Source organism: Dreissena polymorpha, chromosome 12 (assembly GCF_020536995.1).
Source record: "Dreissena polymorpha isolate Duluth1 chromosome 12, UMN_Dpol_1.0, whole genome shotgun sequence".
Lineage (NCBI taxonomy): Eukaryota > Metazoa > Mollusca > Bivalvia > Myida > Dreissenidae > Dreissena > Dreissena polymorpha.
The window spans coordinates 40,771,290-40,826,927 of NC_068366.1; the positions used below are offsets into that span (position 1 = coordinate 40,771,290).

Sequence of the window (55,638 nt, forward strand, 5' to 3'; positions counted from 1 at the left end):
AACAATGTATAATTATTTTACACTAAATATATATGACATTTTCTCTTGAAGTTTATCAAATGCAACATGACAATTCGTGAATATCCGATCATATATCATATATATCATATAAGTCTGGGAACTAGAAACATCGACATTATCAAATTCCAAGTTATTTATTGACAATAAAAAACTGACTAGTTTTGCCAGCATCCTCGAGTCAGTACACCGCCAGAAGCAGGCTTGGTTTGTGTGCACAAGCAAATCGACGCACAATTATGTCAGTACTTTCGTCCGTCCGCATTCACTTGTAAGTCACAAAGCACGTTATTTATTAACACAGATGAGCGAATTGGAATCTGCAATTGAGACTGTCTTTACTTTACGCAGTTAAATGATTTCTAAGTTGTATTAAGAAATGGAAATAAAGTGTTGACTGCATCATGAAATGTGCGCACTCATTATTATAGAGTCTAACTAAAAAACAATCTGCAATCACTGCAGGTTAAGAGAACGTTTGAATATCAAGCGTACCAAGCTGTAACAATTAATCATGCGATGGACGTTAGTCACACACTTTCTTTACCAACATACGCACATGGAGAGATAAACGCAAGTGTTACCGATAAAATTGATCCTTACAATGTTATAAACATATTTATACTTCTCAAAAGAACTTTTCATCGAAACATTTATGATCCGCATAAGTCTGTACACGATATTGTCTACTCGGCGACACGGGTTCAATGCCCACTTACTGAGAATGTGAGTTTGGTTGGTGGTCGCCATACCGAAAAGGTAGGGTTTCTTCTGGATACTCGTCCACCCCCACTCACCACACACAGCACATGACACATAAAAATAGAACATATGCAGGTCAAAATGAATAGCTAAAAATAGCAGCTATGATTTATATTCGTTCCATCTTTCGTGAGTCTACCTAGTTAATAAGGTCCTGCTGGGACACAATCCAGATGGTAACATAATGCAGCTTCAAGCGCTGAAGTAACTTACAAACTTGGAAATACCCACAAAAGTCCGTTTGCTTTCTGATCTGGTGCTTGTCTTACCAACAAAACGCCAGATATAATAAATCTTCATGTTTGTACTGATTATTTTATTATATTATAAGATTTATTAAGAAATTAGCATGAAGTGTTGACTGCATCATGAGATGTGCGCACTAATTATTATAGAGTCTTACTGGAATACAATCTTCAATCACTGCAGGTCAAGCCATCGTTTGAATATCAAGCGTACCAAGCTGTGACAATTAATCATGCGATGGACGTTAGTCACACACTTTCTTTACCAACATACACACATGGAGAGATAAACGCAAGTGTTACCGAAAACGTCAGAAGAGAACTCTAATTGATCGTTACAATGTTATGAACATTTTAATGCTCCGCAATATTTTTTTCATCGAAACATAAATAATCCGCATAAGTTTGTACACGCGATTGTCTCCTCGGCGACACGGGTTCAATGGCCACTAGCTGAGAATGTGAGTTTGGGTTGTGGTCGCCATACCTAAAAGGTGGGATTTCGCCCCCCCCCCCCCCACACACACACAGCAAATGACCACATCAAAACAGAAGATATTCAAGTTAAAATTAATAGCTAAAAATAGGAGCTGTAATTTATATTCGTCTAGTTAGTTAATAAGGTCGTGCTGGGACACATTCCGGATCCTAACATAATGCAGCCTCACGCGCTGAAGTAACTCATAAACTAGGAAAAAACACACGTCCGTTCGCTTTCTGATCTGGTGCATTTCTCAGAAACAATTCTCCTGATGCAATACATTTTCATGCTGAACTCACATAGCACACACATACAGCAACTAACAACGTACACTCGCGCACACAAATATAAATGCAGACATACACGCGCACGCACAAATGTTTTCATGCGAGTATCGCGCACTAACCACGTGGTCGTAGTCAAAGTGTCCATATGTTTTGCAAGTTGAACATAACTAAATCATATTATTTATTTTACAGGAATACATCTCTTTACGAAAGATTATATCAGCAAATCTAACTTGGACGCAAATATTATCGTTTCGAAAAAAGTAGTCTACGCCGAGGAAATTATTGTACACTTACCACAGTTGTCTACCTGTTTAATAATTTGCGCTCAAAAGCCAAATTCTTATTGTTTCTCTGTAATATAATAAAGCAATTTATGTATAGACAGATTAATAAGAAACAAGAAGATAGCCACATGATCAATTTAACTGAAATGAAGCATATGTAATTTATTTGAAATAATATAGGATACACAAACATCGAGTAAACATTTTAAGGAACTACGCAAACATTTTTTTTATTAACTGATGGAAAGGCATAACGACGAAAGGCAGAATCACTGATTTTGTAACAAATGAAAGAAAGTAAAATGCACCTGTAATTTAGCAGCATTCTTGCCTGGCGGTTATTCCCTTCCATACTTGCGAACCTCCGTATTCTGTTTCTTTTTTTCCCTCCCATAGCTGGAGTAATTGCCTTGTTTGAGTATAATAGGAGAATTGTTTCAGTAAGTGTTAAACATTACTAAAAAATATCGCTGACAGAGCAATGAACCATTAAAAAACATACTTACAAGCATGCGTACCTGTGAACTTCCTGATTTTCCTGATCTTGCCAAAAATAGTTTTAGCAAACAATTACGTTTTTAACGTGTGTCAGGCAAGAGTTAAAACTATTGCTACTTAAGGGACTAAACTCTACTAATATATAACACATAATATGAACTTGCGATATTCTTTTTTTCTTTTTCTTCGGTCTTTTCCCACACTACCGGAATGTTGGTTCCTTTGAGATAAAAAAAAAGACACGAGTGGTCAAACTTTACATTTTATGCAGTTAACTTGCGTATCTCAACATTAAAACAAAATTTAATCTTGAAGTTTAGAGACGAAAGTGGAATAGCGGGCATCCGTGTCTTAGGGAAATATGTCTTTATATTTGTCACTAGAATTTCTCTGTGATGGGACTTTAACTCATTTTATTTAAATGCGATGCACCTTGATAGCTGTGTTGTTTCTGTTTATATGTATGTTAATACACACTTTAAATTACTCCAATGTTCAAGTTTCAGTGTATATTGCTTGTGTATTTTGTGTGTTGTAATTTATTTTCGACTTGACTTTTGTTATAAAAACTGAATTGCGTGTGTTTCATATTAAGTAAGACGTATTATTAAATTTGCTCAATATTTGAAACATTAAAATCCTTTGGAACCGCGGTTTCGTTTTAATTCACAAATCTCGAGTTCGAACCCTATTTGAAGCAACCTATTTATTTTACTTTTTGCGATTTTTTCTCGTTATTAAGTTTAATTATGAACGTTTAATGCTAAATAATCTCATCAATTAAGACAATGCAAAGGGATACTGTATAGCTGACGAACAGTTACATTGCCTTGACCTTTAGGCATGAACATATTATTAATAATAAGTATGCGTTGTTGTTAGTACTGAAGAGTCAACAGAATATTCAACAAGCACTTGCACGAAGAAAGCCGAGCATAAATATACATGCAATTGTGACATACGATCGAATCAAGCAGTGTCATTCAATATAATACTAGAATCTCGATTAGTTCAAAAATTCATTATTATGTGAGTAAGCTATATGTCTACTTCAAACGATACAAATTTCTTGTATTTGAATACGTCCACATGTAGTTACGATATATAACAGATCAGAGTTTGTCTTTAATGCCACGTAGTCCATATGACTTGGTGCTTTTAAAACTGATTCCCAAACAGATTTGGTGAGTCTCAACATTTGGATAGTTTGTGGTGTAGTAAACAAAAAAGTCCTTACTCAAGAAATATACTTTTTAACATCAAATGAACGTCAATAGCTGATACCGATATGATAACAGCTATCAAATATTCTATTCTTCAATAAAATTGACAACGAACAAGTTTACTCTTATTTATACACTTCAACACGGTTACTCGTATATGTTGCAGATCAAAAACTGCCGTATGAACAAATATAATAAATACATAAACTGGACTGTAAACTAAGTGTATTGTTCTTTCACGTGTACATGAACGTGATTTACGATTTTGTTTACTGTATTGTTAGATAATAGACGAGTTACCTTTAATGTAAAACTCAGTACATGTTACATACAAACGATAACACTGTTTGATATCAAAATGATTTCACAAACAGATTACTTTTATCAAGTTGATACGTAAGTGGTGTATGTTATTCGTATAAAAGTGTTATACTATTTATGTAAATACGTACAATTTTTACATGAACTATTCCACGGTAACACCTTAAATGTGCGTTACCAATCATCAATAATGTAAGGAAATGAAAATGAGATTTCAAACGATTTACATTGGGATTGCCCATTTGCCCAAAAATCGTTTTACCGTGCATACCTTACTGTTTATGCTGGCTACGGTCTTTTCATCGAGCGTATCAGAATGCAATTTAATATAAATCTAAAGTCCATTTTAAGTTTGCACAACTTTCAATACATGAAGGACTACACGTAATGGAAGAGCTTAACATTTAAAAGAATCAGCACTGTCTTGTTGTAAGTATATTTTCATTTTTATTATGATCTCGCATTGACTTTTTATTAAAACAAGTTTGCGTTGGGCTTTTATGTTAGACGGTTTCGGTGATTAATGATTATGTAAATTTCTAGAGTAGAAAGTTAATTATTCAATTAAAAACCGTTGATCATTATCACGTACTAGTATTCATTTCAATATCATGCCAATGCGCTGTTCATTCAAAATAGTTTCATACGTGAAACCATTTCCGTGCTGTGCGGTTAATTTAGTTTCGTATCTGGTTGATAGGTCACTTTCCTCAATTGCGCGTTGAACAGTTTCTATTAATCAAAGGTGGGTGTCTTTCATGATTACATGATCAAGATCAACGTTAGTTTCATTAATAAATTCCCCTTATGCATCACTTGCGACATTCATTATCGTTATATACACTATACATTCTATAGTGCCAAGAACGGTTGATAAACAGTACATAGGTTTTCAACGTGACATCAAGGTCATACTAAGGTTAAACTCTTGTTTTAAAGGCATGTTTATCTAAATACCATTCAGAACAAACCATACGCACATTGTTGTATCACTACCCTGACCCACTATGAAGTGAACGAATTCAAATTAGAAGGTATCCCACTTAGTCAGGGTGATAGCCAACAGTAGGTCATCAAGCCGACATAAGTCCGTATACCGGTACTCGGACAACTCTTTTTTGTACAAAATGGGAACCTACAGGCCGTCAGAATGAGCATTAACATAGTTTATCGCAACCCTGATTTCTTGTCAAATGCGTGAATAAAAATAAGACGGCATGCCATTGACAGGGCGATAGTACTTAGGTCTTCAGTATTACATAGATAGTTTATCGGCGTTTGTTCACTTCCCTGACCCACGGCAAGTGAACGAATGTTGATTAGAAGGTATAACACTTAGTTAGCGTGGTAGAAAGTAAATCGGTCATCGAGCTGACATAGGTCGGTATACTAAAAAAACTAGTCTTTGTATAAAATGGGTACCTTAAGGCTGTCAGCAGTAAGCAGTTACACATCTTTTATCGCAACCCTGATTTCTTGTCACACGCGTGAACATAAAATAGAACACATGTAATTTAAATGGCGATAGTACTAAGGCCTGCTGTGTTACATAGATAGTTTTGCGGGGAAAACACGTGCCTGTTAGAGATTATAATGTTAATGAGCATTTTTATCGTAACCCTGACACCCTGTCACGGGTACGAATATACATAAGACGGCATATTACCTAGTCAGTTTGATGAACAGTATTTAGGTATCCATCTTGGCATAGATCGTTGTTGCTAGCTTTTGATCATTTTCAATAACGAAATGAATGTCTAATTAATTTCCCAGGAAACAGAATGAATGAATACAATAATAACGCTGGATACTGTGACTGAATTCTTATATAAAAAAACATTGATCATGTATATTTTAAAAAATAATATACGCAATTAGTTTTGAAACATGCAAGCCCACGTTGCGAAATCACGATATTAATATCGCATAATGATAATGAAATATCGTATTGTAATCTCGTAACCTCGCATCGTGATGATTTCGCACAATCGACCTTTGAATAACCACGGCGAAGAAGCGAAAATACAATGCGAAAGCACTAAATTACAAAACTATATTGGTTTCCATAACTTACAATCTAGAACTGAAACTAATTAAGCCCACCTTTTATTCTCATAATTATGTTATAATCTGGATGTTAATATTCCTTCATAGAAAGAAATAACAATTTTATTCGGCATATATAACCGCGGCACGATTAACAGTGACGATGTTGACAGATAGTCGAAAGTCGATCATAACGTTCTTGATAAGAGTTATGAGCTCACGATTGCTCGTCAGTAGTATTAAGTTGTTGGATTAACAAGTACGCATAATTACGTTTTAAGTCCAATAAATATACTTAATATAAATTGAAGAATTGATGGAGCTTATATTGACCATTTTATTATGTACACTAAAATAAATGAATCACTCTAAAAGAAGTTCGAGGTAAGTTTGTCCTATGACATGTATTCTTGCTCGTGCACGCACCCATGAGCGAACAAGAAAAGTAATCACAATAATTTCTAGAAATCGTGAATTTGAATTGTATCATTTACAACTCTATTTATATTGGCATTTTGGTGATATTGTATAAAAATTAAGAATAATTGCAACTTTTTTCAAATTCTCCTGTCGATGTTATTTAATTTTAAAATGTTTTTTAAAATTTGTCTTCAAGTAAAATATGAAGTTTAATAGCCATTGTTTAACGTCGACATATAAAAATCATGTTATATTGTTTAATTTGTGATCATGAATGCGGTATTTGCAATACTATTGACACTTAATTTTAATGTCGCCCAAACTACGAATTGAGAGTTTATGGGTTACTTTGCATTACTATCGACGTTTGTCGTTTTGTCTGTCCGTCTTTATGTTCGATTGTATGTATATAGATACAAACTTGCCGTAGCGTTCTTCTTCACACTTCAAACTTGCAAGAGGTGTTCTTAAAGATTTTAACTTCTCCATTTGCAAGTTTTATCATTTGACATTGAACGTTCTAAACATGTGCCTTTTTCAACTTGGACATTTTTAAACATCATGATTACTTAAAACAACTATTTTCAAAATAATTTCTCAGAAACAAGATCGGTAAGTCACATCGCATAGTAGTCGTCTACAAAATTTCAAAAAGTGTTCGGAGTCACAATGTTAATGAACAGATAGATAGCACAACAACGGAGAAATCTTTGCTCGTGAACCTCAATATCCAGAGGTTCTACATTTGGTGTTTATCCTGGTTCTGGTTCCTTTTCAAGATTTATTCAAATCTTGCCCATTGGGTCAAATCTGACCACACCTTTGCGGTCACATGATTAATTTAGACTTGCATATTAAAACATTTTTAAACATTTTTTGTTCTATGTGAACCTACTATGTAGTACTAGTATTTATCAAAAGTCGTTTTAAAACGGACCTCTATAAACAAGTTTTAAAAAATTGCCCCTGTTGCAAAAACTGTCCACGCCCAAGGAGTTACTTTTTTGTCTGAAGTAGCTTCATATTTCGACAAGCGGCGTCAAGGGCTTTCTTCATCAATATGTGCCCACTATTTTACACAACCATGCGCCTTTAAAATGTAGACAATGAGTTAAATATTAATCAAAAGTAATTGCTTTAAAAATACATGAAATATATTATGTCAAAGAGTTGTGAATTTTTAAGAGTGTTGCTTAATGTAAGCACTTTCACCATTATTATTACATAGTTACGGCCTTCATTATCGCCTTATATTTTTCACGTATCAGATAGTCTAAATGATTAAAAAAATGTATGCATATTCAATTTTCACCTTACTTGATTTATAATTGTTTATGCTTTCCGGATCACTGATTTGTATAATATTGATGAATTAACATCCAAATGTGGCGGATTAATGCATTGGCACTAGTGCTGATCAACGTACCTAGTGCGTCATGAAACTGTTTATGATTTTATTTAAAGGTCAATACAGCAATTATATTGCATGTCTTTGCATACATAACAGGAGGGCGATATTGCGAAGGTAATATTGCGATCTCGTGTTAATGCGAAACGAGTGGCTCTAAGTTACGGAAAACCGTACGTTCCTGATTATGGATTTTATTATTCCACTTGTGCACAATTGATTTGGGCCCACACCTTTTTGTTAGTATACGCAGTACCGTTAACACTTACTCCACCCATTGCCAAAGATGTTTTGTCTCTGAAGGTGGGTTCCCACTGCCGATCCGATCAACTCGATCATCCCGATCACCGAAATTTCCCGACCAAACCCGACCAAGCTCGACTAAAAAGGGTATACATGACAACTTCTCGACCTCTTGTTGATAACACACGACCCCCACACGACTCATTCACGACGTCCACTCAATCATCTTTCCGATTTCCGCTCGATCATCTCGACCTATACGCCAGCCCTATACGATCTCAGCTCGACCGAGTGGACCTCAGCTCGATCGCCACCAGATCTTCAAACGACCAGATCGTGATGGTCGTACTACAGTCGTACAAAGCGATCTAAAATAACTCGGGTAGAGGTCGAGCGGATCGGGTACAAAGCTCGTGTATGGTCGAATAGCAATCGGAAATAAAATTGATCGTGTACGGTCGAGTAGCCGTCGGGTAGCAGTCTAGTAAATCTGTACATCAAATCGAATAGAGGTCGAGTGGATCGTGTTGCGATCTAAAATAAATCGGGTACAGGTCGAGCGGATCGGGTACAGATCGTGTAAAAGATGGCAATCCGATCGCCACACGATTGCTTCACGATCAACTCGATCTTCTACTCGAATAATACACGACCACTTCCCGAGCGCTTCTCGATCCATTTCCTACTCGAACGCTACTCGATATTTTTTGACATGTAAAAAATATTGGGTAGGAAGCACGACCAATTCCGACCTACCCGACTGCCCCCGACCACTCATGCCGACCGAACCAGACCAGTACCCGACCGCTTGGTCGGGCTTAATCGAGTTGATCTGATCGTCAGTGGGAACCCAGCTTAACAGATAACACAATTTTAACCTCGACCACATATGAGATTATAATCTTTCTCTGAAATTTTTAAATGATTCGTAAGTATTTTCCTCTTGAAACTATGTACCGGGTATTTGGAAAGACAACACAAAATCATTTCTGGGTTGGAGGTTTAAAAGTTCTATGAATGAGGGCTGCTTTTAACCAAAAATTTAAACAGTTTAGACGAGAAAGCAAGCAAATGGTACAAACCATTAACATGTGAAAAAAGTCATTGTTAAACAAATCGTGTAAATATGGTTTCATCAATCGCCACCTGAACAGTTAACTTAAAACAATAATGTGCATGCTTACCTGCACATTATTATAGAGTCCTACCTTTTAATCCACTGTGATCATTAACTCGTCAATATTTTTATATGTCATTTTCGTTATGTTTGCAACAGAGAACACATCTTATTGTACAATACATACTTGTGTTTACGATACCGCTTGCAACCACTAATATCCCAAAGCGTTTGCAATACATGTACAGTTATGTCATGTATAGCTTAATGCAACTGATCGATTTCTTAATTTCAACACATTTGCTTTAAATTCAATATTTAATGTGTTTCAATTTCATTTCGTGTTCGTCCCGTAAATTTCACACAAATCCACATTACACAAAAATCAAAATGCAACTACTGAATGTTTTAATTCCATTCCCAGCTGATTATCCCGACTTTCTCAAGAGTTTTTGTCAGTATTTCCATATCGAATGCATCATTTTTGTGTGTAAAAAGTTGATCAAACAATCACTTTTTCAGAACTCCACTGTGTGTCATGATTTATAATCCTTATGATTGCATCATGTCTGTGTTGTTTGTTGTTGTTTTGTTGTTGAGTGTTTACCTTTCGCAGTAATGAACCCAACCCTTATGTCCACTTCACTTTGCTGTATGTGTGTGTTAACAGATTGAAGTACATTACTGTATTTGTGTTATGTTTAATCACACGACAAGTTAAACTTTCGTGCTCAGATTGTTGTGCTCATTGAATAGAGATTATTAGAGACGTCCGGCACAGATATGTCGTATGCATTTTTTTCATTTAACATATTATCTATTTTTTTCCACCAGTAAAATGTATTTATATTATATTAACAGCTTTTCGTACTTTTATTGTCATTAAACTGATTATTTATGACGTTTCTCGTGTGACGTAATTTATTTTATGAAACACACCAGTTTAGGAAAGAATATGTGGAGTTTCGGTTGAACAGTTCAGACCACAGGTTGTGAGCGTGTGGCTATGCTATTTAGTGGTCAAAACATCATTTTGAATGAAAAACTATGAAATTATAACGAAAAATCAACTTCTCTAAACAAGAAAATACACATTTTCACTATCAAATATATATATTTTTGCCGAAGCTTTCGACCTCACGGTCTTCATCAGCGGCCATTTTTTTTCAGATGTTTTATTATGAACGGATATGGCGTCGTGCATTTCCGGCGTCAAAGTTGTTTACGCGCCCTTTTATTAACGTTTATTCTTGCACGTTGATGCCGTACGGTCGGTATGTCCTTAGTTTTGACTTCCACAATTGTTCCATGGTTTTGCAGTACTCGTCCGACCCGCTGAGTTTTTCGAGTCCCATTATTTGGAAATCATCCATGGAATGTCCGTCTGTGTAGAAATGTTCAGCTACTGGGTCACTGTGCTGTGTGCGAATACGCGACAGATTCAATAGATGTCGCTGGTACAGAGTTCCGCCGGTCTCTCCGACATACATGAACCTGCGACAGCGACGCCATTTGACCGCGTACACAACATTGGATGATTTGCAATCAACATTGTTCCTTACGCTGTACTTCCTACCGCTGGGATCTGTGAAATATTCCGCCTTCATCATGTACGGGCAAATGGCGCATCTCTGCGCCACACAGGGCCCGCTCATATTGGGCTTTCGGAAGAACATCATATTGTGTTTTTTGTGCACTAGGATGTCTTGCAGGTTGCAATCCCTTCTGAAGGCTACTAATTGGGGCTCAGAGAACACTTCCTTCATTCTATCAGACGTGTACAGCGTGTTTAGGCGTCTACGGATGATACGGCCGATGTTGAGTAGTGGGCGCGAAAACGTTATCACGAGCGAAATCCTTGTATTATGCTCCGAGTTTGTTCTTTTGCGTAAAAGGTCCTCTCTTTTTTTTATTGTCGACCTTTATCAATTCGGTCTCCACAAACGCCCCGTCATATCCACGGTTCACGAGCTGTGTTTTCGTCGCCTGTCTGTGCTTCCGGTAGGCAACCTCCTCTGAACAGATTCTTTTCGCACGCACACCAAGACCATATGGTAATGCTTTTCTTGCAGACTCCGGGTGCGAAGAATCCCTGTGTAGGTACAGGTGTTTATCGGTAGGCTTAGACTATAGGTCGGTTTGAAGGCGTCCGTTCCGTATTGATGTCACCGTGTCCAGGAACTCTATATATATGTCAGAAGACAGCACGCTAGACTTTTCGAGTGCTTGACAGCATAACGTAAGCTATCATGGAAAAATTCTTCATATTCAATTAGTTCAATTAGGTCGAGGTAATATAGTCATATTCTAACTGGAAGAGGACCATAATTGAAACATAATGATCTCTAATGTTAAAAAGAAGTGGGACATTTGAGACGATTATTAGTGCAGGTATATTTTCCTTCCACAATCTATTGAACATTTGTAAAGACATAAAACAAACTAATATGATTATATTTCAAGTTTGATGGAAATAGCTTGGGTGGGATGGTTGGACGGTATTTCAAAAATAAAATAATAAAAAAATGTGTTTTTTCTTTAAAACAATTTCCTTGTGTGGGGGGTGGAGACGGGGAATGTGGGGGATTGGTCATTTATTAGATAATATTTCGAAAATAAGAAAAAACAAAAGCTGTCTTCGTGAAACACAATGAATCCTACTGCGCCGCTTTGAAGCCATATTTAACCTTTGACCTTGAAGTATGACATTGACCCTTCACCACTTAAAATGTGCAGCTCCATGAGATACGCAAGAATGCTGAATACGGAGTAACTATCTTCAATTTTGCAAAATTTGACCTTTGAACTTGACCTTGAAGGATGACATTGACCTTTACCTTTCACCACTCAAATTGTGCAGCTCCATGAGATACACATGCATGCCATATCCAGTTGCTATCTTGAATATTGACAAAAGTTATGACAAATGTTAAAGTTTTTGGACGGACGCACAGACTGACGGACAGTTCAACTGCTATATGCCATCCTACCAGGAGGAACAAATTATTTTTATTTCTTGAAGGGGGGAGCGTAGGGGATGGTTTGGGTGGTATGTCAGGTAAATGTTGATTTAAAGTATGAATCAAATATTATCCTAAATAAATAAGTTATGGCAATTTCAGCAAAACTTACTTATTTGACCTTGAGATTCAAGGTCATTCAAAGGTCAAGGTCAAATCAACTTGCCAGGTACAGTTCCTATATTATAGTAAGAAAGAATATGAAGTTTGAAAGCACTATCCTTGATACTTTAGAGGTCAAGTGCATCTAAACACAAAATTTAACACAATATTTAAAGTTACTTAGTAAAAAAAGGGTCATAATTCCGTCAAAATGCCAACCAGAGTTATGCAACTTGTCCTGTACAGTCCCCTTATGATAGTTAGCAAGTGATCCAAGTCTGAAAGCAATAGCTATGATACTTGGTAAAATGGACCAAAACACAAAACTTAACCAAATTGCAGTTTTCTAAGTTTAAAATGGGCCATAATTCTGTCAAAATGACGGTCAGAGTTACATAACTGTGCCTGCAAAGTTCTCTAATGATCGTTAGTAAGTGTTGCAAGTATGAAAGCAATAGCTTTGATACTTTAGGATTAAAATGGATCCAGATTCAATTTTCTAAGTATAAAAAGGGACATTACTCTTAAAATAATGCTGACAGAGTTATGCATCTTGATATACACATTTGTCTTGTTGCCATAAAGAAGTATTCCAAGTTTGAGTTTATTATCTTTGATAGTGTTAAAGTTATTCGACTTTATAAAAATACTTTAACCAACGCAGACGTCGGCGCCGGGACGAGTAGTATAGCTCTCATTTGTCTTCCAAAAGTCGAGCTAATAACAAGGTATTCAACTCAAAATGACCCGACAATAGATTGCATTGATTTGAACAGCCATCACTTCATCAATGGTGCATCGATTTCCACGGACTTGGTATTATTAAACGCAGAAATGAATTTCCGTTCTGGAAATGTACATATCTTGCAATATTTTCACAAATGCTGTGTCAAATTAAAAAAAAAATGTTTCTTTTTGTTCAATTACTTGAGGATAAAAAGTTTGTATCAGTCTTTAATCAGCAATACTTTTAGAGTTACGCGCCAAACAAAAAATCGGGCGGACGGCTGGACGGAAGGATGCATTCAAATGGCTAATCTACTTTCATCCTCCCTTCTGAGAGTGAAAGTCTAATCATCGTACACACAATGAGGTGTACAGTATTTGGCCAGCTGGGCAAACAGCATCAGAACAGATTATTTGGCTACTTGTATAATATTCCCTGAAGCAATACACTGGGAATGAACAAAAACTGTCACGTGACCCCAAAAGTCAACATCAGTAGGTGTTTTATGAAGGAGCACAGCGGAATCAGGTAGTTTTTTTTAATATCTTTGCTGATCGTCCTCTGGCTTTCATACGACCTAGTAGGGGAAATAAAGCATGCATACAGATTGAGACCGGTGTATCACGCTTCGTGTGTATCGCTCTGGTTTTAGAGAACACTACGACACATTTTCCATTGTAGAAGCAAACGTCAGTAGTAAAATTACAAAGAGTCGGTGTTCACAAAAATAAACGATCACACAACAGTATTTGTGTTACCGGACGAATATATATTACATATGTCTTTGCATAAACACACAATAATATAATATGAACCGGATAATAAATATAAGTTTAAAGAGTAAAAACCGACATGACAAATGTAAGTAGTACGATTAAAAATGGCAAACGTCAGTAGCCAAAAACTGCAAACGGTAGTTGATGAATATATGCATGCATTATTTCTACCTTTTAGGCACACCTTTAACTATGTTTACTAATATAATAAATTAACTTGAACAGGTATTATATTTTTGTTTAAAAAGATTTATAACCTTGATTGTATGTATTACCACGCCCACATAAGAACTGCAACTGCCTTTATACATTATTACGTACGAAAACTGAAAAAGTTTCTTTGAAATAGGACGTTTATGATCGAAAATGGTAAATGGGATCGAAGCGCTTGTGTGTGTTGTACATTTACATTTTCTCAAGAGTAGTCGACAGCTGTTATAAATAATAACTATATGCCATAAAATTGTTACATTGCATTTTACTTTCGACTTGTAAGTTTAAAACTGTATTCATTTTGTATGCCTAACTGTAACAAGAATTAATTATCCCGCAACAAATATGTTTTTAAAGATTATGCAAGGTCTTTATCTTAACATAATTTGTTTACATTATACATAAGCTGTGTTGAGTTTCTTAACACGATGCATAGTTTTGTTTCGGTATATTAAATCCGTTTTCAGATATGTCATATGTGTGTCTTTTTTGCGGAGACGCCCTCTAAACCATGTGGGGGTTAAAACTTCACGATGACAGGCACCTCGGCTTGTCAAAATGTTCATGTTGTAAGAAGCAATTTTGTAGAAAAGAGAACCTGACCAGACACATGTTAGTATTTGCAAACAGAATTTACTGACATTTTTAATAAGTATCGGATCATTATTCATGTTCATACTAATTTATTTAAAAAATCCTTTAATTAAAGGGACTCTTTTACAATAGGACCCCAATAACTCTGAAATGAAGAAAATACTATGTGTAAATAATTGATGTTTATAATTAAAATATTTCGTGTGAAAAGTATCAAGGCATTTTAAAATGAAAAAGTAAACACTACTTTTCTGGTTGTTTAATAATAATGTTTCATATTCTGTATAACATTAACAGTTGAGAAGAAAAGGTCATTAGATATTTCTTCATTTGAGCTCGAAGTCTAGAGCTTAATCCCCGCTTCGGATTTTAATTCTTTTAAAACAAACAAACAAATGTTAAGCTATTTGTGCCTTTGAATTCACAGGATTAAAATGCAGTCGGAAATCCGTATCATTTAAAATGTACATGTTCCTTTTAAATTAGAACATATGTAAAAGTGTCTGCATTTGTGAACTTATTTTTAAGGTGCAGTGTGCCATGAGACACGTGACAACATGTGTTGTTCAGAATGTGCCACCAAAACAGATTTGACAAAACACCGAAGAAGAGAGGCATCAGCCGTAAGATTTAAGTGTTATGTGTGCGGCGCTGGATTGCAAGAAAGGTTTGAATTACACAGGCACATTCATAGTGATGAAAAAAAGGCAAACATGTGACAAATGTGGGGATTCATACAGACACAGAAGTAGTTTATTGAAACACAAGGAAAAATAATGCGAATTAAATGTTCATATTATTCAGATTAGATCAAGTTGTTGCAGGCTATTTTGTTATTTAGTTCCGTTTTGTTTTCAACTATTACCGGTAGTACATTTTACAGTTAATATGATCTCAACTTGTGTTTTTTCCGTCAAAAGGATGAGGTATAATGTGTATCTCTCTGAAGGCGGAGGGACCATATTTTTGCGTTGTGCGTCCGTCCTTCCGTTATTTCGTCAAACCTTTCAGCCAAGAGATATTTTACAACCTTTGTATTAAAATTTATGAACCTTACATAAAGTGTATCATCATTCTGAGGTGGTAAATGCTAGATTCCGTCGGATTCAACTTGATAACTCCAGGTTTGCCCCCCCCCCCCTCTTAAGATTCAATAATATCAAGTAGGGTTATCAATATTTTGAATTTGTGTGTATTTTTTCGTTATCTCAGTTTGATTTTTAATATAACCGGTTGATGGTATTAACAGTAGTTTTTGTAATAATTGATCATTACCATGGTACGAATATGTGTGTTAACCTCAATATCACAATGCTTTCAAGCTTATCAGTCATGTTTCACTTTTTTAATCGCTTTGGCATATCATTCTTTTTTTTACTTTCCATAGATGTTCGGATGCATAGTACTTTTGTATTCTTATTCAACGCAATCGTTCGTGGATCCTAAAACCATTTAAACATTAAAGGTGATGAAAACACTTGAGCGATTATATAGTCAAATGCTTGAATGGTGCTTTGCAATGTTTTGACTCTAAAGCAAAGTTCCAGTGTTGTTTTTTGTTTTGTTTTTGAAATTTTGTTGCACTATTTATGTCTTTTGTGAATTTATGCATTCTGATTATGTTATTGGTTTATTAATTTTATTTCAAAATAATGCAGTGATATTCCACTAATAACCTGTTTGTTTCCATGTTTAAATATATTTATTTTTCTGAATATTATTTGTATAACCGATTGTTATAACACTTAATTCAATACGAATTGTGTAGCAATCATCATAATTAAAAAGTAGTTTGCTTTCCTATTTAATGCTACCTTTTGGTTGTATTTTTGCATAACGGTTTATTCGGAGAGCTACACTAAAGTAGTGTGTGTGCCCGCGTTCGTGCGTGTGTGTGTGGAAATGATATGTTTCAACAATAAAATAAGTAAACGGGAGAAACAAAACAAGGTTACATATTACTATATTAGCATTGTGACATCAATTTTAAATTGCAATATCTACCTCTAAATGTGTATACATTACATTGTTTCAAATGTTTTTTTATTAAATGAAACGCCTGCATATATTCGTCAACTGCCGTTTGCATTTGATTTGCTACTGACGTTTGCCATTCTTATACGTGCTAAGGATGTTTGCATTATTTGTTTTTACTAATTTAACGTATATTTTATATCCGGTACAAATTTTCGTTTGTTCATGCATAGAAATATGTAATACGTGCTAGTCCGGTATAGCATAAACAGTTCTGTGATCGTTTATTTTTGTGAACACCGACTCTTTGTAATTGTACTACTGCCGTTTGCTTCTACTATGGATAATTGTATCGAAGTGTTCTCGAAAACCAGAGCAACACACACAACGCGTGATTTACCGGTCGCAAGCTTTATGCATGCCTTTTTGCATGCACTAGGTCGTACGTAAACAAATGGACGATAAGCCAATATATTGGGAAAAAAAAACTACATGGTGCGGCTGTTTTCCTTCATTAAACACCTAATAACGTTGACTTTTGCGGTTACGTGACATTATTTGTACAATCGTAGTGCAATAATTGAAACAAGATTATGATCGAAGTTCATCGCTTAAAAGTGTATCAAAGCTCTGTACGGAAAACCTTACCAAGTGTTACGCCTTTCAAATAATACAATATTGCCTTTAGGTGAGATTCTAAGTGGTCGCTGAGTTTGGGACACATGTATAACTTTGATTAAGGTATTACTGTAAAGTAAAATGTATTAAGACAGAAAACAATATGCTTTGTAAATCAAGTGCCTGATTTTAATAAAACTGAAATGTAGTTCACAAAAGTTGTTGCGCAAGAAATAGCAGATTGACATTTTGTTTAAAGCATTTACACTACAATCTATGCTCTGCAAAACAATTATGCCAGGATAAAAAGTGCACGCAACTGATTCGCAACTACGCACACTACAGAAATAAAATGAGACTATGTTTTCAATGAAAAAAGTAAAGGTCGCTCTAGCCTTTCAACTTCAATTTAAATAAAAATATGAAAAAAATTTACTCTCAAATTTGCGATTTCTCATAGTATGCCATTGAATAAAATAGAAAATAGAAGGAATTCATATATTTAACGTCATGAAATACGATACTAACACGGTAAACGGACATTGTATAAGACATTACAATTTCACGTTTGCTGGAGGAAAACATGAGGGGCTTGTGATGGTGTCATATATATTTTACTTTAATATAGGTTCCATTATACAATACGATTGAGGTATATGGAACAGATTCCGCACGAGAATATGCTTATCAAGTTAAGAACCATTTACCTATCTTCTTTTGAATAGCAAACACATCATTTCCGATGACATAAGATGAGGACCAATATCTTAAAAAATACAAACTAATTTAACGGACTGTACGGCACCACTTAACTACGGCAAAGGCCCATAACCATGTACCCGTTTAACGGACACATGTAATACAACATACCCATAAGGAAGGATGAATTTAGTCATTACACTAAGTTCATCGAGCCAATGTGCAGAAGTCATGAGGTTTACGATGCTATCTCAAGAGCAAGGTCACACTCGAAGGTCAAACCTATCACGGTGAATATATACCTTTCCTTTGAACAGGCTTATTCAAATGAAAGCTAAAAGTATGTATTGTAATACATTCATCAACAGATGTTTACGAAAGATAATGATGCAAATATAAAACAAACTTTCGGCGTTTAGTACGAACTTAGTCTGCTTACTTTATTCCCCCGACAGACACCAACACTAATCGTGTGGATAAAAGCTATGCAAAGAATAATTGCCGACCCGCTAGTTACAGAATGAAATACGTTCTTTGTATTTAAGATGTCTATTTGTTAAGTCTTTTGCAAAACTAGTGTTTGCACTACTTAAGAAGTGGGGCTTTAAAGTGACTGAGCCAAGCAACCTGTTATAAATTATGTATATAATATAATATCAGTGCAGTAAATCTTAATTGTATTCATAATACATTTCATAAAAGATATATTCATTTTAATTTATTAATTGGAATGTTGTATATACATTCTTTCCACTCGACTTACATTGTTATCAATTAGCATATTTTCTGTTGTACTATCGCTTGTTTGTAACTTTTCGTTGAAGTGAAAAGCTTTCGGATTTAAACATATAATATCATTCTATAACATGTGCATATGTAGCAATATTATGTTACAACATGAATTTTCAGTGTTTTTAATTTCAATGGTTGGTAATGATGTCATTGTCCTCGTTCCCTCTTTAAGAACTGTAGCTTCGCTTGGTGCTAAACACCAAAAAGTTTAGTTGATCGTCGGTAACATATAAATGTACGATAAGATAGAAACGGATAAGTACTACAAAATTTATCATTTGTCTTATTTCCTCCAGTTGCATGCGATTAAAAAAGTCCGCTTACTCACGACGTTTACATTTGTTTGAAACAATACTATTTTAATGGACTTTTTTCTATTATTGACAGAGAATATGGTTAAGTTATGTCATTAAGATAGTGAAAGACGTTTTTTGCTTGTTCATTTTTATTTTTATATAATTTTCTCGGTAATCAAGAACATATATTTTGATAGACATTATTCAAAACTTTGCTTTGTATTTCAGTCCACAATGAACATTACAACATCCGAAGTGACAACCAAGACTTTGATCAGTATGACGTCACCATTCACCGCGAACACATCACCTGGGAAATTCGGTAGTAAGTGTTTTGTTTTTAACAGATTCACCTCGAATTGACTACCGGTATGTCCAACGTGTCGCATACGTACCTTGTCTAGTCTCCATTTTTAAAGATATTCCTAAGTAATAAGCATAAGTTAAATCCCTGAAGGCACTATTTCCGCGTTATATTATCAGGATTTCCTGTGCAGCCCTCTCACTCAGCCTTCTTTACTGCAATCAATTACAGCTGTAATATCAATTTAATATGTGACATCTATTTTCGCAATGGCAGCACTGTCATGAAGAATCATTCTCCTTATGGAGATATTCCAAGGTTCAAGTTCAAATGTGTAGTAACTACAAGAATAGAGATGTAACGATGCACTTAACGTCATAAAATTAGATCCCAGTAAATTTATGTTAATATAAATCGTGTAAAGTTCTGCAAAGGAAAACAGATAGGCATATGCTCTTCACCGCCGCATTGTTGAGACAAAGTTAAAACTGAGGAAACAGAGTAAATTTCAACTGACAATTATTTTCACAATTTTGGTCCCCTCGTTGTTGACAATTTATTAAATTTTGGTTATTGACATTCCAATAATTGATTTGGCTTTGTATAACACAAATACGGCCAATTCAGCTGATGACATGCGGCGTTCAGGTCCGGATAGCGAAAGACACACCATCAGGATAACAGTTTGCACAGCCGTAGCTGTTTTGTTTGTCATCTTTTGTCTTCTTGGCTACTATACACTGAGGTAAATGATCATGCTCATGCGGGTGCGTGAGTGGATGAGCACTCGCACATATACACGTCGTTTGCATTGTTTTGCCATTATTTTTTCATAAGACTTCGACAATTATAGCCACACGAAACATTTAATAGTAATCATCACATCGGACAATTTAATTTTCATTTGGGGTTTTACTTAATGTCGTATCTGAGCTTAACAAATAAGAACATTCTAGATTATTATGTTACAATATGAAGACAAACACAGTAAATAAAATATTGGTATAAGTGACCTATGATATGTCTACGGACATTGTAGTTAAATACCATTAAGAAAAAATATGGCTATATATAAATGCACAGATTTTACTTATAAACACAATTAATATTGAATTTTTTATTGATCCGTGTTTAATGTGTTATTCAGATCTAAATACCCGAAGTGATCAGTATGTCCATAGGAATAACTGTTTGCAAACTTTCAAATGTTTCAGACGAATGAGTAAAAATCGAAATTCGAGTGAGACATCTAGCTTCATAAACGCCATCGATGAAGTGAACATTGAGAACCCATAGTAAGCGCCCTTCATTGGATGCACAATGTAACCAACCCATAAGAATAAGATACAGTCCACAAAAGAATGAAATTAATCCAAATGTCAGAATATTATTACATACATTATTACTAAAATTCATTTAATAAAACTCATGCATATTCAAATCAATAACGAATCAATAAATCGAGAACAACTTGTCTTTATTTATTTACTTTCGATATCATTTACGGAACTCTGTTTAAACTTAAAGGCGGGTTCACCAATTAACTTTAGAGCAGCATATTTTAACTACGCAAAACATTAGAGGTTAGCTATTAAACAAACGACTCATGTGGACACAATATTTAGCAATAAAAACTTCAAGACTTCAATTTGTTTATTTAGAAGTCATTTATTACAATCGTTTTGAAACAATAGCACATCATCGCCAATACGGTATTGTTGTATTTAGTAAAATTTGTGTTTGTGGTAGTTTTTCAGACAATCGCTCAAGTACTCAGCTGTCAAATGCTCATCACGTGATCTTCTCTAGCGGAGAAGAACATGGACGACCGGAATTCGTAGAATTAAATACATTAACTCAAGAATTAGGTATGACTTGCCGATTGGTTTTGTTGCTGTTTAAGGCAAAAACAATAACTTGTTTAAACTTCAAAAGTATGGAATGTAGTTCACGTTTTTACACACTTTTATTTGTATGTTAATTGAGAGAATTATTTCCAATCTTTTCGCAAAATTACTTTCTTAATATAAAAATATCAGTTTGGGAATAGTATCAAATTTAGTAAAGATTATCAAAAATAAACAAAACTCGAGGCTGCCCCAAAAGTTTAGTGTCTTCACAAATTGTAGGATCTGTGGTGTAAATATAAATAAACATCTGTTCACACCTGTATTGCTGCTTATACGATTTGATCACATATAAATAAAAGAAGTAGATGATTTGTTTACCGCGCCAGCTAGTTCTGTTGGTTAAACGTTGGAATACAAAACCGAAGATCGTGGTGTGTGGGGATTATTGATGAAAATCTTTCTACTGCCATTCCCCATCTGAATTGGAATCAAGTAGGACACTTGTTAGGTACTGGCATAAACATAAGTCCTTAGTACTGATAAACTAGCTATACCAGAACAAGAGTGAGTTGACATACTGACCAGCGTGATGTTAGTCAGTGCTGGTAAACCGGCTACACCAGAACAAGAGTTAGTTGATAAACTGACCGACGTGATATTAGTCAGTGCTGGTAAACCAGCTGTACCAGAACAATAGTTTCTTGATAAACTGATCGACGTGATATTAGTCAGTGCTGGTAAACCAGCTATAACAGAACAAGAGTGAGTTGATAAACTGACCGACGTGATATTAGTCAGTGATGGTAAACCAGCTATACCAGAACAAGAGTTAGTTGATAAACTGGCCGACGTGATATTAGTCAGTGTTGGTAAACCAGCTATACCTGAACAAGAGTTAGTTGATAAACTGGCCGGCGTGATATTAGTCAGTGCTGGTAAACCGGCTATACCAGGAAAAGTGAGATTATTCTGACTGAACAACTTTTAAAAACGGCGATAAAATCCAACTTTACCAAACAGGAGATTATTTTACATTTCCCTTAATAATATAAATTTGTGCAATCATACAGTTATTTGTTGCAATATTTCAGATACTGAGGAACTGATACACTATTTCGAAAAATACCTGATTGATGTTACCAGCTTTCCTGCTTATACATACAGTCGAACTTCAATTCAGGATATTGAACGGAGATGCAGAAAACAACTTACAAAAACAAGATTCAGTGAGCGCGACACAAAAATATTCATGTCTAAAGACGCACATCTGTTTACAACCGTGAGCCAATACACCACTTTCAAGCTTGCCACTTCAATGGATTGTCGCATTGACACGAAAGATATTGAGAACACAATAAGGTGTACATATGCGCCGTGCGTTTTTGTTATTGAATATAAGCAACTCCATGCCATTGCTAATATTTTCGAAGAACTTCAGAGGAAGGGTCTGGAATTTTGCGTCTTAATAATTGGTGATAAATCTTGTATTAATGATATGCAGACATTACCCGCGCGGCTGATCGCATTCGCTTCTAAAAGTGATATGCAAGACGCTGTAGATGATCTTCTTGAAAGGTTTTCATTTTCGATATTAAGAAAATTGATGGAGCAAATTGAGACAGATGCTAACATTGGTCCGGAAGAATTCAAGCCAGGTAGGACTTGTATGGATTTGTTTAGATTTGTGTATACATCTGAACGTTGATGGACATCTTTTCATATATTTCTGTTATGTATTGGTGTGTTTTTCCATATAATGTAGGTGATTGTTATGAGACGTTGCAAGAAATCTATCAACAAATACGGGCGGCGTACAAGAACAGTGGGGTACCTGAAGATGAGCGACCATTGATTCCAAACAACGAGTTCAATTACCCCTCAAACGTAAATGAAGTAAGTATACAACGTTTGCATAATACATATACAAAGTTGATATGTCGGGTTTATAACGTTTGTTGATGTACATATACACTGAACAAAGTCCAGAATAACGAGCATGTTTATCGGTGTAACATTTGACAACCTTTCCTATCGATTCCAAATAGGAAAACGCATTTGTTAAGGTTCCGGTTGTCAAGCTAAATGACTCACGTGACTTCTTTTTTTTAACATAAACCAATTACCGCCATCAGTTTAATAATTACTAAATATATATGTTGATCGGATATGTACATGTGTCCTTGTAGATCAGCGCTAGAGTTCTTCAAATACAAGGTGTTTTGCCTGTTTTAAAAACAACGGGCGACTGAAGATATATATTGATAACACAGCTGTAAAATCTGAAAGTGAGTGTACAAATGAGGTTATACATATTCTTGCTGTTTGTGGATTCGAAAAATACTCGCTCTTTGTCGGTAGTTTGGAGTGTTATTGGCAAGCCGGTGATGCCATTTCGAATCCTCAGATTGAGGCTACGTGAGGAGGATTTGCTAATAAATGCAACGGTTTATCATCACCTATTAACCTCTATCAACAAGAAAGTCAGGTCCATGCAGTAGAGCCCATACTAGTAGCTCTAATATCTCGCCATGTAGCTACACATTTACAGTCTGGTGATCTCAAAGTGTCCGACAAGATCCTGGGACATATTGAATATATACATGATTTGGAATGGCTCGATATCGTTCCAGTTGATGTCGCTAAGGAATTGCAAAACGAATGCGAAACACGGTTTCGAACGGAAGATGGTATTTTGAAACATGCAGAACTAAGCGGGTTTACATTAGAACATCGATCGCCAGTTCACATTTGGGGAGCAAAATCGGCACCTGGTTTGGGATTTCTATTAGAATGTGACCCAAGTGAATCAAATAATTACATGTTTTTTGCTAGTCGATCTGATGAATATGTTTTCTGCGTCCCCGGCGACAGTGGTTCTATTGTTTGTAGCAGGGACAGAAAAGGCCGATTGTTTGCATTAGCAATCCTTATTGGTAAATTTAACCCATGGAAAATAATAAAGCAATCGCAACAAAATGAAAACTATGCCAACAAATACGACGACATATCAGCAGATGAGCAAAAACAAGAGTCCAACGAGCATGCGAAAAACAAATATGAGGAAACTACTTGCATGGGTGACGACAAAGCACACGGAACAGACAATCGCACGTTAATAACCGAAACATTGATAGATAGCAGAGAAGATCTACAACTAGAACCAACATTTGTAGCGCTTAATCTCTTAAACGCATTTAAAGGTTTGTCTGAGAAATACAAGTGTGAATTCAGACTCTGTAGAGAAAAGAATGAAGTGAAAGTTTAAACATATTTAACTTATTACGTCTAACCCGACGCACAAATCATACCAATATGTTCAATTTTCGGGGAAATGTGACCAAACATCTTCAATAAGACCTACATACACTTGAAGACTTTTCTTCCGCAACACTTTTCAAACTTGAATATCTGAATAATAAGTTAAGATTATGATTTAAAAAAATATGTGATCATTTGACTAAATTCTTAGCAAGCTGACGATTAAATCATCCATCCGTTAACCCACCTAGATTGATGAAATTGAAATATATTTGGAATAATATCGCGAGTCACCATTTCCACTTGCAAGAAGATGAAACTATACTTACCCCTAGTGCTAAAGCGTCCGATCGTTACGGATGAAAGATTGTATCTTGAGGTTGCTCAAATGTGGTCAACTGATCACACGTAAAAAATTTATTAAAAAACTTTACTCATTTCTGAGATATTCAATATCGAAAAGTGTTGCGTTAAAAAAGTCTCCAAGTGTTTTGAAAATGCTTATATAAAAATAGTATTTACGATCTTATTATGTTTTGTTAAAAACAGAAGGTGCGATGATAAATACAAAAGCTACAGCTAAAATTCCAAAGAATTTGTTTCAGAAAATATAAGGTATTGGAAAGAACATTGCAAAGAGGTTTCTGCTGTACAGCAGAAAACTCCTGCATGTACACTAGACAGTTGCAAGGTTGGATACACCGTGAGTCTGTTTAGATTCATTCATTCGACGTTTACACAATTTTAAATCTCCAAAAACAAATGAACAGTAAGTTTTGGCATAAAAATATGTTGGATGTTGCGCCGTTTTCAACAGTGTTTTCTTTTGTGTTGATTTAATAAGCGGTATCAGTTTAATGATCACGAGTGCTTGTGTTAGCAAATTTTATTTCTATTGTTATAGTTAATATGTGTCATGTGTAATAGCCAATTGTTTTTTAGTGTTAAATGTACCATTTTATATGTTATCAACCTTGTACTGTAAACGATAGAAATAATTGCTCGTGGCAAAAGATGTAAAAACGGCCTTTTAGAGTGAAAGAAAATTTAAGTGAGTTTGGTCTGCAGTCATATGTATAATTGCCTTTTAATTGTAAATATTTATTATCTGATGTAAGAACTGTACTTTTGAACAGACTTGTTGATCAATGCCATAATGATCTTCAGAGAGTTAATGGTGTAAATGGAAATGGACGTAATAAATTACGAACATACAAGCTCTTTAAAGATCATTATCACGTTGAAAATTATTGTAGACTTACTCTTCCATTTCCGCATAGATAGGCTTAACCAAGTTTTTTTTCCTCACTTTTTTATTATTTCTTTTTACTTCTTCATTACTATGGAATACTCATATTTTTGTATTCCTCCTTTTTGTTTTCTATTTTTGTTTGTATATATGACTATATTTTTTTTTATAATAGAAAGCAACTGGACATGTTTTAAATTAGAAACTAACTGGACAATTACACACAAACTATCATTTACATCACCCTCCACCTCTTTAAATGATTAAATTATGCACTTTGAATGTAAAGGGCTAAACAATAAAGACAAACGTATAAACATCTTCAAATGGTTAGATGAAAAACAAATAGCATATGCCTATTACATGAAAGTCACTTGAAATATGTAGATCAAATGATGAATGGGACGAAGACTTTTTATATCAGTGGACAAAATACTAATAAACAAGGCATTGCCTTTCTGATTAAAAACAATATAGGGATCACAGTCGATAACTTTAACGAAATAATAATTGACAGACTAGCAAGTATAGATATCAAAATACATGAAACACAATTAACATTAATCAACGTCTACGGTCCTAACATAGATGAACCCACATTTTACGAAACCTTACAATCCTTTATAATTAATAACCAAGATAAAAATATTATAATCGGTGGTGATTTCAATACTGCCCTGAACCTGTTATTAGATAAAAAGAAGGGAAACCTTTATACTCATCCTAAAAATAGAAACATTTTGAATAACATAATTGAAAACTACAATATGATAGACATCTGGCGTACAGTAAATCCACATGATAGCAAATTCACCTGGCACTCAAACACAAAAACAACACTATTTTGTAGATTAGACTATTCTCTAATATCTGAGTCACTTTGCAACATTATTGACACATGTAGCATTAAACAAGGATTTATGACTGACCACTATCTAGTTGAACTTAAACTTCACAAAATACAACCTGAAAGAGGCCCAGGATACTTTTAAAATAATAACAGCATCTTATTAGATACAGACTATCAAACACAAATAAAACAGGAAATATTAAACACAGTTCAAAATAATAAAGATGCAAGCCCAAACACCCTATGGGAAGTAATTAAAGGAAATATACGCAACACAACAATTAGATACACATCATTTAAACAAAAGGAAACACACACACTTGAAACTGAAACCATCAAAACCATTAAAATACGTGAAAAACAAGTGCATGAAACAAACACAAATGATACCACCGCCATTGAAAATGAAATAACATCAAACAAACAAGTATAAGAAGGAATCTATCATACACAACTCAATGGAATAATACTACGAGCGCGCGCAAAGCATGTTGAACACAACGAACAAAAATACAAAATACTTCGCAAACATTGAAAAACGTAGCAGTGAACAAAAAACTGTACACAAATTAGTAGTTAATGGCGAAACGATAACAAACAGGACTAAAATACTAGAAGAACAACGTTTATTTTTCGAAATTCTCTATAAACGAAAACATGTTGAAAATTCACCCTTTTTAAAAACACACATCATCTTTAAAATCAAGACGAAAAATTATTGTGTGACGGATTACGTAATGAATATGAATATGTAATAGCACTTAAAGAAATGCAAACTAACAAAAGTCCCGGATCTGAGGGCATCACAATCGAATTTTATAAAATATTCTGGAATGATATTAAAACACATTTAATCAATTCACTTAACTACCCATTTAACAACGAAAACTTAACTACGCTACAAAAACAAGGTATAATATCACTCATTCCAAAACCTGGAAAAAACTTAGAATCCTTATCAAACTGGCGCCCGTGTAGTTTACTGAACAACGATTATAAAATTGCAACTTAAAGTATATCAAACATAATTACAACAAATATTACCATCAATCATTTCAATGTCTCAATCTGGCTTCATTAAAGGACGTAACATTGGTGAAAATGAACGTCTGATACAAGAATGCATAAATTATTACAACCAATTCTGGCCTCATTTTCTTTGCAGACTTCGAAAAGGCTTTCGATTCACTAGAACATTCGTTTATGCTCTCTTGCTTAGAAAATATTACTGTTGGTGAAAGTCTAATAAAATGGGTCAAACTATTTTATACCGATATTAACAGCATAATTATTAACAATGGCTTCTTCTCAAACAGTTTCAACATCGAACGAGGGATAAGACAAGGATGTCAACTTTCATCCTCGCTATTTATTATTTGCATCGAGTATCTATCACATTATATCCAATCAAATAAAAATATAAAGGGAATATCGCTAGAACCTGACGAAGAAATTAAACAGTACCTATTTGCTGACGATGCAACTTACTTTTTAAATGACAGTTGTGACTCATTCAATAATCTTATAGAATCACTAACCCTTTTTGGAATGGCATCGGGTCTTAAACTAAACAAAAGTAAATGCACTGTGCTACGAGTAGGTAAATTTTAACAAAGTAATATTCAACTTAAAAAAGAAATGAAATTCAACTGAACATCAGTTGAAGCAACAACGTTAGGAATAACCTTTACAAACAATGCAAGTTCTAAAAAAACATATTGCCTAAATTACAAAAATTACAAAATTGTTTAAAATCATGGCAGCATCGTAAACTAACACTAATCGGAAAAAACACAGTGTTGAAAACGTTTGCGCTCCCTAAATTAATTTACACACTAACAGTTCTCCCAAACCCACCAAATGATATTATTGACGATATAAAATCAAAAATATTTCATTTCATATGGGACGGTAAACCTAATAAAATTAAGCGAACTCAATTTATTCAACCAGTAGAAAATGGAGGTATCAGACTAACGGACATTCCTGAATGCAATCAAATGCAGTTGGGTTACAAGATATTTAGATAATACTAATAAGAGTAAATGGAAAGTATTCTACCAGACAATTCTAAAAACATATGGTGACTCGTTACTTTTTGAATGTAATATCGACAGTAATATCTAAGATGAAATTTCAACCAAAAACATATTTCTATCGAATGTTCTATCGGCATGGTGCAAAGTTACTCATAATTTAGAAACCAAAATAAACAGTACAATCATTTTATGGGACAATAAAGATATAACTACTAACAAGAAAACGTTTTTCTATAAACATTGGTTTGAACAAAACATAAAATATGTAGATCAATTGTACGACAACATAATAAATGACTTAAACAAGTACATTAGTTGGAAGTAACAATTCACTGAAAATTCAACATTTTGTAACAATCAATTTTATAGAAACAATAAGAAAAAGTTTGCCCAACAGATCTATTTTCCTGTCCGTGCGTGGGTGGCTTTGTGTTAGGAGATCCCCGACCGTGTTTTGACCTCTGCCACACTGTTCGCAAACAAATGGCAGTCTAAAAGTAAACGAAATATGAATATAAGTTATCGACAATCATGACCATTTGAGTAACATGAACGTAGGATTATCATATTTAAGGCGCAAAACACTACCAACAATGTTTATTGACCAACTTTTGTTATTCAGACAGACTTTAAATTTTATTGACGTTAATGTCAATCTTTCGATTCTCTAGTTTAGTTTGTATACCACACATAGCATTTAAAAAAAATTGTCCCACATATAGCATCATTACATTTTCATACACACACTCCGAATCAGATGTATTTGCGCAAACATACAATGTATGTAGCTTCTCTATGAAGAATTACAATGTCCGCCCTATTTTTTAAACCATCGACAACATTGTTATCAACGTTTTTGTTGATCGAATAAAAAATATACCACACATAGCATTTCACTTCGTGTGTTTTCAAGCACGCGGTTGCACTTTTTGGAAAAATTACTTAATTAATTTAGCGCAAACTTACCAATGTTGTGTCTTTTGACAATGACCGGGCACTCGTCTTTGTTGTTTTTTTAAATGGTTTTGAAATAATGAAGAAATTATCAAAAACGTTACCTGAAGCGACGTTTTGTTTACATCCGATTGTCCCACACATAGCCGAAAAAGTCACGTGGTTCAGGCACCTTGGATAATGTAGTTTTTACCATGTATAATCATGATAGTCATGTAAAGTACATTGAGAAGCGTTTAATAAATCTCTTACAATACATTTTATGAATGGCCAATATTTTATATATAGCTTTATGTTTTATATATGCATTGTGAACATTGTAAATATTGGATGAGATTATAATAAACTATGAAAAAAAGATATGATGATGCTATAATCGGATGTAAGTTTGCAAATTTGTTAAACTTCTACTGTTTTATGTCTGTGTAATGTTATGCAAATGCTTTAAGTTCATATTAATTTACAAAACCTGTCCATGAACGTTTAGACGGCGCCTCGTATAAACTTATTTTATTTTCCTCGCATCTATCATTTGATCTAGAGGTCGTTGCTTCAAGATTAAACAAAAACCCGTTTGATTTGATTATATTTGAATATATCCAGGCATTTGTAAAAATACTTTAATGAAATTTTTTATCTGTGCGGATCTATTCATTTGTGCCCTTATATTGTTTAAGTTATGCTTAATAACAATTTGTTTTACGGTATTAATTCATTCTTTCGTGGCATAAAAAGGTTTAAAACAAGCGTATGTATGTAATTGTTGGTATGTGTAAAAATTTATTGTGAACAGTAATGTATTTGTTTGTTAAAAATGGTATTTTATATTTTGTATAGTATGCCAATACCCCCTTTACAAGAATAGCTTAAACGAAACTTGTCAACAAATGACCAACAGCCCCGGATCTTTGATATTATAACTCTTATATGATTCGATACTATGGAACATAAACATCCATCCCGGATCTTTGATATTATAACTCTTATATGATTCGACACCATGGAACATAGACATTAAATAAATAGCCATTCAGTCTGTTACCTTATGTGTAAGAAAGTATCTATTTGCAACGATTTTTGCTGATTTCACACAGTAAACAAAGTAATTAATACTTTAAGATTTTTTTTCGTACTCTGTGTATCAATTTTAGCGCTTACTTTCCATTTGAACGAGACAGTATAACACATAAACTGATATAATTAATACATTTGTTACCCTCCTCTATTTCTATTTCGGTGGCAGAGTGACCGACAAGGGTGACTGAACACTAGAGCGCGCAAATGAGTTATCTTACATTTAACTCCCGCGCAAAAGAGTTTGCAAAATTATGTAAGGGGCCACGTTTCTTGATTATAATTGTGTAAACGTGTAATGCATAAAAATTGTGACACTGATTGTGTATGCTTTTTTTATTTAGTTATTATATCATTAAATAACAATATATGTTAATGTAAAATGTGTGTTACTTATTCAAACATACAATTTCCCTCCATTATGCTTTTTCGTAAATATAAATAATTGAGTATGCATTTAATAAATGATGTTTAAAAAGAAAGCAATAATTGTCCGTTTGTTGGTTTAAATGTATTTTGATCGACTAAATTTTAGCTATGTTTCCTTTCAATAATGGCAAAACATTTTTCAAGTTATTGATCTGTTAAAAATACAACGATTTTTGCTGATTTCACACAGTAAACAAAGTAATTAATACTTTAAGATTTTTTTCGTACTCTGTGTATCAATTTTAGCGCTTACTTTCCATTTGAACGAGACAGTATAACACATAAACTGATATAATTAATACATTTGTTACCCTCCTCTATATCTATTTCGGTGGCAGAGTGACCGACAAGGGTGACTGAACACTAGAGCGCGCAAATGAGTTATCTTACATTTAACTCCCGCGCAAAAGAGTTTGCAAAATTATGTAAGGGGCCACGTTTCTTGATTATAATTGTGTAAACGTGTAATGCATAAAAATTGTGACACTGATCGTGTATGCTTTTTTTATTTAGTTATTATATCATTAAATAACAATATATGTTTATGTAAAATGTGTGTTACTTATTCAAACATACAATTTCCCTCCATTATGCTTTTTCGTAAATATTAATAATTGAGTATGCATTTAATAAATGGTGTTTAAAAAGAAAGCAATAATTGTCCGTTTGTTGGTTTAAATGTATTTTGATCGACTCAATTTTAGCTATGTTTCCTTTCAATAATGGCAAAACATTTTTCAAGTTATTGATCTGTTAAAAATACACAGATACAACTGATATGTTACTGATTTAATTTTATTCACTTCTGGAATAGTTTGACAACGGATGCTCTTTTTTATTGTAATTTTATTGTATCTTACTTATTCTTTTTTTTTTAAATATAACTTTGATTGTATTCTCGTCCAATTACACAGTCTGTAATTTAAACCGAATTGTTGCTAATTAATTGTGTCGGCTGTTTTCTCTAACATATAAACGTTACTTATAAATCAGAATACTATAAACAGATAATACTGTATATAGTTCGTATCCTTTCATAGTCTTATTAAACTAAAATATCAACTTCTCCATTGAACATTTCAAATTTTGTTTTCCCCTTGCTAGGTTTAAGTCGTTTAATTTAATTATTTAGTTTTATTGTATTGTGTGACCCATAAAACATAACAAAGACAGGTTCTTTTATAAAAAAGGCCAACTATGTTTGCTTGTATGCGTAATCACTAGGTTTTCATGTATCTTAACTCAAGAGCCTCACCTTTGTATCTAACTCTTACATGCATGTATTTGTTTTTGTTTTATGGAGTGTCGTTAAATGCATATGCATGTGCATAGTTGTATTTGTATATATATTTGTCCGTTTATACTTACATGTAACCAAGATTATTTTCTGAAATATCATAACGTTTTAATTGTTTTTGTACATGACTATTGTTGCACAAGAAACCATTGTGGTTCATTTGAACAAAAAAACTATTTGTGTTCTGTTTTTAACACGAGTCAATTCGAATAGCTAACAATTAAACACCAAAACCAAAGACTCTATGAGAAGAGAAAATCTTGTTTTTATCCACTTCTTTTTTAGAGCACCAACAACAAACATAAAATTATTTAAACCGAGAGCACCACCTTGAAACAGTCCTCAAGTATAATGAATATCAATTTATATCAGCTGAACTTGTATTCAGTGCATTATTGCATGATTGTTGTTTAAATTATGTCAAAATTCTCGCTGTACAAATATTTATATTCATTATGTAATTTCCCTGCTTATATGTACTGTGCTTCTCCATCTTTTTATGTAATGTGCTATAATTTTGTAAAATATTCACGCAATAAACTTGTAAAATTTCTCTGACATGTTAGTTATTTTTTCCGATATCGGATTAGGATCAGGAAATATAATATTGAGCCCCAAATAACTAGAGACTTTCAATAACACATTCTCGTACTCCAGTTCATGTTAAAGTTTAACTGTATTTAAAACAAAATCTGTGAATAAGTCACTTTAAAAGGCATATACAATTTTATTTGGTCGTTTTTAGTTTGTTTGTATTTGTATTTATGCCGTGTGTTTTTCAGTGATATAGTGTTAGTCGGATAACCTAAAAACACATTTCCTGGGTATTTCGGATTACAAGTATTTAGTGTACATACAAACATAATGTATTATGCCTTTAACGATCTTCGGATACCCAAGTCGACTCATCCCAATGCTTTCAATTAGTCGAGTATCATTCGACTATGACCATTAACTAACAACAACCTTTTACTTGAAACTGATATTGTTTGAAAATGTTATAAGATATAATCGCCCGATCTTATCATCACATATGTTACGTGTCATGGCTGTATATATACAATATATCATATGAGATATAAAGTTAACCATTCTACCAAGTGATAAAGTCAAGGACCGCATAGCGTAAACTAAGTTGTGTGACGGGTTTATTGATTTAATGAGTATTAATGAGTATGTTGGATATTGCGGTGAACAACGAGGGCGATAGCCCGAGGGGTTTGATCGATATACATATATACTTCGTCTGCTCAATAGTAAAACTATTTAAATATAAACTCTTTTTCCGCGAACCTTATGATAAACGCATGCGTTTTCGTGGCGACAGCAATACACAGATGCGTTGTTTTATGTATAGCAAGGAACCAATTGCCAAATAATTGAGAAATGTAAACTACAACGCTTTGTTAAACTTATAAAAGCATGAGGTGGAGTAATAAAAATAATAATATGTTGAATGGTAAATAATTAGGCATGATACCCTTGTATCTTTATAGTGCAATCGTATTCTTCACACTGCCCCGATAGTGATAATCATGGATAATGTGTGGCAACGAACATTATTCTGACATATAGTCACACTGTGTATTACTTGCTCTGTCTGCATTTAACGCCGAGACGACTCCAAGGTAGACTACTATTAGGTTACTGACATGAATTTTACCAATCTCCACGCAGAGTTGTCGTTCCAGTCAAATCTCTGTGCGTAGGTTGGAACTTAACAGCCATGACGAGTTAACGCGTGACGTCACACGCACCCCTCAAAGTTAAGACTCCGCCCACTGGTTGGCAAAAAGAGGTGGAATTCATATAAGCGCATATAGAGAAGGTTGACATAATCATCGTTTTTATTGATAATCATGAACTGTATCAAATATAATTTTACTATTTATGTCTGAATAAAACATAGCATGCGTGGAAATTCATTTTTGGAACGATTATATTGTAATTATTTGTTTTTACTAAAAACTAGCTCTTGAGTGGAACACTATCTACGAGCTCAGTATGTGGATACTACAAAAATCTCTACTTAACGCATCTTCACGTTCATTTTAGATACAAAATTTCAGAAATGGAAATTATTTTAGAATAAATTAAATTTAATGAAAGAACACAAATAAGGATGAAAACAAACAACAAATAGATCGCTTTTTGTTCGCAACACATAGTAACTGATTTTAACCTTAATATATCTGTACAAACTTACCTTGTTACACAACAAATAAATTCATAAATCTAATTGTTTTATTTAATTGTGCACACCAATTTTGACACTTTTGTTTCAGCTTTTCTAACCTGGTGTTTAATTGCACCGTTGTTCGTCACAGGCATATTATCTCGTTATGATCGGAGACTGCCCAGACAATTACACAGAAAACATTCCGGTGTCATAAACATAGGGACCTATACTTTAATTGGGTCCCTGCATAGACCACATTTGGCAGACTTTATGATACCTCCATGTCATCTCTTGGCATATTGAGCAGTCATATTGAGCAAGCCAAATATTGAAGCCAAAATACGTAACATTTGCTTCGATAACTAATTTAACATATTAAAAAAATAGATATTTGTCCGAAACGGATTAACAGGAATATGTGTATATATGTTAGCCAATTTAATCATAATAATACAGTGCTTTATAACTTTAAATTAAAAATTATGTGCAATATTACTGCTACACAATTGATGTATTTAACGCGGGTACCGGCAAATGTAAACTCGGCAATTTAAGGTAAAGATTGTACGTTCTTGCAGTGCACGTAACACAATCACAATTGATAAACAATATTTGCGTAAAATAAATTAAATAAATGTATATATTTATCATAAAATGCTAGAGTGTTACATGTTTCAGTCCTTATTACTTGTTAAGAGATTTCAATATACATGCAAAGACAGTTACATTTGCACAAGATGCAGGTTTTATTTCCATTTGTATATTAAAATTTATTAATATTGTAATTCAATGGAAACGAAACGAAAATTCATTCTATGGAAAATAATATTACCACAACATTTAACGATTGTAATGTACTCCGTTTTTTATGGCTTTGTTTTATAATTGATTAAATGCGCCTCTTATAATTAACTTTCGATCGCTGATGAACAATAACAATATCCACACCGTTTATAGTTATAATCAAATTAATATATGTTTTTTTTTAAGTTTTGAAATATCATATTTTAAAGTCTTACTATAAAAAATAATACGGCAAGTTTATTGTCTTGTTTTGTGGTATTGTCAGTATTTAGTCTTCCGACCACGTTTTCTCTGATGCTAATAACAAATTTGTATTTTTATAAAGAGGAAATTATATATATGAATATATATTTATTGGTACTAAATATGATATATTTGCACTATTGTTTAAGAGTTGTAATGTTTATTTCGGATTTTTTATCGTTTAATTGACTAAACAAAAGCCCTTTATACATGTTTTACGTGACTGTAACCAGTGTTTTTGCCAACCATTCAGTGCGCATGCGCGGAAAATCCCGAATGTAAACAATAACAATTAACTCGTCTATACATAGATTGTGACTACGTTTTTGTCAGTAAGACTGTTGTGTACACAATGCTTTACAGCGGGATATCAATCGGGATACATCGACTATCTCCGGACTCCTCCGCAAGATAGATTGATTTATGGAATAAATCGTTTGCGCTCCGTGGAAACGAATCTTCCATCTTTCGCTGACGAATCAGACTGTAGAAGTCTCCCGTAAATCTTCCATAAGTGGACCAATTAAATCGCAGCATTCTTGCCAACAACCGTTCATAAATCGCCATTTTGAAATTCTTAGCGAGAAAGCCTGTGTATTATTTATGTTTTATGACGTCATGTCCGGTTGATTTAATAATAACAACTTTTAAAACAAAAAATAAATAAATAATAATAATAATATTTGTAATGGTTTTTTGAAAAGAAGGAAACAGGAAATTGAGTGAATTAAATGAATTAAATGACCAGTGAGCTTAATACAAATTAAAAGTGCAGGGAATCGGGGGAAAAAAGTGAGTGACAGAAAACAGCTGAGTGAGGTCAAGGACAAACAAACAACAACAACAGAAGCCGTAGTATTACTTACAAACAGTTTATAATCAGAGAGCACAGAAGTTGCATTACTGTAAGGTAATCTTTAACCATATTTAATGTAACAGAAAATCCTAATTAAACAATGATAAAATAAAGCATAAAAATGGGTGGAAAGCGAAAGCGAAAAACTTCAGAATTGACTGAATCAAAAAGTAAAACACACGAACCTACTAAACATGCGTCCCAAAATCAAACAATTTGTTGTGCATGCAAAAAGACTGAACCCCCTGAACATATAAAAAGGTTCACCAAAAAACCTTGGATACAGTGTGATATTTGCAATTTGTGGTGGCATCTTGAATGCTCTTTCCTAAGAATAGATATTTGAAAAATCTCCTTGGTTGGAACTGAAAGAAAACACTGAGATACAATCAGCACCCAAAACAACAATATCAATTAGTACACAAACTGAAAAGATACGGTAGATACCGGAACCAGATATTATTAGAATAACAGATGTCGAGTCTCCTAAGACCACAAACAAAAAGAAAATTAATTCATCTAAAAAGCCTCAAACAAAAGCAGAGGAATCTGAACAAATAATTCAGATAAAGGATAAAATTGTAATAATTGACGGAATATCTCGTGCTTCAGATTTTATGGACAGCAGTAACATCAAAAAAGAAATTAAAAAACACAAGCAAGTAAATGTTAAATTAGCATATCCGTTAACAAGAGGCGGTATCAGTGTGCATGTAGAAAACGAAGAAGATAGACAGAAACTTATTACAGACTGGCCTGAAGGGGCATTCAACACAGATAAATCACAACTCAAAGCTCATAATATTGAGCCAAAACCAATTTGTGTTTTCAAGAACGTACCAACAACAGCAATAGAAGAGGATATAGCATTGCAAGTTGAAAAATTAACTTCAGTACAAGCCAAATACAGACGACTAAGGTATAGAGACACAAACAAAGCATTGCCAGTCGTTATTGTGTATTGCAATTCACAGACTGATCTACAAAAACTTTTCCAGACAAAAATCAGCATATCAAACAAAGAAATACAAATACACGCCTACAGAACAAAGAAGAATATACCTACTAGGTGTTTCAATTGCCAGCAATACGGACATATATCAAGAAATTGCACAAATAATACAATCTGTGAACAGTAAGCAGAATCTCACGAGGGGAGGTGCAACATCAAAAGAAAAGTGTGCTAACTGCTCAGAAAACCAACCAGCCAGTCACAAAGAGTGCCCAGTATACCTTAGCTGGAGACAAAAACTTATAAACAGACATTAGATCATTAAAATAATTTATTTGTATATTTTATTTTATTTTATTTTGTGTGTAAATCTTTTATTTTCTATTATAATTTTTATTATTGGTTACATTTACAAAAGGCTATCTGATTTACAACATGAAAATAGCTCAAGCAAATGTTCGGTCAATAAACACCTCATTTAGTTTTATTGAAGGAATTATGAAATCAGAATCAATTAAAATTTGTGCATTATCATAAATTTGGCATACAGGTAAAGAAATAAAAGAAAATATAAAAAGAAAATGGCACTGGTTTACTAATGAAAGAAGATTTAATCAAGGAGGTGATGTGGGACTCATGATTGACAAAAGTTTCAAAGTGTTTGAAAGAAAAGATTTAAGGTCATGTGACATTGAGGCAGTTTGGTGCGAAATTTACGCAGAAAATCACAGTTTTATAATTGGATCTATATACATTCCGCCAGATAATGGTGAAATGATGAAAAAACTGTTCAGTACAATAGAACATATTGAAAGGAATGGTAAGCCTTTGATGCTACTTGGATGCACATCACAAATATTGGCAAGATAAGAACAATAATAAAGTAGGATGCCTTTTACATGAATACTTACAAGGAAAAGAACTAACAGTTACAAATAATGCAACATGCACCAGAAAGGACCACATTATAGATTTAACTATTAGTTGTAACACATTAGTTGACAAGATCAAAAATTGGAAAGTACAAGAAGAGGTCTACCTTAACTCAGACCATAAACTTATAGTGTTTGAATTGGGAGAGAAGGAAAGCTGGGAAGCAGAGACAAGATGGAACCTTAAGAACACTGATTGGTTAAAATGGAAACATTTGTGCAATGAAAATATTCAACAGTGGATTGAAAATCACACAACAGAAAAAGATGTGAACATCATTTACAACTCTTTAGTGGAAACCATAACAAATGGTGCAGAAGAAATATTGGAAAAAAATGATTTGTAAACATAGCAAAGGGTGCTGGACAAAGGAACTGACAGAGTTAAGAAAAAAATTCAAAAAGTGCAAAAGGAACTTTGAGAAAAGATCAGATCCCAGTATTCAAATGAAACTTAATCAATGTAGAGAACAGTTTGTACAGGCTGTTGAAAAATCGAGACAGATGTACTTAGAAAATTTATCAAAGAATTAGATCCAACAAAGCCAAACAAATTTTGGTCTCTTATAAACAAAACAAGAAATAATTACAATAAACCAGTGATTCAACCAATACTAAGAGATGATAATTCTTTGGCAGTAGATGATGAAGATATCTAAAAAGAGATGAAAGTTCTATATGGTCAAGAAAAGTTGGCAGTTAAAGATCATTAACCAGAATGGTATGAAAAAGTGAAACAAGATGACGTACAAATAGAAGAAACAGATAGGCAAAAATTAACACAAACACCAACAGAAGTTGAGGAAAGTGATATAACAATAAAAGAAGTAGAAGAGGTTTTTAAGGGTATGAATAAACTAAGTGCTCCAAGTCCAGAAGAACAAATTTTGGGTACAATGATAACTAAGGGAGGAGAACAGATGTGCTTGGGACTTCAGTTTCTATTTCAGAGATGTTGGGAGCAAGGTAAACTGCCAGACGGTTTTAAATTAGACCCCAAAGTTATGCTGCCCAAACCAAACAAGGACAACTACAATGAAGCCAAATCATATAGACCTATTACATTAGGTAGTGTGGTTGGAAAGCTCATGGAAAAAATCATCAAACTAAGGCTCACATGGAAGCTAGAATCTGAAAATGTGTTTTCCAATACTCAATATGCATGCAGAAAAAATAGGTCATGTACACAGGCAGTTCTTAAAATGGTGAACAACATACAAGAAAACATGGGAAAATCTGAAAATACCGTATAAGTAACAATGGATTTTGAGTCATGCTTTAAAAGAGTTTGGAGGGATGGGTCTGTTGAAAAAAAGCTAAAGAAAACAACATAAGAGGAAGACTGTGGATTTATTTAAAAGTGTTATGTCAGATAGAAAATTTTACTTAAAGATCAATGATTTTAAATCACCAGTAATGACATCAAAAATAGGCATCCCACAAGGGTCTGTTCTTAGTCCCACTCTCTGCAACCTTTATACAAGCGACTGTATGACAAATGTGCTGTGCCAGCACATAGAATTTGCAGACGATGCATTAAGTTTACTTCGAACATCTTTCATTGGAGGTACAATGCGGCTGGGTTCTAGTTCGCAGCGTAATTTAGCTCCGTGTAATCGGTATCCTACAATAAATAAGTGCAACTCCAGGAAGTGTTTATGTTGCAAGTTTTTAAATATGTCCTCTTTTATTCTTTCATCGGTTAATAACCGCAAATTTTCAGTTAATATTAAATCCGATGTCTCATGAAATTCTATGCATGTGGTTTATGTTATTACTTGAAATGTACCCTGTTGTGGTGCGCAATACGTTGGGCAGACGGGTAGATCACTTAAAACACGTTTTAGGGAACATTTTTTTAAAATTAAAAATAACAATAAATTTTATAACTTCATTTACCAGCACTTTAATAAAACAGGTCATAGCGTAACTAATATTTCAATTCAACCTGTGGAGCAACTTATTTTTAATAATAGTACTTCAAGTCAGTGCCAATTAAAAGCAAGGTGCATGTCAGAATTTGAATGGATTAAACGTTTGCAATCAGCTTACCCACTTGGATTAAATGATAATATTCTAAATGTTGGAACAATTTCTAAAAATAAATCGATTAATTCATTTTCTCTGTTTAGTAAACGTCTAAGAAATAAACGTTCACATGGCATTAGGAAAAATGGTAACTTAAGGCGTAAATTTAAACGTCTGCTTTCTTTAAATGATTGCTACACAGTATTACAAAATGGGGGTAAACATAAATTACTAAGTGCACTTTGCTCTCTTTCTGTTTCTTCGTTGGCGCATATTGATAAGGAATGTAAACTTATTTTACTTCAATCTGACCCTCTATATGAATGTGCTTGTATTATTGAATCTTTCACTGACTACTATCTTAAACCTTTTATTGAAAATGTACTTAACAAAACTAGAAATCGTATCAAAATTGAGTTTTGTAACAAAGGTCTTGATTTAATTGACCTTCCTAAAATATTCAATGATAAAAATGTACGTCGGTTGATTCCCCCTTATTTCCGCAATACTGAATCACCACTTATTTGCTACAAATATAGTAAACCTGTAAGAAGTATCGTTTTTAATTATAATTCTATTTCCACAGATTTAAATGTAATAAGAAATTGTCCTACATTATGTGACTGTACTAGTTCTAAATATATATATGGTCCAGTTGGACATGTTATTACTGGGGACCTTAATTTCATTCAAAATAAAAACCTTAGAAATTTGCTACGCAGAGGCCCTAAGTACAGACTGCCTATTCCTGTTGATTTTGATGACTGCATTAAGAATATCGTAACTTCCTTACATGATTATTGCACTAAATGGTGCAGGAAGGAAAATGCTGAAATTACTGCACTCAATGATTGGAAAACAAAAATATTTAGTATGGCCATGAATAAAATATGTTTTTATGATACACATCCTTTGGCCCTACCACATTCACCTAAATTTAATAAACAAAATCTCTGTAAATTGCTTGAAGACTTAAAATCTAAATTCGTCTTAGTTCCTGCTGATAAGGCTGCTAATAATGTTATCATAATATGACGAGTGTTTTATGTTCAAACTATTTCACAAGAACTTTCACAAACTACATCATATTGTGAGTACAATAAGCTACCTAATGAAATTATTACCGACCATATTGCCCAATGCATAAAGTTAAATGTAATAGTCAATATTACTGACAAGAAATTGCCATCACTTTACTGGATACCTAAATTACATAAGACGCCATATAAAAGTCGTTTTATCGCTAATTCAGTGTCTTGTACCACCAAACAATTATCAGTGTATCTTACATCTGCATTGAGTGCTATTAGATATCATATAGCTAAATTTTGTAATAAAGTTTATGAAAATAGTAATATTAACCTATTTTGGTCAATAAAAAACACCTTAGAAGTTATTGATAAAATTGAAAATAAAAAATATAAGGTGTCGCAGGTAAGTACTTATGATTTTTCGACACTATATACAACGCTTCCTCACGCTTTAATAAAATCCAAACTTGTTTCTTTGATTGAAAAAACTTTTGCTAGAGAGAAATGTTTGTATCTAGCTTTAAACACTAAAACAGCTTTTTTTACTAATCAGATATTAGATAATTACATCATTTGGACTGGTCTTGACTTTTGTGCAGCACTTACTTTTCTTTTGGATAACTTGTTTGTTGAATTTAATGGTAAAATATTTAAACAAATTATTGGCGTTCCTATGGGTACTAATTGTGCGCCACTTATAGCTGACCTTTTTTTATATTGTTATGAAAGCGAATTTATGTTAGAATTATCTAAAACCAAGCAAGTAGATTTGATTAATTGTTTTAACCTTACTAGTAGGTACATTGATGACATACTTAATTTAGATAATCCATTATTTGAACAATATATTCACAAAATCTACCCAAAAGAACTAGTCTTAAATAGATCGTGTATATCCAATACAGACGCTGCGTATTTAGACTTACATTTAACTATTAATAATAATTTGATCAAAACTAGTTTATACGACAAACGGGACGATTTTAACTTTGAAATTGTGAATTTTCCGTTTCTAGATGGCAACATCCCTAAAGGACCTTCCTATGGTATTTACATTTCGCAGTTGGTACGTTATGCCAGAGCATGTTCGTGTATTAAAGATTTTAATGATCGTAATCTAATATTAACTAAAAAATTGCTAAAACAAGGCTTTTTGTATCATAACTTAAGAAATAAATTTGCTAGATTTTACTCTAAGTATGGTGATTTAATTTCAAAATATAATGTTTCTTTAAAATGGCATTTAAATAATGGAATCTCCCATCCATCATTTTACGGAGATGTTTTGAAGCGTGTCCGCAAATTAAAATATGTTAAACCAAATGTTCATATTAAACTTTTCAATTTAATTAACTTGTTTTTATCAAAAGGATACGATGCTTATGTACTTAAAAACACGTGTTTGATGGTTTTCGATTCACTATATCTTTCTTCCCTTAAAATTTGGAATCATTAGTGATATTATAGGCATTTTTCACTGTTGAATAAAATTGTGTCATTGTGTCGTATGAACAAATCTGCATGAATACTACATTATAGGCATTTGTCACTGTTGAATAAAATTGTGTCATTGTGTCGTATGAACAAATCTGCATGTAAACTACATTTGGACTCAAATCGTACATCAAATCATTTCTGTCTTCAGTTGTCAAAACACCTATATACTGTTTGATTCCAATAATGTCGCTTTAATGGAATTACCATTTGTATTCATTTGCTTCTTAATATTAAATCACGTAAACTTGTTTTATTAGTAATACAGCCCGATTAATATTTTTATTTAGTACTGCCCTTGGAATTTGTTCACGTCATTATGCCATTATGGATTTTTGTGACGTCATACGACCGACTTTCCCAGTTGTAATCTACATGCATAGGTCATTGGGTTTATAACGTTCCATTTTATTTATATTTTCTCTCTGATAGGCGTTTCTTGTTTGATTTAATTATTTTTAATTTGTTTAGCAGTCACATAAACAACCAAGCTATGTAATATGGAATTTTTACACCCATTATTGCTGCTTCTTCCTGTATTTGCGCGATGATTATCTGAGATATTAACTCTATGATTCTACATTCTCAAATCTTTTCTATAAAGAAGGAATGTAGTTGACAATTGTTAATAGTTTTATTTGATCGTTCGTCAAAAAGTTGTAATTCTGTTACTCTTGTATCTTCAATGCAATTGAGTAATTAAATAGTAATTAAATTGAATGCGTTTTAATTCCCTTTTATTATTGTTTAATTTGAGTTACAATGCTATGACGTTAAATTTTATTTACACTTGAATGTATTATGAATATTGCTGGGCCAAGTGTGAGGTTGAGCGCTCTATAACCAGGTTTAAACCCCCAATGCTTTGCATTGACCGTTCCAAGGCGGTGACCCCAGCTTTATTCATATTTTGTGTTTATGTTGGTTTGTATTGTGCTGTATTGTGCTGTTTTGTACTGTTTGGGCAATCGGTCACTTGCCTTAAATAAAGGACCAACTAATTGTTTTTAATGAAAATTCAATACTGCTCCAGCAGCTGGAGTTTCACTTCTTTATATTGTCTCTACAACAGAGATACAGACATCAACAAGGCCATACAATCTACAAATACAGAGTTGGAAAAAAATAACCAATGGTTCACAAAATGGGATATGAGCATAGCCCCAGAAAAACAACAGTATTATTGGTAGGAAGGGAGCTTCAATCCATGGACAAACTTAAATTCAACTCAAATGAACTAAAAATAGTAAAAAACAAAAGAATTCTGGGAATTACATTGGATAGCTTACTAAACTTTGAAACCCATATTGAAGAAAAAACTACTAAAGGATTTAATGCCTTACACAGTTTGGATAAATTTGTAGACAACAATCATGGATGCTCTCAATCAACCTACATGAAGCTGTATAAATCCTTAGTTTTTCCAATTATGGATTATGGTGCTTCAGTTTTAGCCACAGCTACAGACAAAGCAACACAACAATTTGGTAGAGTACAAAGAAGTACAATGCTTAAAGCCAGTGGATGTTTAAGTAGTACCAGCATAGAAACAATGGAGATACTTACTAATACCATTCCAATAAATATACATTTAAGTTAAGACAGACAGAAGAGATGGTCAGAATTGCAGCAAAAAGAGAAGAAAATGACACTCTGAAACAAGATTTTAATAGATGGCTTGCAAATCCAAAACAATACAGTAACAAACCTACCCTTTATTCCATACTAATGAGTAGATTCATAGAACACAAAGTAAATGTGCAATTCGAATGTATTGAAAAAGAGTTTGATACAAAAAAGAATACATGGGACTTTCAAGAACAAATCAAAAAGTGTACACTGAGAACTTCAAACTAAACAAAGATCATCAAATGGAAAATGTAAATGAAATCTTGAATAGTTGCTCAAATAATGAAATCTTAATATTCACGGATGGATCTACAATTGGAAATCCAGGACCGACAGGAGCCGGGGCAGTTATATTTTTAAATGGGTATATGTGTAGCCCAATACTTTTAAAGCAAGGTGTTGCAAAAATATCAAAAAACTACACGGGGGAATTAGTGGGAATTGAAATAGGATTAAACTGTGTGGATGATTTACAGGACATTACAAACAGGAAAATAATTATCTTCACAGATTGCCAGGCAGCAATAACAACGGCTTTTGCATGTGAAATTTCAACAAGAAACATTGAAATTATACAAAATATCAAGCTAAAACTAAAAAACATTGAAGCACGAGGTAATTCTGTTGAAGTACACTGGATACCAGGCCATAAAAATATTCAAGGCAATGAATTAGCAGATCAACAAGCTAAACTAGCAGCAACAGAAATTATGACTTCAAAAACAGACAATCAGTGTTATGAAAAGAAAGATGCAAAAGAAGTAATAAATTTAATGAAAATAAAATCGATACAAAAATGGGAAGTTCAATATCTGAATTCAGAAAAAAAATCCAAGAGTTCAAAATCCCAAAGCCGGGATCCAGAGCTTGCGTTGGAGAAAAAAATAGAAAAATATTTAATGTAGTGAACCAATTACTTAGTGGACATACTCGCTTAAAGGCTCACTGGTCCAAGATTACAAACAGCGAAGATGTGGAGTGTGAAGCATGTAGAACACCAGAAACTATAAAACACTTCATATTTGACTGTTCAAAATACTCAGAAGAAAGATCAAGTCTTCAATACAGAACTGAAGAAATATTACATAGAAATAATATATCATGTTCTGATATTACACTGGCAACTTTAGTTGGGGAAATACCGGACATTACTTTACAAAAATAAAGTTCTTTTACATGCAAAAGAAAAACTGTTCAATTCATTTGGCAAATTCATCATGAAAACAAACAGACTTTAGATGCAAATGACATAAAGTGTAAAAAAGTATCAAGTGAAAATGCAACAGGAGAAATTTTTGCACATATATGAAAACGACTCTAACAGTCGACAAAGCACAACGAGACCATAGGCGACAACGACGCCATAATTAGAATCAACAACAACAACAACATATTATTTGCGTATTATTTTAAGCACTAATAGAACTGTTATAACAACGATTGTTCATTTAAATAGGTGAGAATAATATCACAGTCAATAATGTCAGTAATCGTTTTTAATGTTAACGTGCATATTTGTATTATCGTCTTGTTATTGTAGTGTACATATTTTTCGGAATTCGGACAGCCCATTCATCGAGTATTATTGTTGTGGTTTCGTGAGTACTCTTCGTGTAGAATACTGCTGCTTAGATGTTTATATGGCTTTTAAACGTTTTCCGTTTTTTATCATTTACCACCCTTTCGTTTGTATGTTAAATTGCACAGGTGACAATGTTTACTTATTAAAATTAATATTTTCTAAATCTTTTTGTGTTTTCATATGTAATGTTGTTACATGTACAGTCGTGAGTCTGTAATGTCCGATTACCCTCTGGATCTGCGAATGATTTGCCCAGAGGTACCTATGGTAAGCACAGGCAGCCTTCCGGCATTGTGTCAGTCATCAAAAAATATTAAGGAATGCTTATAAGCTAAAGGACATTGGTACACTTTCAAAGGTGGGAATAGGGAGAGACCTCACTCAGAAGCAGAGAGAAAACAATATTATACTGAAAAAAACACTAGAGGCTACGAAAAAAGACTTCCCAGGGAAATTGTGGGCTATCCGGCGGGATAAGATTGTTGAACTTCAACCCAGACAAGCAATTAACTTGCCAGCTGGTGCAACAGGGACTACTCTCCCCGCCCCTCAAGGGTTGGGGGACGGTCATTAAATGGTTTGGTTAACAATGATTGTAATGTAAATATGTTAACAGTTAAACATGTTCAAAACACAGTTAATCGCGTTCAAAATGTTCAAAATATTGTTGATCACGTTCAAAATGTTCAGTTATTACGTAGTTCAAATGAAAGTGTGGATTATGCAGGGTGTTCAAATAATTTGTTAAATGGTTCATCTGAAGATACAGATACATTTTTAAAATTGTGCTTTACAAACGTTGACTCGTTATCGAATAAAGTTGCAGAACTTGAGGCATTTTTAGACTTGGTACATCCAGATGTATTTGGAATTTGTGAGGTTTTTCCAAAGTCAGCTAATGAAAAACTGAGTATAAATGATCTGAAGTTTACAGACTATGATGTCTTTAGTCCTACTTCGAATGGGAACAGAGGCGTATTGTTTTTAATAAGAAAATATTTGAAAGCTACTAAGGTGACTACTTTTGATAATTCAGGATTTAACGAGAGTGTCTGGTGTGAAATCAAAATGCCTGGAATTGGTGTGTCGCTATTAGCTGGATTGATTTATCGTAGTCCAGGCTCAAGTCATGAAAATAATATGGAATTATTGGAATTATTAAATTATTCATGTCTAAAGAATTACACTCATTATGCTGTCATGGGGGATTTTAATTACAAGGATATAGACTGGTCAATACCAACATGTGATTATGCTATTGGTTCTGATGGACACAAATTCTTTGACTGTATTTTGGATAATTTTCTGTTTCAACATGTGGAAGGAAGTACACGCTTTAGGGATGGACAATTGCCAAGTTGCCTTGATTTACTTTTCACTAATGAGGAAGCTATGGTAGATGAAGATTCAATTGAAATAAACCCGCCATTGGGGAAAAGTGATCATTCTATAGTTAGCTGTAATTTGAAATTATATGTTGCTGAACTAGGTGAGGAACCAGTCAGACGCCAGTATTTTAAAGGGGATTACGAGGGCATGAAAACAGAATTAGGGTTGTTAGATTGGGATTGTTTATTTTATGAGAAGAATATTAACGATATGTGGGCTGTTTTTAAGTCAACCTTGCTTGAAATCTCATCAAAGTTTATTCCTGAGAAAAAGTCAAACTTAAAACAAGTGAATTCACCATTGTGGTTGGATAGAACTGCAAGATTAGCAATTAACAAGAAAAGGAGCTCCTGGAAAAAATATATGTTTTCACGTTCACATGATAGTTACTTGAAATATGCTGAGTGTAGACAAGAATGTGCTAATATTGTGAAACGTTCCAAAAGAAGTTATGAGAAAAAAATTGCAAATGAAGTAAATAAGAGCAGCAAATCCTTTTGGCGATATGTTAATTCTAAGAGAAAAACAAAGGATTCCATAGGCATGTTGGTAAGGGAGGATAATACTGAAGCTAAGACAGATTTTGATAAGGCAGAAACATTAAATTGCTTCTTCAGCAGTGTCTTTGTTGGACCAGACAATGCAGGAAATGACCATATTGATATTGTTCAACATGAAAATCGGAATTTACTAGAGAATATTTTGTTGTCTGAGGAGGATGTGTTAAAAGCCTTGAATTCACTTAACCCAGAGAAATCACCTGGTCCGGACTATATTCACCCTCGGGTTCTCTACGAAACTAAGAAGGAACTAGTAAAACCACTATTAATTTTATTTAATCAGACTTTGAGTGAAGGAGTTATTCCCGAGGATTGGAGGAAAGCCATTGTTTCTCCCATTTTTAAAAATGGAAGTAAGAAAGAGCCAGCAAACTACCGCCCAGTTAGCCTAACTTCTGTGGTGTGTAAATTATGTGAACGTCTTGTCCGGGATAAACTCGTTAAACATATGAATGACAACAAGATATTTTCTGACGCACAATACGGGTTCAGATCAGGAAGGTCATGCTCTATTCAGTTATTAGAGATTCTTGATAATTGGACAGAATCCTTAGACAAAGGTGTGCCAATAGACGTCATTTACCTGGACTTTGCCAAAGCCTTTGATCGCGTTTCACACGGGCATTTGATTCATAAATTACACAAGTTGGGTATTCGAGGAATAGTCCTTAATTGGATTAGGGATTTCTTGTCTAGAAGAACGCAGTGTGTTCGTATAGGATCTACTTTATCATCATGGACAGATGTAGTTAGCGGAGTCCCTCAGGGCAGTGTAATCGGACCAATACTTTTTCTGTGTTTTATCAATGACTTACCTGACATAGTATCAGGAATTGTTAAGATTTTTGCTGATGACACAAAGCTTTTTTCACCAGTAACAACAAATGAGGAGTGTTATAATCTTCAATCTGACCTAGACAACTTAAGTGACTGGAGTGATAAATGGAAATTAACATTTAATGCAAAAAAATGCAAAGTTCTTCACCTTGGAAGTTCAAATAGTGACTTTCGCTATTCCATGAGAGACCCGGACGGAAATTATACAGCCATTGAAGCAGTTACAAATGAGAAAGATTTAGGTGTGACTTTTGACGAGCGGCTAAGTTTTAACCAACACATTACAAACATTACGAATAAAGCACAGCGAACTCTTGGCTTAGTACATAGATCCTTTGAGTGTCTTGATGAAGAAATGTTTTTGCCTCTTTATAAGGCTTTAATCAGGCCAACCTTGGAATATGGATCATGTGTTTGGTCCCCTCACCTAAAAAAACATATAAAGTTAATTGAAGATGTTCAAAGAAGAGCAACTAAATTAGTGCCATTGGTGGCACACCTACCATACGACCAGAGACTTCGAAAGTTGGGACTTGTCACACTTGAGTACAGAAGGGACAGGGCGGATATGATCCAAATTTTCAAATCTTTACATAAGCTAGATGATTTAAACTGGGAAAAATTGTTCGATCTGGCTGAGGATAATCTTCGTGGTCATCACTTGAAACTAAGAGGCAAGAATTCCAAAAGTAATGTAAGACTCAACACCTTTAGTCAAAGATCAATTCATTACTGGAACAGTTTGGAAGAATCAACAATAGCTGCCACAAGTGTTAATCAATTTAAATCATTGCTAAATTCTGAAAAATGGAACATTAAGAAGTTTAACCCGTCGGTAATTTAAGATAAATTAACAATTAATTTTACTAAGCGCACTCTAGAGAAGTTTTTAATAAAATAGTAATTATCAGAAAGAGATTCTAAAGAAGAGACCATTATCAGAGGGGCCACTACAGCATAGCTAAATTACGGCCCAACAGTCCAGGTATCCAGGTATCCAGGTATCAGATGTGGTTTAGGCATACATGCCAGAATTTTTTAGGTCCAAAGCGGGACATTCCATAAAAAATTGTCGGGACATTTGACCAAAAAGCAGGACACCTAAAACGATCTATCATTCCACCTTTACTGTAGTCAGTATAGCACTAACAAAAACTCTTGATACTTTTATTCACGACATAAAACATCTGATATGAAGCATGAAATCTAAAACATAACAACAACAGTTTTATTAAATAAGACAATAGCAAACAACGAAGATAATATTCATCTTTTTAGAGTACAAAATCTGGAACATTACGACAACAATACTCATTATATTACTTTCAATGGCAAACATTAACGCAGGGGAGGCTTTCCAGTACACTGAAAGTTCGGGTTACAGTAAACTATCTACCGAACAGTTACATCAGCTTGACACGGAATGCGCGGCCGTACACATTTCCGAGGTAGGTTTTTGGTGGAAGCAAACCGTCTTTGTGTTCATTTTAACTTCCACCAACGCCTCAACCGTTCTATGGCCCAGATTTTTCCTTTTCTTCTTTCTAAATTTTTTTCAGTGCGCTTACACAACGTTCTGGATCGACAAGATGGGTACCACTTTTACTGTTTGTTGCGATGTTTTTTAAGAATGTATCCATGCGCAGTTTGTTACTTGTCAATTGTCACGGCTCATTTGGAGTAGGGTCAAACTGTCATGCATAGCACCTCGTTGTTTTTAGCTTAATTGGAGTAGGGTCAAACTGTCATGCATAGCACCTCGTTGTTTTTATTACAATTACACCCAATTACACTAGACAGGATGGGTATCACTTATTGGACTGTTTGTTGCGGTTTTGGTTTATTGCACAATCGGATTATCCTGCAATTTTGGAACTAAACATTGAATGTAAAAGACTCATTAATGACGTAGAGTTAATTTTATAAAACAATTGTTTTGTAAACCGTTTCAAACAAAGACAAAAACAAACATTTTTTTTTTTAGGGGGAATTTTTCCCCCCAAAAGGGGAAAACAGTATATTTTTCAGGTGGGGGACTGCCGCCGAAATTCGGCGGCAGATTTGATAGATTGAGGGCCCTGTGTCCGGACAAATCGTCTAATATCGGGACGCCAGGACAAAGGGCCTAAAAGCAGGACTGTCCCGCCGAGATCGGGACGTCTGGCATGTATGGGTTTAGGATCAGGCGGTAGCTGCCGTGCGAAGATTGGGCGGCGATGTCACTAGCCGCCAGCATATCCTAGGGCTATACACAATCTAGTTTGGAAAGTATAGGGGACAGACTTTTTTTGTTTGTTTTGTTTGTGCATACATGTTAAGCAATTTACAATTCAATGCAATCAAGGCAATAAATAACGTATAGATTGCATTATTATCATATTCAGAATCATGCATTACATGAATGGTGCCATTTATCACAGATCCAAATAAGATGACGACATGATGTATACACAGGATTACCCGTAAAGCTTAGACATGTAAACATGAAAAAGCTTATTTCCAACGGGGTCCCTGGATTTAGTCGAACAGATCTAATAAGTGACTATAAATATATTGTTTTTTCAGTTCTTAATATAGAATCGACATGATCCTACACATGATTTCTTCTACAAATTTAGTGAATCTTTCAAAAGTTGACATGATAATACACTGACACAAATAAATAACATAAAAAATAATGAATTACATAAAATAAAACAAATCCAAAAGTAAAAATACCTCGAATTCTCGTCTACCTTCATATCATTTAATAGATGTGTCTTAACAAGTTTTTTAAAAGTAAATTTAGATTCGATGGACTTTATATTATCGGGTAATGCATTCCAATCCGTAATACCATTGTAGTAAAATGAAGAACTAGTAAAGCCATCAACTTGAGGTACATAAAAATTAAATCGGGATCTTTTCCCATACTGATGGACATCTGCACATTTGACAAAATTGTCTTTCATATAGCTTGGACATTTATTGTAGAATATCTTATGGATGTGGTTAAGCTGAAGTTGCTTGCATCTTTGCTCAACGTTCAATAAACCAAGTTCTTCAAAAGCGATACAACAAGTGATTTCCTACAATGGGAATTGTTAATAAAACAAACCATTTTATTTTGGACTATTTGTAACTTGTGCTTAAGCTGTTTCGTGAGTCCACAATACCACGAAGAGGATACATAATCTAACTTTCCACTGGGTTGTGGAAAACGCCCTAGGATTTTGTGCATATATTGTGTATGACATGAGGAAGGAGGTGCGGGTAGACACTCCTTTGTCGGCAAACAAGTTTGCCTTGAAGGAGTACGTCAACTCATTTCCACAAGGTAGTTTTTATAAGGAAATGATTCATTACTTGCTTTATATACATGTGTGAGACTAATATTAAATTTAGCTGTTCATTTTTTTATTGTTACATCCACCTATCTGGAACATGAGTTTGTAAATGTTATTTTTAATGTTTTCTTCTGAGTAAAGACATATAGTGTAAGCATTGTTTGTTATCCCCCGCCAGAGGCGGAGGAATATTGTTTTGGCATTGTGCGGCTGTCCGTCCGTCCGGCACTTTTGTGTCCGAAGCAATATCTTGGAAGTGCTTTGGCGGATTTGTCCGTCCGTCCGGCACTTTTGTGTCCGGAGCCGTATCTTAGAAGTGCTTTGGCAGATTTCATTGAAGCTTCGTATGAGTATATATATGCATAAGAGGATGATGCACGCCAAATGGCATTGTACACCATCTGTTAAAAACAGAGTTATGGCCCTTTGTATCTTGAAAAAATGTTTTTTACTATAGGCACTTTTGTGTCCGAAGCCATATCTTGGAAGTGCTTTGGCGGATTTCATTGAAACTTGGTATGAGTATATATATATATATATATATATATATATATATATATATATATATATATATATAAATATATGCATAAGAGGATGATGCACGCCAAATGGCATCGTACACCATCTGTTAAAAACAGAGTTATGGCCCTTTGTATCTTGAAAAAATGCTTTTTACCATAGGCACTTTTGTGTCCGGAGCCATATCTTGGAAGTGCTTTGGGGGATTTCATTGAAACTTGGTATGAGTATATATATATGCATAAGCATACATGCCAGACGTCCCGATCTTGGCGGGACAGTCCTGCTTTTGGGGTGTTTGTCCCGGTGTCCCGATGTAACACTATTTATCCAAACATTCAAACAAAACGATATACGCTCTTTAAGTTCACAATAAAATTCCCTATTCAAGCTCTGTCTGGCTTTAATTACCATCGCTAATCCCTTTATTGCCCCCTATTAATAAACCATATCTACTAGTCGAGTGATCCAGTGTTGTTTTTGACACATTATCAGCGATATATCGGCAAATTATTGATTTTATCGGGCATTCACACCAGGGTATTTTAATGATAAGGGTCGTTGCTAGGGATAGATGCATCGTAGTGCATTAAGCAGATTGCTTTTGTATTTCATGGCCCAAATCAAGTCCAAAGATACTATAATTACGCGGTATTCAGTGTATTATATGTCAAACAAATCGAGTGCTGACCGATACCAGAGACATAAATTTACTTTCGTTTTTGGCTGATTTTCAGAAAATAATTTGTACATATTGCATCAATCTAAAGTTAGAGTTAATGAATGATTGGTTGAATAAAAACAGTGCTTGATGTGCGCACATCCCGTTGAACGTTGCCTTAGTCGCAATTGGGTTCATCTGCATAGTGCACATGTTTGTTTACTTCCGGAAAATGGAGAACGTCTGTGTTCATGCAATTCTAAACACATTTATCATCAATATTTGCCAGAAACTATGAGGTTTTGTAAGTAATTAGCTGATAACTGACTTCAGAAGTGGTGGCATGATTGATCATTTTAGGTGTCCTGCTTTTTGGTCAAATGTTCCGACATTTTTAATAGACTGTCCCGATTTGGACCTGAAAATTTCTGGCATGTATGTGCATAAGAGGATGATGCACGCCAAATGGCATTGTATATCATCTGTTAAAAACTGAGTTATGGCCCTTTGTATCTTGAAAAAATGCTTTTTACTATAGGCAGTTTTGTGTCCGGAGCCATATCTTGAAAGTGCATTGGCGGATTTCATTGAAACTTGGTATGAGTATATATCCTGCGCCAGAGGCGGAGGGATATTGTTTTTGCGCTGTCCGTCCGGCTGTCCGTCCGTCACTTTTTTGTCCGGAGCCATATCTTGGAAGTGCTTTGGTGTATTTCATTGAAACTTCGTATGAGTATATATATATGCATAAGAGGATGATTCATGCCAAATGGCATTGTACACCATCGGTTAAAACCAGAGTTATGGCCCTTTGTATCTTGAAAAAATGCTTTTTACTATAGGCACTTTTGTGTCCGGAGCCATATCTTGGAAGTGCATTGGCGGATTTCATTGAAACTTGGTATAAGTATATATCCCGCGCCAGAGGCGAAGGGATATTGTTTCGGCGCTGTCCGTCCGGCTGTCCGTCCGTCACTTTTGTGTCCGGAGCCATATCTTGGAAGTGCTTTGGTGTATTTCATTGAAACTTCGTATTAGTATATATATGCATAAGAGGATGATTCACGCCAAATGGCATTGTACACCATCTGTTAAAACCAGAGTTATGGCCCTTTGTATCTTGAAAAAATGCTTTTTACTATAGGCACTTTTGTGTCCGGAGCCATATCTTGGAAGTGCTTTGGCGGATTTAATTTAACATTGAATGTTTTTGTGGAAAACGCACGACTTATTAATTCACCTAAATAAATTTTGAAGGCTCAAGAACCTTCCTATGTCTTAGTTTTGAGTTATTGTCCTCCGTCCGTCCATCTGTCAGTATGTTCATCCGTACGATTTGCACCCATCCTCAAACAAAGCATATGTTGAGGGGGATATCAATTCTACGAATTTGCTTGTTTTGATAATATTTAAAGTGTAATTTGGTTCAATATTTTTTTTAAATGCACATGACTCATTTGAGTAAATGCATATACTTCACATTCCTTATTTTATCAGAAATATTTTTTTTGCCAAAACACTCCAATGTTGAGTTTGTAACTATGTATTTTTGGTAGTCAGTAGTTGTTTCTGTTTTAGATTTGTTGGTCTGTTGTTGTTGTAATTGCATATAAGGCTCCAAATAACTTTTTAACTGTTAAAGGCGAGGAGGCTGTAGAGCACCACAAGGCAAAGAAGGAAAAAATGCCGACACCCACTGCCAGTACTCCAACCACCAAGGCAGAGCTGTTCAGCATGATGCCTGCTGACTTGGCCGGTAAGCAATTGCGGGAACAGTCTGCCCGCCTTCGACCTCTGAGACCAAACCTTGCTCACGCAAAGTTTTCCCCCAGGAAGGAAATGAGCCATGATGTGCTTGTGTGGGAGGTTGAACAGATGGAGGCTGCTAAAAAAGGTCATTAACTTCTAATGCAAAATAACTAGTTATTTAAATACTTAAATCTATTTTGCAATAATAAACTGAATACATTTACTGTATTCTTTACATAATCAAAATGACTTTCAAGTGGAAGAAATATGTTGATACTCGTAATTTGTTTTTTTAGCCGGATTTTTTTCGAAAAAATCTCGGCTTAAAGATTGATGTTGTCGGGCGGGCGGGGGGGCAGACGGGCGGGCGGGGTGGCGGCGTGCTCGAAAATGTTA

The 55,638-nt window shown here is 34.2% G+C and overlaps 1 protein-coding gene and 1 long non-coding RNA gene across 2 annotated transcripts; both read left to right on the forward strand.

Moving 5' to 3' along the window:
* Positions 1 to 4,500: 4,500 nt before the first annotated feature.
* LOC127853033 (uncharacterized) lies at positions 4,501 to 27,799 on the forward strand. Its single transcript, XM_052387161.1, has 8 exons — positions 4,501 to 4,551; positions 19,396 to 19,492; positions 20,099 to 20,216; positions 20,686 to 20,766; positions 21,221 to 21,339; positions 22,413 to 22,976; positions 23,084 to 23,214; positions 23,508 to 27,799. The coding sequence occupies exons 2-8, from the start codon at positions 19,402 to 19,404 to the stop codon at positions 23,568 to 23,570; spliced, it is 1,167 nt and encodes a 388-aa protein (XP_052243121.1). The 5' UTR covers positions 4,501 to 4,551; positions 19,396 to 19,401; the 3' UTR covers positions 23,571 to 27,799.
* Positions 27,800 to 27,924: 125 nt separating this feature from the next.
* On the forward strand, positions 27,925 to 33,024 carry LOC127853048 (uncharacterized). Its single transcript, XR_008036412.1, has 2 exons — positions 27,925 to 30,987; positions 31,587 to 33,024. It is a non-coding gene; the product is annotated as an uncharacterized LOC127853048 (long non-coding RNA).
* Positions 33,025 to 55,638: the final 22,614 nt, after the last annotated feature.

What these genes read in the sequence shown, in the direction of transcription:
- LOC127853033 (XM_052387161.1), top strand. Translation starts at nt 19,402, where the DNA reads ATGAACATTACAACATCCGAAGTGACAACCAAGACTTTGATCAGTATG. An exon ending in CTTGGCTACTATACACTGAG is followed by an intron (nt 20,217 to 20,685) that starts GTAAATGATCAT and finishes CAAATGTTTCAG; the next exon opens with ACGAATGAGTAAAAATCGAA. An exon ending in TCCGGAAGAATTCAAGCCAG is followed by an intron (nt 22,977 to 23,083) that starts GTAGGACTTGTA and finishes CATATAATGTAG; the next exon opens with GTGATTGTTATGAGACGTTG.